Below are 72,089 nucleotides of genomic sequence, written 5' to 3' on the forward strand. Positions count from 1 at the left end.
GACTCCTAATTCAATCCTATATGAAGAGTCTATAACAGTAGAAGCCGTAACTAGCATTGACCTCAGATCAACATCGCATGAAGAGAAATTATCCGAGGGCAAGAAAAATTGCAAGAAGCCCCATATCCCCCAAGATATTCCAACTGGTATAATCGGTGGGGCGATAATGAATGAATCTGAGCATCAGCAAAAATGTGTCATCAGGCAACTAGTAAAGCAAGATAGTTCCCTTTGAAAATTTACAGTGAAAGCTCCAGCAGCATGTATAACGCTAGAGGAGAAAAGAGCGATAACCATAGCCAGCAACAACCGAGAACACTCCACCTCAAAACGTCCATCCTGAAATCAGGATCTGTGGAAGTATGAACAAGAATTTGAGGCTCTGGAAGCCAAGATGGCCCTAATGGATGCCGGACTTATCGCCCCTAAGATTATTACGGAAATACACTCCAGAGATAAAGATGCTAACTTAACTGAGTCAATTCCGTCGCCACAGTCGCAGAGACTGATGATGGAATTACAGATACCTTTTGACTTACGCCAAGCAATGTGTGAGAAAACCCAGACCAATGCAAAAATAAATAAAATGCCCAAGAAGGAGCCCCGTCCTCAAAATCAGCACCCCACGAAACCAGGGAAATATCTTCTACGAGTGGAGAGAATAGTGAGAGAAAAAGATGGTCTCTTACTAAATAGGAAAAATGTGATGAGACTAATACATCACATCCCGCAACTTAGAACAGTGACCTCTGAAGATATTCAAGTGGTCGAATTTGAGGATGAAAAATATAATGACCGTGTGATACTCCACATAGCCTCTAAACTCATTCGAGATTCCCTCTTACAGACTAGTGATATCTTCAACTCCCTAGGGTTTGACATATATGAGATTGGTGACCTAAAGGAGAGACAATTATCAAGGAGAAAAAGATCCTTCTCTGACAACAAACAAGCGGAACATAAAAGATCTGGAACCGAGGTAGAAGAAAATGTCCCAAAAAACAAACATGTCTCCCCTGAGAGGGAAATTGATGAGAACGAAGAATTGAATATTGTGCCAACTAGAACAAGAGGATGTCCAAAGTCAGAGGAAATTCGATTTGAGAACTGAGGACCTCGACTGGACATGGGTTGCGAAAACCATCAATAACCACGATATCAGTTAATGCCAAAAGTCATACGAGTCAGGAAAGATATGCATAGCGTCATGGAATACAAGAGGCTATATGCATTTGCTGAGTGAAATCCCAAGTGAACTAAAAGATATTGATTTATTATGCCTACAAGAGACATGGCTAACTGATATTCCTATTGCAGATGGTTTTGAGATTGCTTTCAATCAGGCAATAAAAAAGAACAAGGGACGTCCCATGTCAGGAATGTTGACATTAGCAAAAATTAAAAGTGGCATACGTATCTTATCCACAACTAATGTTTCATCGTACATACAAATATCCAGGATCAAACTACCGATGAGTGCAACGAAAAAAGGAGAATTTACTTATGCTGATAAATATTTATTGGCAACATGCCGCAAACAAAGCTGAGGCATTCATCGAATCTGTTTCGGAAATTATCAGCAACATTAAGAGGATGGAAAAAGACATAAATATCTTAATATGTGGAGACCTCAACATAAATTGCCTGCCAAGTGGACGAGACGGGAAGGAAACAGACAGAGATTATGCGACCAATCTGTGGGTAAACGAAATTAAATCATGAAACCTACAGATGTTGAATGGAGAAGTGGTGGGAGATATTCCGCCTCGTCCAACTTGGCGAAGAAATGAGCAAAGCTCCACAATAGATTACATGTTTGTAAACGAAAGATTGAAAAGTGAAGTCGCACAGTTAAAAATCATTGAAATGAAACATAGTGAACATAGCCTAGTAAAAATATACTGGGAGACTCACCATCTAAGAAATCTCCCTGACACTGCCAAAAATGATCTAGCGGTTGAACCGGGCCGTAATCGTTTACGACTAAACGCGACCAAAGTGAACTCACTGCTAAAATCATTAGAAGAAACAACAGTGGTAGAGAAAATTGAATATACAAACTTTCTAGAGAAATATCGAGAGAAGAATTTCTCCAAAACCAGATCAAACTTCAGGAACCAACATGTATGGGATGAAGAACTCAATGACAAGAAAAAAAACTGAATAAAGAACTAAGACGGCTCAAAAAGAAACCGGATCTGAGCAAAGGAAGCACAGCAAAAACTCTGAAACAAACCTACAAGAACTGGCTTCTCAGTCATAAACACATCATGCTGCAACGCGATGCGGAAAACATGATGAAAACATTAGCTAATAGAAATACAAGTGAATTTTGGTCCTACCTGAACAACATCTCGACTCCACAAGGTGCCATTATAAAAAACACAATACCAGAAGAACTATGGGTGAAGCATTATGCGAGAATATTTTTTAATAATGAAATCAAGATAAAAGAAACCACCACATCGGAGAACGAGTGGTCAATTACAATAACCAAAGAAGATATCTCTAGAAACATCAAGAGATTAAGCATATCAAGAGCCCCAGGACCCGATGGGTTAACGAATCAGATGCTAAAACAACAGCCTGAGTTATGGACAGAGGTTTGTTTTACGTTGTTTGCAGCCATTCTAAAGAACCGAAAGATTCCTACATCTTGGAAAAGCGTTACAGTCATACCGATTTTTAAAAAGGGGGAGCGCACTAACCCAATCAATTACCGTCCCATAGCGCTCCTTGATGTGGTGGGGAAAATCTTTGCCTCGCAGCTTCAAATCCAACTAACAAACTGGATATATGATTCCAAACAATATGATCCACATCAATCAGGATTTGTTAAAAGGGTTGGATGCAGTCTGAACTTGACGATTCTGAAATTCTTAAAAATGGAAGCGATCCGCCAAAATAAAAAAATCTATGTAGCTTTTGTGGATCTATCAAGTGCCTTTGATACAATTGATCGAGAGTTACTATGGAGTAAGATGAAGAAATGGAAATGTCCCGAAAATCTTCTCGAACCCATAAAAGCACTCCACACAGACACACAAATTAAGGTCACACTAGACTCCAATGGAACATTGAGCAAGGCTATACAAACTAATCAGGGCGTGAAACAAGGCTGCCCTTTAGCAGCCACGTTGTTCGCCCTATTCTTATCCGATATTGGAGAAAGCTTGGAGTCTACAATCTCCGATCCACCAAAAATCAGTGGATCACGGATAAACTGGATGCTCTACGCTGATGACATCGTTATATTAGATCTAACGCCAATTGGTCTGACAAGAAAATTGAGAGCTCTAGAAAGCTATGTGGAGAAAAACAAACTAAAGATTAATTCTGCGAAGTCAGAAATAATAATCCTGCAAGACTTAACAAGAAACAACAAACAAAACAAAAATCGAATACCTAAATGGAGTTTACATAATGACAGCTTGAGATGTGTAAAAAAAGCAAAATATTTAGGAATGTGGATCAACAGCAACATAAACGATGCCCCTTGGGTAGAGAATGTAAAACAGAAATGCAAACAACTATCAAGTCAAGGAGTGATTATAAATAAAAGATTTGGGAAATTCTCTCTTTTACCTATTCTGGCCCACTACAACCAGAAAGCGCTACCAACATTGATATATAGCGCAGAAAGCGCACTGGGAGTATCTGCAACCCAATGGCCAGAACTGGAAAATCAATATTGGAGGCGAGTATTACATCTACAAAAGGGAATCTCGAGTGCCTGCATTAGATATTAACTCAATCTAATATCTATGCAAGCCCGAATACTATGGAACATGTTATCTATATACAGGAAGATAACCATACCTGATTGCTCCCCCCAGTTTAAAATACTACAGGATGCCCTTATGGGAAACTCGGAATGAGTTCTGTGCAAATGGGTAATTGGATGCAGAAATAAACTAGCGGAGTTGGGCATTGATCAAAGAACCTTGGAAACCAATCCAGACTTCGTTAAGAAAAAGTTATGGGAATTGGATTGGTATAAAACAGTGGATGATCGAAATCGACATAATCTGATGAAAGATGCCGCAATTGAAGCCAAAGATCGGAACATAATGTTGCAATATCTGATGAAATCACCAAGTGCTAGACATCGTTTTCTGTACATGAAATTTCGAATGAATCTATTCAATACAAGGGTAAGCTATGCAATAAGAACTCGGAACGTGTAGCAGTATTAAGCTGCCGCTTCTCCAATAAAGAGCAGGAGACGCTTAAACATCTTACAATGTATTGCGAAAGCCTGAAAGATATGAGATCTGTGCATTTAGGAAATTTAGTAAAACAATATCCTATCTTGTGTGGAGAAGAACTGTGGTGAAAGTCGTTCAACCCGCGAGAAAAGGACATTTTTGGGTTGACTAATTTTCTACAAAACTTGGAGTCAGTGTTATAAACTTATATTAACGTGAGTAGCACTGCAGAGAAACACGCCATAGATGTGTCATGGAAGCAGAGACTGAATAAGGGAGAATAATAAAACCTGGAGTATTATAACATCTGAAGAAACATAAACTGATAAACCAAACAAGGACTGGAAAATTGAACCAGGAAGGCTAACAACAAAGGATATTAAAATTGTTGCATAAGCCATTGAGATTAAGATGTACCCTAATTTATCTCTGCTTTTCTGACACCAAGTAACTGTAAGCTGGAAACTCTTTTTCAAAAGTTTATATAAACTAAATGAAAAAAAAAAGTAACTCCCAATTCAACCTATTTAGTTCTTGTTACACAAATAAGATCTAACTTTTAAACACGAATAATGGAAACACCATTTATAGCCGTTAGTGTTTTCAAACTGAACAATTGCATATTGCTTGGTCCGTGATCGAAAAGGCAGAGCCTAGTCGTGCGTGCTACAATGTTATTAGTATAGTGTTAAGGACATAATTTTAAAAGAAGTTTGACACATTTCTCCAAATTGGAGACAAAGGATATGTACACCAAATCGTTTACAACATGCAAATTCATCATCATAAACAATTTTTAAGAAACAATGTTAGCCTAGTGCATAAGCATGAAACGGTCTCTATCCCGAGCCATAGCAAAAATAATATAATCCATAAAAATCTGCAAACAATGTTTGCAGACCAAGCAGATCACCAAAATAATGGAGATATGTGTATGTGATTCTAATTACTATCTCAGTTAGTAGACAGTGTTGTAAAGGTATATAAAGTGTATAGTGCATACCTAATGTATTCAAGGAAGTTTCAATATACATTGATATTTTCATGTGCAAAGAATGCATTCCTATGATAGGGATAGTTTCATATTAATAAGAACAACATTGTCATAGTATAAAGTGCATAGTGCAAACTACTGACGTTCTGTAAACTGTTTAGATACATTAAAATTGCAATATACAGCACTAAAAACCAAATTTCTTACAGAATCACATACATAGGATCTGCCTCAAATAGTAAGTTTGCAATAATGTATTCATATAGTTGCTATTTTGGGTATAGTAGTATCGAAATGGGTATAAAGGAGAAATATGTTCTAAAGTGCCAAGTGCGTATATAAGACAAAGAATAACAGAGTCCTAACACTAAAATAAGTTTCTAATCGCACTATTAAAAAACATCAGATATCTAAAGGATGTATAAAAGATAGCACAGCTCAGATAACATGCTAAAATCATGTTGTCATGAATATAAATGCCTACTTGTGTATGTTAATACACAAGCATTATTGTGTATTAGCAATAATACACAATAATGTATTATTGTGTACCTACAATGTATGTACACAACATACATACATTGTATGTATGTAGCAAGGTAAATACAAATTTTAAATCATATTGTAAGTCAGCATAAAAAGTGAAAGTTAAAAAGTGATAAGAAAAAAGGAAACAAAGAAAACTTTGCACAAGTAATCAAACACTTAAGGTTACAATATAAGGTCATTAAAGTAGATGAGGTGATTGGGGTACTATATCATGTTGAATGTGGTCCTTATGTCCCCAAAAAAGTGTAGAGCTCCTCATCAATGTTGTGTCCCACTGGGGTTTACTCTCAAAGTCTAAAATAAATTTAGTCTCTTCTTGTCAGAGTGTTCTCTCATTATCACCTCCCCTGGGACCTGGAATGACCTTACGTATGCCAAAAAATGTAAGATAGGCTGGGTCGGCCTTATGAGTTTCAGAGAAATGTTTTGCCATGGGGTAAGAGCAGTCCTTGTTAGTAATAGCTCTAACGTGTTGCAGGATACGTACTTTAAGCTTGCATTTGGTACTTCACACGTACCATTTGAGGCATGGGCACATCAGGACATATACCACCAGTTCTGATTCACATGTAATTTTGCTGTTAATATGGACCAGATGTTTCAATATTGGATGCACACAGCTTTTGCAATTCCTTGCGTATTTACAAGTCTTACACCTGGTACATTTAAAGAAACCAACTCCTGTTGTGGAAAGCCAATTAATATTCATATCATTCCTTTCCACAGCCATATAGCTTTTCACCATTAAGTATTTTATGGAGGTGCTTTTGCAAAAGGTAATATCAGGATAATTGTGTAACATACCACCTATGTCTTTATCTGCTTTCAGCACTTTCCAATACTTATTGATTATCTGCTTGATAATACGTGAGTGGCTTCCAAATGTCAAAATAAGCCTGGTGATGTTTTCCTCTTCTATTTTTGCTTGGTCCTTCTTAGATGTTATTAACATTTTATGTCTATTCATTTCTCGGACCTTTAGTTATGCCCTTTCAATGATCTTTTTTGGGTACTGCTGTTGTTGGAAATTTTGGGCCGTTATTTTACTGGCTGAGTCAAAATCCACAATATTGCTGCAGTTGCGTCTGATGCGGATGAACTCTCCATATGGAATGCTCCATAGAAGAGTCTTGGGATGGGCACTATTTGCGTGTAATGGGATGTTGGCACCTGTGATTTTTTCTGTAGAGACAAGACTCAATTTTTTGCGCCTCTATCTTGACTTCTACATCCAAGAATACGGTAGATTTGCGGCTGTGGTATTCAGTGAACTTGAGATTCACATTGTTAGTGCTGAGTGATTTGACAAATTCACACCACAACTCAGCGGAGCCGCCCTAGATTACAAATAAATCATCAATGTAACAGAGCCACAACACAATTTTTTCATTGTATTTTTCATTAGCTTCTGCCCATACTGTTGTTTTCTCCCAATATCCCATCATTAAGTTCGCGTATGATGGTGCGAAAGTCATGCCCATCGCGGTGCCTTGGGTTTGGCGGAAAATGTCATTATTGAATATGAAGACATTGTTATTCAAGCATATTTCGATCATCTCTAAGATCATCTGGGAATGTTGTAAATAATTCAATGATCTTGTATTGAGGACGTTTTTGCAGACGGAAATCCCATCATTGTGTTTAATAGACGTATAGAAGGACACAATGTCCATGGTTGCCAGTAAGTAGGTGGATTCCCACGGAAGTTCGTCAATTTTCAATCGGAAATCCGTTGTGTCCCTAACATGATGGTAGTGTAGTTACGATGGTGCAAAGAACCTCATCCATAAACTGGGACATGTTTTCCAAAAGTGACCCGCACAGTGTCACAATAGGTCTGCCAGGTGGCTTGAGGGGATTCTTATGGACCTTTGGAAGAAAGTAGATAGTGGGAGTTCTTGGAAAATAAAAATTTCACCATTTCCTTCTCAGGAATGTCCGCTTTTTGCCATTTAGTTAGGACATATATATATGTTGTTTTTTTTAAATTAAATGTCAATGTACCTCTTTGTGGGTAAGTGTCTAGTGTGCTGTGATGAAGCAGTACCTTATTGGATGTGCAGTTTTTTAATGTCAATGTGATATGATTGTGTGTACAGTATTTGCTTTTTTCCCCACAGTAGCCATTTTGTTTCACCGAATCCTGCAGCGGAGCAGGGCTCTACTGACTGTTGTCATGTGTCTCATCAAAAGTCACCTTAATGAAGCACTCCCAGTCCCTTGCTTATAATAATATGGCTCCTGGTAATCAGCAAACAATCTGTAATATTCCCAGAAGTCTATCATATTACGCTGGGATCAGACCGGGCTGGGGCCAGCAGCGTAAATAGCATACTATCCAATTTAAAAGTACTGCCGCTGGTGTGCCATATGGAGTCTGGGCCGCCGTGCAAATTCCTTCCTCTTCCTTTATTTTTTTATAGAAGCTCCGATCGTGGAGCGTATGACACTCACCTCCCTAACCCAAGAACAAACAGGGCGCTTCTTTTCCCGGGTGCCACCTGTGGATCGCGCACCCACACCTTTCCCTTCAAACTCCGACCACAGAGCTGGCGAAGATTCAATGCCACTGCCCAGGAACAACCAGGGCGCAGCCCCACTGCCATCAGCATTGAAGAACGACTGCCACGCAAATGTATTCACTAATATTACTTGTAGATACTTTGACTACATTTTGTGGTTCCTATATAATCCGTCCATCACTTCACCTTGAGTCCGCATAGCAACTAGCCTGCTGCAATGACCTGTGTAGAGCCGGCTTCTTTAAAGGCACCCTTTATTTCTGAGTGCTGCTGTTCCAGTCCAACAGCTTTGCGGCTCCATTAAAAGCATCCCTTCATAGAAATTCCTAGGAGACATTGCATTTAAATCCCTTTTTCTACAGCCGAGTGACATTGTCAGATGCTACCTTTAATTAACTTGATAATAATACAAGTGGCTTGCATTCATGACAGCGGCTCTCCTTGCCTTGTTTCCCCATTTATCAGAATCTGTGTGATTTTATCTCTGGCGACCGTCCGGTTCATACAGGATGAGATGTGAGTCAAAAAACAAGGAAACGTGGGGAGATCCCGCCCAGGACCTCCTATAGCCCAGCCCTGTTGTGACCTGACTTTCTAAGCTGCCACCAACCTAAAAGTGCTTCAGTCAGTGACTAACTCTCACAGACATTGCCCCTAATGCTTCAACATTCGTGCAACTTCAAACTGTGTCCATCTCTATAATTCACCAACAAAAGGCATCAAAACTTGCTCTGTTTTAAACTGTGTCCCCACATCGGGTCCCCTACCCTAATGGTCCAATTATAGTCTGATTTAATCTGTCCCCAAGCCCCCCATCCAACACTTGTTGCATATCCCCACTTCAAACTAGTCCCAAACTTAAGAGTCACAACATCAAACACTTCAGCTTGAGACCTGCTTCAGACTGTGTACTAACATAGTAAGCATTACCGTTACACTTCTTGAACCCACAATTCAAACAGCTGAGCCCAGTTTATACAGTGATCTTCCCTGACATCAAGCCTTACCCACTTCAAACTATCCTTAACAACTAACAGCCCCCTTCAAGAAATGAAACCTGCACCTGGAACACTTGCTGCCCAACTCTTAGAGCCACCACCCCTAAAACATCAAGTCTTTAACCCATGGCCCACGTTTCAGAGCTCTCACCTCAATCCTGTAGCACCATGTTGCTTTAAACTATGCATTGCAATAAGACGCAACCCCAGATTGACAAACCTAAATCTACTTCAGACTGTGCCAAACCCACATAACCACCACCCATACCACTCAAACAATTAGAATATGAGGAAAGACACATAGCTCGTACCCCAACCATGCTTCCCCAGCCTTTCTACCCCTACCCAGCCTTGCCCCATTCTCGCTAGCCCATCCCACTCTACCCAAATTCTCGCTACTCCAACCCGCCCTACCAATTCTCTCTAGGCCACCCACCGTACCTCCACTTTCTCTACCTCCACCCACCCTTTCTTCACTTTCTAACCACACCCACCCTACCCCTATTCTCTCTAAACCCACACACTCTATACCCACTCTCTCTAGCACCAGCCACACTACCTCCACTCTCTACCCCACCCACACTATCCCCATGGTCTATCCCACCCACCTCCACTTTCTCTACCCCTACCCATCCACATTACTCCCACTCTAACTCCACATACCCTCCCTTCTACCCCAACCACCATGCCCCATTCTCTCTACCTACACCCACCCACCCATCTGCCATTCTCTCAGCCCTCACTCTCCCACCCTTCCCCCATTCTCTCTACACCTGTCCACCCACCCTCCCTATTCTCTCTACTGCCACCCTCTGATGAGAGGGGCCGGGCAGATGTCCCCTTTGCATTTGTACGGTTTGATGGTATTCATGATGTTGATGATATCCTGCTCATTGACCTCCTTGAAGGAGAAGAGAGTGGAAGCCTTGCTGGTTCCATGAGGTGTGTGTAGTGGCATGGGATGAACCAGTGACTGTTGGTTGGCTTTCATTTTGCTGTGCAAGGTGTCTAGCTTGCTTAACATGGCTGATTGTATATCATTACACCAGGTTTCATCTTTGGTGATAGCCTGAGTAGGGGTGGTAGGTGTTTCTAATTCCCTAAAAATTGAGAAGATCTCTTTGGTATCAGATTTGGCATTGGCAATTCTTGTGTTGAAGGAGGTAGCTTTGGCTTGGATGATTGCTTTTTTGTATTCCCTGGTAAGATTATGAAACTCTACTTTGGCTGAGTCGAGATGGTTTGCTTGTCAGGTGGATAGTGCTGTCCGCTTTTTGGTGCAAAGTTTTTGTAATTCAGGGGAGAACCAGACGTTACTGTTTTGTTGGTTTGTCTTTCCGAGATGTAACTGGGGCAATGGCTTCCACTGCTAGTTTATTAGAAGTGTTGTAAGTATGTGCCAGTATATCAGGGTCATTGGTGAAAGGGGGGTCTGAAGGCTGCACTAGTTGGTAGGGTGGGAGCTTATCTTTGGTGAGCTGACGAGAGCTCCTGATGAGGGCCGGTGGGAGAGGCATAGCAGGCTGGTGCACTTTCTTGGGGGTGGCGATGTTGAATAGGATGACGTGGTGGTCAGTCCAAGGGACCAGTTGTGGTGAGCTAACCATTTTAGGGTGTGGCCCTTGATGTGGGTAGGGTCATGGATAGTTTGTTTGAAGACAAGTGCATTTTCAAGTGATTTGGCAGAGGAGCCTTTGGGGTCACTGAGGCCAAGGTTGAAGTCACCTAAGAGGAAGGCCTTAGTAGATTGTTTTATGTTGTCTGACAGGGGGTGTGTCAATGCTGCCTGGAAGTCAGCTATGGGACCGGGGCGGGGGGGCAAAAGACAATATGGAGGGTAATGGTACAGTTCGGAGAGGAGTTCAGTTTGATGAGTAGGTAGTCGCTGTTGCTCTCCATTGTCCTTTCAACCTTTTTGATGGGGATATACTCTTTTGCTATCAGGGCAACTCCCCCTCCTTTCGAGTACAGACGGCCCTGTATGAATATAGTGTAGACTGAGGGGAGTGCTATGGAAAGGGCTGGTCCAGAGGCTTCATGGTGCCAGGTTTCAGTGATCATAAGGATATCAACGTTGTGCATAGTGATAAGGCTGTGTATGTCAAGAGCATGGGTGAGGATGGAACCTGCGTTGACGAGAGTGCAGCTGAGTGAGGTGTACTATGTCAAGCTGGGCTTCAATAGAAGGCTAGCAGCAGAGGGCGTAGGAGGGCGTTATCATATGACATAGGGGGGCTTGTGACGATGGGGTATTGGCATCATTACGCTTGTGTACATCGTTGGTCAGCAGATGACAGGTATTTGGTACATTCAGAACATTGAGCATCAAATGAGGGCAGGCATCAGTATTAGTTACATCTACAACATTAGGCATTAAATGAGGGCTGGCATCAGTGTTGGGTATATCCACAACATTAGGCATGAAATGAGGCATGGCGTCAGTATTAGGTACATCCATAATATTAGGCATGAAATGAGAGCTGGCATCAGGATTAGGTACATCCACAACATTAGGCATTAAATGAGGGCTGGCATCAGTGTTGGGTATATCCACAACATTAGGCATGAAATGAGACATGGCATCAGTATTAGGTACATCCATAATATTAGGCATGAAATTAGGGCTGGCATCAGAATTAGGTACATCCACAACATTAGGCATGAAATGAGGGCTGGAATCAGTATTAGGTAGATCCACAACATTTGGCATGAAATGAGGGCTGGCATGAGTATTCATGCGGGCATAAATAAGGGACAAAGCTGTGCTCATAATAGTAGGAATAGGCAAGGCACTAGCGCCATTGGGCATAGGCATGGTGTCATCATCAGCATGCAGTAAATTAGTGGTGGATGCAACATTATGCAGCAACAGAGTACAGGATACATAGGGTGAATGCAGGGTGCTAGCAACATCGGGAGTAGAGGGGATGCACATAGCTTCGTGAAATGGAGGAATGCTTACCAATTTGGGTCCTCAGATTGAATCGGCGACAAGAGTCATTGGGGTGCCTGTAGAGCAGCAGGCCCATCTTGCGTGGATCGTTGTGGCAGTGGCGGTGGTTGCATGGGGCAGCGTGGTGATGAGGCTGTGGACCTGAGTGTTTGTAGTTAGGTATGGGGAGACTGGTGGACTCATGGGGGTGGGTCCACATGTAAAGTGAGTGGTAGAGGATTTGGGACCAAGGGTGGAGGTTGTGGTCCTCCGGCCTAGCTGGTTGTTGCGATTGCTAGTATCTACAGGTGTAGATAAGACGGTCTTTGGGCTTGTGCGTGTATGGAGGCAAGCCCGCCTGGTGGCTGGTGTGGGACAGGTTGTGGCTGGATCTCTATGACCCAGGGGGTGTGTGCAAGTGGCCACAGCGGGAGAGGAGTCACGGCATGAGCCGGAGCCTCTTGGGACAGCTGGTGGCTTACCTTTGATTTGTACCCAGTGTGGGCTGTTGTTGTTGGCAGGGGGTTGCAGCGGCGAGCAGTGGAGAGCAACATAGGCCTTTCCATTAGGCCTTCACAGAACAGCTTCCCCTGCCGGCTGTAGAACGGAGCATTTATAGAGCTGCTTGAGGTAGGAAGCTGTTGGAGCCAATCAGGACCCACGGCGGTGAATATATTAGCATCATCATTGTTGTTGTTGCTAGTTGCCATGAGGACGGTGGCGGCCATCCTAGCAGGCCGCATTTCGTATTCCAGCCCGCGAGGCATGGGCAAGGTGGGGGAACACTGCAGTGTCACTCGTGTTGCTCTTTTTGGGAACCTTGCTGCAGATCATGCGGGGCTCACAGAAGAGCTACAGAGAGCAACATCGGCTTTTCCATCAGGCCATCACAACACGGCTTTGCCTGATGGCTGTGGAGCGGAGCATTTATGGAGCTGTTGGAAGTAGGAAGCCTTTTGAGCCAATCCTGGCCTGTGGCAGTGAATATAGTAGCATCATCATTGTTGTTGTTGCTGGTTGCCATGAGGACGGCAGTGGCCATCTTAGCAGTTCTGATTTCATATTCTAGCACGCGAGGCCTGGGCGAGGTGAAGGAACACTCTGGTGTAACTCGTGTTGCTCTTTTGGGGAACCTTGCTGCAGATCATGCGGGGCTCGCAGCAGAGCTGCAGAGAGCAATGCAGGCCTTTCCATCAGGCCTTCACAGCACATCTTCCAACTCCAAAAAACACAATGCACAATACATAATTAGTTCCAGTATTATCAGTGAAACAGTGTGGACATAGGACCAATTTGCGTGTGTTACACAAGTAGGTAGTTCTACCAATGTTGCTTAACGTTATGGCGTTTAACTGCGGATGTTGGTGCAGTAACTCTAACACATTGGATCGGTTTAAGAAAGGGCTATTATTAATGGCATTTATGTCCACTACCTTAAGTTTTTCTTTTTGCACCTAGCTACATATCTACATACAATCTCTCCATAAACCTTTTGTCTGTATTTGATATTTATTTATTTATTTATTTATTTATTTTATTTTATTGCTTATATAGTGCACCACGCCCAGAGGCATCTGGGCACTTTCTCACAGATAATGTTACAAGTGTTTCCATAGTTACATATATACAACATTCCTCAACAATAATAGATACAGTTTATTGAGGGGTGATACATTATTTAGAGAGATGCATAGATACATCATAGTGGGGTTCACAGATGACTTGTGAAAGTTCAATATGTACAACTGATATATGTCAGATAAGTTAGTAACCCAAACTTTGTGTGACAAGGTAGGTTTTCCATCGTCTAAAGAATCTCCAAAAGCATTCTTGGGCTCGAAGTTGGACCTGCAGCATATTCCATAGCTTGCTAGCAATTATAGGAAAGCTACTGCCACCTGCTTTTTGAAGCTTGAATCTCGGAATGACGAGAAGGTGCATGTAGGCTGCTCTTGTAGGCCTTGCAATATGGGGTTTTGATATTTTGTCTGACAGGTATGAGTGAGCTGCCCAAAGAAGACATTTGTGTACCAAGATGAGTGTTTGAAAATGATCTGTTCTTGTACCAAGAGCGAATGGAGTTTCTTTCTTGTTGAGGAGTTATGTGAGGATCTGGCGATGTTGAGTGCAGCACCTGGAGTTTTCGGATATTGTGGGTCTTGGTGCTGGCATATAAGGCGTTACAGTAGACGAGTCGGGTCAGGACTAGGATTCTGGCCAAAACAGTACAGCTGTCAGGTGACAAAAATTGTCTGCAGGGTTTGATCAGTTTACAAGTGTAGATTGTAGCCAATGTGGTAGCATTTACTTATGTTGAGAGTGTGAGTGACGAGTCCAGGTGAAATCCTAGTGTTTTTACCTCGATGGAGACTTTGATGGTGTTATCATCAATATGAAAGAGTTTGAAGTCATTGTCTTGTTTTGTAAGCAGAGACGTTTTATGGGAGGGCAAAAGGGGCACTTGCTCAGGGCCCCCACCTTGGAAGGGTGCCCACAAGGCTTCCTTGTGAAGAAGTAAGATTCCATTGTTTACCAATCTTAAATAGCACACGTCAGGATATTTTATGGGATGCTGCTGAGACTCTAAACCCATTGCCATTCTGTTTTGACAAGTACATTCTACCTTGATCAATTCATCACATGATGCTTTCTATGTTCACTGGGGTATGCATAGTTTGTATGTTCCTAACAGCACAGCTCTGTGGCATTCTTTCCTTCCTGTGGGAATTATGTTAATCATGTGCAATAGGCAACATTGAAATGCATATTGATGAATTGAGTGCCACAAGGGTTCAGAAGTTAGCTCAGTGTGTGTAGCACCCATTGGAGAGATGTGTTCATATGCAAAATTAGAATATTACATTCCAGCAAGTCTGGCTGATCAATAGTATGGAACGAACATGTTCATGCTTGTATCCTGGAGTTTCCAGCAGGTGATACAGTGATCCTGGTCAAATCATCTAATATATCTTACATTACTGTGCTGTCTGTGAGGTTTGCCTTCTTGCATGCTGCTGGTATCGTTTAGCCCATTACTTGATCTTTCTTCCTAGGAAAGCCATTTGGGTTTAAGGGTTGGAAGACAGAAGAGAGAGGACCTGATGTTTCAGGCCTCAGGCAAGCATATCTTAAGGTCTGCTTGTTTGACACAAAACCCGGTTTGCTTTTTGGTAAAGGTCAAAGGTTTTTAGGCATGTTTATAAGTGAAAATGTCACAAGCCATTGTTTTGGAAGCATTTAAAGCTTTAAAATACAAAAGACAAACCCAGATTAAGTTTGTTAAATCACATCAATTGGTATGCTGGTAGTTATATACTCCCCTTGATGATGGAGAGAATGAAGCTATAACCATTCTCATTTTGCATAGCACCCTTCTATGATATTTTGTTTAAAAATTGTCAAGTTTAGTTCATGGTAAGAACTGGAAAAGAAAGTGTACAAATGCAGAAATTGCAGAGTTGGCACACATCCCAGCTTCACCTCTTTACCCCTTAGCCAATGTGTGATCCTGGGCATCTCATTTAATCTTGTATTGCCTAACCTCTCCATATTGCCAGTCCCTAAACCTTTCAAAATTGTCAGCCCTTCACAGTGATTTCCTTCTCATGGCATGATCTTCATAAAAGCCTTATTCATGGTTTCACTGTGTTAATAGTGAGCATATTTATATTGCACACCAAAGGCATTTGTTCCTTTGATATCTAATGGCAACACTATTTGAAAACCATATCCCACTTCTAATCTCATTCTGTCTGGATAAAGACATCTCGCTGGTAGCTTCTAATCTGCATCCACTATCCATGCTATTGCATGTGTAGCTTTCTTCTTTAATTGGTCTCCTCTATCCATGCATGAGCACGTTTGCATTTTGTGAGGCAGCTAATGTGAGTTCTCTGTCTATTATGGGTTACATCTACCTTTTACATACGGTCCTGCATTAATACTACAGGCTGCATACCTTCCTGGATGTTATTGATAAAAAGTATCCTGTATGTACTAGAACAGTAACCACTTCGTAGACTGCTAATGTTGGTCTTCAAATGCACTTGTTTATGATTCTGATTAGAGCAAGAATGAAGAAGGTAAGGGGACCTAAAGGGAGTAAACATGCTTATTATGCTGCAAGACAGTATATCAACCTCTAGGTTATGAGCGTGGCGGGCAGTGGGCACGACCGGTATTCTTGATCCCTTCATTCCTTTGGTATGGTGGAGGAGGGCCCCAAAGATGTCTGTGCCCAGGGCCCCAAAAGTGCTTAAGATGCCACTGTTGGTAAGCCTGAGTTGAGAACCTATGAGGAGCAACTCGGTCTTGTTGTCGTTCATGCACAACCTGTGAGGAGCCATCCATGCTTGGATGGTTAGGTAGATGGCATTGGGTGTGGCGGTGTCAGCAACATTAAAACAAATCTTTCTTCAGTTTCCTAGCATATTAGATCTTCAGCTGAAACGGATGCAAGCCGTTTGGACCACCACCCGATTATTGTTCTTTCCCATGTTTTTATTTGTAATCATATTGCCCCTTTTCACACGCTTATTCCTATTATTTTGCTGTTCTATAACGTCTGACTTTGTATTTATTATTTGGTATGTACGAACTACGACTATTGCATCAATCTGCTCCTCCAAAGTCAGATTCGCCACTACTTTTGCCTGCACTGAGGGCATGTCTGCAACGCTAATTATCGAAGACGATAATCGCGGCCTTTCAAGGGGACACTTCTTATGTTCCTGTCTATTAGCCGAAGAAGTATTGTGTATAATTACATCCTCCAATTTGAGGAGACCTTCCTTTATCACCTGTTGTTCTTTTAAATGCCAAGAAAAATTATCATAATGGGATTCCCAGGACAAGCAACCTCGCACTTAAGGTTAAAAATGTTATTGCAAATACGAGCGCTTTATGTATTATCAGGTGCTCTGTGGTCTTTATTCCTCTTCCTCTGATGAGTCAGTAGACGAATAGATTTCACTGTGTCTGAGTGGTAAGGCAGCATATAGTCTGTCCACTAATCGTTCCAAATCAGGTGAGTTGGAAAGGTTTCTAAGCTTGCAAGGTATCACAATTGTGACTTGGTCGTTCTCATTAATGTAATTAGAGCCAACAGTCTGTAAGCTAATACACACATTTAAAAGATAATTATTGTCAGAAGGGCAGAAGGGGGAAGACCGAAGGCGTCTGCTAGAGCTTGGAAATCTTGTAGGTGTTCCCCTTTATCGTTCAGCATACTTGTAGCAGTAACAACTTGGGTTAGCAGGGTGCACACTGCGTTAGCAACAAGGCGATCTTCATTTACATTACTATTGAGTGGTTTTAAATAAGCAGTGATCTTTCCCTGCTGTTCTTCATTGATATCCGTTATCTCATGGAGGCAATTAATAGTGCCCGCAATGATAGCCATGGATTTAGATTTGTTTGTTTTGCTTTTGTTGTATCGTTTTTTAGGAGCATTGGAGCGTTTGCACCTGGTACTCGTGCCACTTAGTAACTGGTATCTCTTTTCACGAGTTGGCATTGTTAAGTGGCCACACACTTAGAATCAAGTCTGGAAATTAGCCTGTCTATAGTATCTGAAGCCAAAGAATTGAAAATAAATGGGTGGCAGATCAAAATGCTCAGTTTGCTAAGAATTGTTATTGCAGCATAGTTTCGCATGGCAATAGTAGTCTAAAAAGGTAACGTAACATGGGTTATGTAGCTTGTTTATAATTTGATTTTAGCTCACGTAATTTCTTATTGTCACCCACCCCGAAACACTGCAAACCACTTTGACGTTCACTTTCTTGTTCGCGGGGCTCTCTGCACACAACTGAGGATCTTATGAACATGACTGCAGCTCTCTCAGCAAAGCTTCTCCTCCACAAACAGTAAGTGACAAAAGACGTAATTCCTCCACTGTAAAGCACTTTGACGTCTACAATCTCGCCCGTGCAGCACTCTGTACACAACGGAGGATCTCATACATGTGACTGCAGCTCTCTCAGCAAAGCTCCTCCTCCACACACAATATGTGACAGAAGAATGTATTCCATCACTGCAAATCACTTTGACATTAACTTTCTCGTCTATCAACCATGATCCCTGAGGGCTTCACATCTGAGCTCACCTGCTGGGCCAAGTCCCTCAGATTCCACATCAACAAACACCTCTCCTTCAAGACACACATATCTAAAAAAACTCATACAGCTTGGTATTAGCTCTCACTCCTGGGCAAAGTGAAACCCTTCCTGCCTCCACACAGCTTTAGATCCACAGTTCAAGCGCAGGTCCTACCCCACCTGGATTGGGGCAATGCTCTCCATGAAGGAATCCATCATCCTCCCTTGTGCCCCTGAGAAATGTCCTACACATGGCTGCATGTCTCATGAAGGGTCTACGCAGATACAAACACATCACCCCAGCCCTCTTCAACCTCCACTGGCTCCCACTGCATTCTAGAATCACTATCTTGCTGCATCATCTATAAAGCAGTTGCCCTCAAGTCACCCAGCTGCCTCTCAGAGAAACTCAGCATCTCCAGCAGACAGCGCACCACCAGAAACCAGGACCCATGCAGACTTGAAATCTGCTGCTACAAAAAGGAAAAAAACAGACTCAAGCAGTCTCTCCTCCTCAAATGCTAGGCCATCACATCAACCCTGTGTCACCTGACTCGCTAGACACAGTCTGCCCCTCTCCTCCCTGCCACTCTGTACAGCTGTGCCCACCCCCTTTAGCCCTCTGTATACTACCTCCGCTGTATATCTGTTCTATTGTTACCTCTGAAAAGTGCTCCCTTATGTATATGTACTGTTTTATAACTATGTAAAGTGCTATGTTGTGTATCTGTATTGTTGTATACCTCTGTAAAGTGCTCTGTTGCTTCTCAAAGCTAGGTTCACTCTCAATGAATAACATTATAACATACCATGATAACATAAGGTCTACCAGTATTTGGGGGTGTAGGCAGGGAAGAGCTGACTTTGGGTCTCTGCATTTTATTAACCAGTGGATGTCAACTTTGCACATGGTCGTGTGTCTAGTGGAACTTAGGGCTCCAGAGATGAAGAGCTTGGTACCTTGAAGCCATGTGTGAGATGGCCTTCTAGAAGATGCAGCTGGATTTGAAGGTGAGAGGTGATAGGAGCAGAATCCAGTGCATTCCAATCAGTGTCAGAGAGAGATGTGGTATATTTTTCTTAGTCATTTGATGAGCAGTACTGCAGCAAATAGGACATATCTCACGGGTTGCAGAGTGATTGCATGAAGACCCGTCTCGAGGCCATTGCCTCCATACAGGTGATATGACATGATATGATATGGCATTTATAAAGCACCTATACACAAGTGTTTCAAGGCACGACGACACAAGGGAGGGGAACAAAGCGAGGACAGACAACAATCCTACTAGGCAAGTTGTCATTCAGATCACGCAAGTGCGTGGGAAGGGGGCAGGGACAGGTGGTAGAGGACCAAGGCTTGGATACCGAATCAGAAGTGCGTTCTGGGATGAAGTTCTTGATTTGCTGCAGGAGTGAACCCTTTTTACCAATCCATGCCTTCCTTGCTATGCACGTCTTGAAGGAGAGACATCTGTAGAACTACAACACAAGGACAGCTTGGTATGGATGTTAGAGTGTACTGTTATGTTGGTCCGTGGTATGATTTTGCTCTTGAAAGGGTTGAGCTTCAGACAAGTGCAGAACATTCTGAAGGGTCAATTTACCCAGACTTAAAGCCCCTGGAATCTTGAAATTGAAAATATGTTGTGGTAGAGCTGTATGTCATCTGGGTACTAGTTGATGTGGATGTTGTGCACAGCCTGGAGGCTCCTGTTTGATGCTATGTACAGTTTAGACATTCATGAGGAGGACACAGATTCTTATAGAACTATTCAGTTGATGGATACAGTTGGTGATCATGAGGAATACATAATGAAATATTGCTGGTGGTTCGCAATGTCAGACTTCAACCGGTTCATGATGTTCTCAGCAATAGCCATACAGCAATGTAGGATGTTAAGGAGTATTTAGCTGTTGGTCTTGGTGCCCACTGATGTTCATGTCTTACATTGATTCACCCCTTACATGTATGGAGTATGTATGCTGGTGTTACCAAAAAACAGGTAAGGTTCCCAAACTTTTTTATCGGGGGACCAATACTCAAAGGGAACTAGCTCGTAGATGAGCACAATATGCAACATGAAAGTGAGTCTGGTACCCCTCTTTCCATTCCCCAGTGTTCTAAAACGAAGCCACAATTAAATCAACCACAGATGCCTCACATATAGACTACTGTCTAAAAACCTAAACCCAAAATGTATATAATGATTACAAAAGACTTTATTGAAAAATATATTATTTGCACATGTTGTATAGCATTAAAAAGGCACTAAGTGCCAAACACACAATAAGACACATTTTAAGGCACTTTGCCAATGGATTAAAAAGGTATAAATCACAAGAAAAACCAAAAAAACGTTGTTCAACAATCAAACGTCTCAGAAAGGGGATACACACAAAAAGGTGTTATAACAAGGTTTCATATCATTCTAACCACTTTGTTCATGTGAAACACAACGCCATAGTGAATTAGCATGGGTATAATTCACTATGGGATTGTGTTTCACATGAACAAAGTGGTTAGAATGATATGAAACCTTGTTATAACACCTTTTTGTGTGTATCCCCTTTCTGAGACGTTTGATTGTTGAACAACGTTTTTTTGGTTTTTCTTGTGATTTATACCTTTTTAATCCATTGGCAAAGTGCCTTAAAATGTGTCTTATTGTGTGTTTGGCACTTAGTGCCTTTTTAATGCTATACAACATGTGCAAATAATATATTTTTCAATAAAGTCTTTTGTAATCATTATATACATTTTGGGTTTAGGTTTTTAGACAGTAGTCTATATGTGAGGCATCTGTGGTTGATTTAATTGTGGCTTCGTTTTAGAACACTGGGGAATGGTATGTATGCTGTGGCATGAGGTAATTCCTGAGAGGGTCGGATGTTGAGGGGAGGAGGTTTCAGAGTCCAGGCACATTTTTATTGTTCTCTCCTTCTGGCATAGTTGAGCTGAAGTCAACACATTCATTAGCTTCTGGCACATTGTAGGAGCTGCAGATATTCGATGCAAAATAGCTTTGGGACTTGAGGGAGACAGTGATGTAGATGCAGCAGGTGGATTCGAAGGTGACATATGTTTTAAGTGGGAGCAGAGGTATTTCAAGGAATGGGTTGTGATGTGGTTTGATTAACATATTCCTTTGAAGGCAAACACTTCAGCATGTAGGACACATTTCGGGTGTGCCAGAGTGCTTGACAGAAGGCATTGCAGGTGGACATTTTCAGCATCCAGGCGGGAGGGACAAAGGGTTGTCTTGCAGGTCTGAAGTGTTTTTATGGACTGATCGACCATATGTCATTAAGAGTGAAAGTTGGTACAATGCTTCTTTTTTTTCCAAATCTTTGCGTTATGCTCCAAAAAGGATATGTGTCTGTTGTTGTGGACTGATGGCCAGTTTTTACAAGTGACTGTTAGTCACAAGTTCTCTGTCACAGCCACCTGATTAGCCCTGCATTTTGCTTTCCTTTCTTAACTGTTACATCACTGGGTGTCTCTTAGCCAGGCCTTTGAAGGGAAGGACAAATGCAGTAAAGGAAAATGAGTACATGGACTTGTTTGAACCAGGGTGAGAAACAACCATATCCCATGCTCCTCAAACATCATGCAAGCTCCCTTGAATTGTTTTTTCAATGCCTCTGCCAGCCACCAGCCCCAAAACACCATCCCCACTGATTTTCAACACCAGCACTTACAGGCAACATATTGGACATTGCATTACTGGAACCTTGCACACTTCACCATTTAAACTATATTCACTGCAACATCCACTACTACTTGAGGAGTGATTTCGCAAACATCCTTCAACACCACACACAACTTCACCATCAGCTGCATGACTGGGACCTGTAAGTCATCCACCGCCACCCAAGTCTAAAATGTACTCATCCTGAATGGCAACAACATTCTATTAAGAGGCCATCCAAACAAGATGGCTGGAGGCTTACGTATAATTTGCATAGCTTTATGAACATACACCCATATGTATGTCCACACTATTGTCTCTTTCAAATTGCTCTCCTCCCACTTCCCACTCTCAGCAGATGGTATCATTCAGCTTCAACATTGTCTAGCAACCACCAAAGCACAAGTACTCTTTCATTGAAGACTGCATGTAATTGTTCACCATGATACCTCTCACTCATGCCAATGACATCCTCCTCTGTGACTGCAGCATTGCTGGTAAACCAACAAACAAGTACCTGCTGTGGGATGTTTTGACCCACTAGGCTCTGCCCTGCGGCATTACTGTGTGCTGGTGGCACCAGAACCAGCAAAATGGCTGCAAAAATCCCATGCGCTCCACCAAGCACAAAAAGATGGCTGCCAAATCAACCATGCATGTTGTCAGTGGTGAATGGAGACCACACTCTGAAACATGTCATTGGGCTGTCCAACATGTAAAAATGGAACACAGATGAAAAGCAGTGCTTGCTGAAAGAAATCCAAAATCTGCTTTTAAATCTTTTCTTGGTTGCTAAAAAATACAGAATGCCTGTCCCAAACATCCAATCGTCTTGTTGGGTGTCCCATGCTATGGAATACAAGGAATTATGGTACATTTGCAATATCCCAGAAAGTGGGATTGGTCACAAAAACATCCACAGCCAGTTTGCCTGCCTGGGAAAGCTGTCAAAATCTGGGCGCAGTACCAGCGGCCACCTGTGACTGTTTCAAAAGCCTGTTTTGAAACTGGAAAAGTTGTACCATTAAGATCAAATGTCTCAAATCTAAGTGACTTGTTATCAAGAGAAAATTAGGTTGTCACTATTTAAACTCCATGATTTAGAGACTAGAATCAGTGTTCTAGATGTTCGTTTTAAAATTATAAGTTATTTTCAACAAAGAAAAATGTAACACATTTACTTTTAAAGTAAGCCTGATTCAGCCAAAACTACAAAGAAACGTCCCCCACTGGGAAAGACACCTCCCCTATGCTTCCCACCAAAAGGCCAGCAAATCACATTCAGGTGTAGATGAAGAGGGGAGGAGATGTGAGCTGCTCATCCTGGGAGAGACAAAGGACCTTCCTGGTCTGAAAGGATATGCAGATTAAAGTGTCAACCGTGCTCTCTGCCAGAGGAAGAAGACGGGGATTGCTCTTGAGCTACAAGAAACCTTTGGAGGTGGGGATAGACAGTTTTGTTGATTCACAAATGGACACAAATCAGATTTATAATAAGACTGATAATTTATTGTGGACAATTGTTAAAAATATAGAAACCCTGGACTTCTGAATCAAAATTTTGGGTGCACATTTTAAGAGGTGCCAGAACTCTGTGCTATGTTCTGGGACATAACTGTAGACATTGTGGTTTTATAGCAAATGCATTGATTTCAGAAATATGAAACTTCACACACCTATGCCCCTATGCAATGCACACATGTGTACCAAGTTTGGACAAAATAGATATTGTATCACGGAAAAAAGTGCAAAAACGTGTCAAATCCAGACCCAAGTTCCTACAGAGATGGGGCTTGGATGAATACTTGCTCCACAAAATATGTGATCTAGATATGCTATTGCTATCAAGTTTGGAAAATTATAAATATGTATTATATGAAAAGTAGATTTCATGTGCAAAAATAAAGGGGAGGGTTTTCCTGCCTCATAAACCACATTGTCATGATGACACTCTGTTTTCTTATCCAATCAAGGGAGTCCTAAAACCCTAGCCAATAGAATCCCAAGGGGGCGCGCTTAGGATAATTCAGCATACCCAACCCTTTAGTAAATGCATAAATAGAGAAAGCTGATGGCTCACAGATGCACACACATTCAACCACCAACCGATTGCTGGCAGAGCACTTTGCAAGAGAAATCCATATTCCAGACTCCAGACTCCAGAAACTTTGAAAGCAGAAAGGCCCATTTCTAAAGCTGAACCATTCTCAGCTTGGCCTTTAAAAATCCAGAAAACAGATTTTACCCCAGACCTCTAAGGGGAACCAAACAACAGCCTGGCTGTGCTGTAGCTGCTTTCCTGCTAAGAAGTATTGCCAGAATCCAAAGATCCAACGCAGTAGAGCCATGCTGTGACCAGATAGCTGTGAACCAGAACCAGAGCAGATCCAGTCCGGTGTGCCCAGCAGAATTCCTGTCCAGAAATCTTGACTGACCTGAATCCCTGACGGTTCTGTCCAAAAATACATAGTGAGTATCCTTAGTATAGGACTGTCACTAGCATATGTACTTTCCATCAGTCATCCATATCCAAACCCATCCTCTCTTATATCCAGAACTGCGTTGTCAGAATATTTTGAACTGCCTGAACTCTCCATCTTCTTTGTTTCTTGTTTTGCAATGTTGCCTCTTTCTGAAAAAAAACAACCTCCACAAAAACCTCCATAACTTCTTCACCGTTTATGCTAGAAACGAAATTTAAGTGTCTACCTGAAGCTAACATCCTAAGCAACCACGTCGCTATAGTTCTGCAATCGCACTTACCACACGTGGAAAAGTTTGCCACAAATCTTTCATTTGCCCCAAATCCATAACGTGTGAAATAGTTTTTCTTTGTACCCAACCTCAAAATTAAGTTTTCTACTTGCTTATCACTCTTAAATCATTGTTAGTGTTTGGCTGATACCATACAAAGTGGCTCCCATTAGTATTTGAATAATTTCAGTGAATTAAAACCATTTTCAGTGTTTTTACCCATTCCCTTTAAGCCAACAAAGTTTGCAATCAGTCCTGTTTCTCGCTGTGTGTTTGCTGGGGGAAATTGGGATTTATACTATTTTGTTGAATTCTGTATTCCTGAAACCTGTTTTCTCTCATTCCATCTCTTTATATTGCATATTGGGGGGATTGAGTAGTGTGCAGGGGGAAAGAGTAATCACATTGCATTTTGATTGAACCCACACAGAAGTATTATCCCTGTGCTGCATTATTTTTCCCATCATTACTCCTTGTAATTAAAGAGATTGTTAGTGTGACATCACCCCATTGGTGATCATTGTATACCTATTAAATAGTGTAATATATATTGTGAAATACATAAACAAAATATTTTTAACTTTGCAAACCAGCCTGCTTCCTGGTTCAGTGTGACCGGGGGGATTCAAAGAGAGGGGCGTGATATAAGTGGTACATCATTCAGAAATAAAAGAACTTATAGACATAAATAAATAATTAAGTGTTTCAATTGTGCATCCCACGCTAGGCATTGACTTAGGAGAACTGCAGGGTTGAAATCACTTACAAGATTGGGGGCTCGTGTCTGGGTTTTCTGAATTAGACATACCACTTGTGACAGTCTAATACAGTGTGCTAACTGACAGGGTACATAAACCATGTTGGGCTACCACGCTGTGTTACACTGTGAAAAGCAGCCCTCAGTAGAAACGCTCTAAGGAATTGGTCTGTTTTGCAAAACTAAAATAAACTCCTGTAAATCAGAAAGGAAATTAATATTTCCGGAATGGCGACCTTGGTAGAAAACAATATAGCAAAAGAACACCTACTGCACAAACTATTTGTTAGTGGTGAATGCACAGAGCAGGATCAGAATGTGTGGTTGCAGGGAATTGAAGAACAGGCCACTGCAACAGGATTAAATATATGACAAGATCAGGGTCCACTACATATGGCACTGAGTGAACTGTATATAGCCCCTAAGGTAAATGAAGAGCAAAGTAAGATTTCCAAAATAGCGGCATATCTGTACCTCCACATTGGAGCAATACAGGACAAATATGCCGAAAAACTAGATCTCGCAAAAAAGCAACTACAATCATTAGAAAAAGCCCAAACGGATCTGGACTCTGCAGAGCAAAGGCTACAAAAGAGCCATGAATCAGATAATGAAACCAGGCAGCACCTGATAAAAATAAAAGAAGATATGGGTATCCTACAGCAGGAGAAGGTAGAGCAGGATACCAAAGGGCTTGCCCTGAAGAAGGAGTACCAAGAAAGTTTGGACTCTCCACTACAGAGCCAGAAGAAGCTGGAACAGCAAATGAGTTTTAATAGAGCATGCTCAGAGCAGGTAGTCACCCCGCAAAACCGCCTAGACCAAGAAAAAGAAGAGAATAATAAATGAATCCAGAAAGACCTTGACACCTAGACAGAATTTGATGTAGACCACCAGACAGCTGGTGCATTCGAAAAACAAAGAGACAATCTGATTGCCCAGAGGGGTAGTCTTATTCAGGAAAGGGACACCTTAGGCCAGGAGATCAGTTACTTGGAAGAAAATCACCTGGCCCTTCAGGGACAGGGTGAGCTCCAAAAAGATTACGGAAAACTGTTAGAGCACTCCAGGAGGATGGAAGATGCTCTGGCAAAGAACGACCAGGCCAGTAAGGACAGGACCCAGGAGGTAAACCTCCTGCAGAAAAAATTGGCCCAGTACTCTAAAATGACACAGGAAGCAAGCACAGAGAGACAATGAGACTCTCTGTGAGAAAAATGACAGGCTCCACAGACAGGTAGCTATGCAAGAACAACTGATAGAGACTAGGAAGGCCTTGATAGAAGAGCAGAAAGGTCAGGTTCTTGCATGGCAACAGGGAGTAGGGGCTGAGAGAGATGAGGTCCGCTGGGAAAGGGAAATACCTGAGCATATCCTCAGGAACCCTAGTACCAGAGGCCTTCATCTCTTCAACCCCATGGACTCTGCCACCCCCATGTCCACTGGTGCACATGAGCCAAGGGCCACAGGGATGGCAGACTTCAATCCAATGAGGAATATGGGTTCATAGATCAGCACCTCCCAGGAATGGATGGGCAGGCATCTGGGTATGGGTTCCCAAGTACTAGGCCCATATTCTCTGATCAGGGACACTCCAATGAAGGGAGGGTCAGAGAAATGGATCCTCAAAAATACCAGTTACCCAGAGACCACATAGTCAAATTTAGTTAGGAACTCCATGATAGTAGGCCCACTAAAGGCATCCTGAAAACCTCTGCCGAGCTAGGACAGTGGGGGGGGGGGGTACTTATAAAATCCTGGGAGAAAGTAGGAATCAGAAGACTCCTCTGAGTGCCCCAGGACACAAGAAACGAGGCCCCCACATTCTGCCAGCCATTCCCAGGCTCACAGAATCCGGGAGAGCCTAGAAGACCGGACAGGCACCTTGGTAGCAGTGCCTCTGAGTCAGAGGATGAGTGGACCAGGAAATAAATAGCCCAAAAAGACCCATTTTGAGAAGGAGGTACAAGTCCTCCAGTTTGAAGGAGAGGGATCCTCATGGGATCCTGGGAAAAGGGTCTTCTCCTTCAGGGATGGGGTAACTCCTCCCAAAGAAAAGTGGGTCCCAAAGGATTCAAATCCAGACTGGGTAGATGTGGGGACTGAGTTAGCACCGCCCATCATCCAACCCCAGAATCATCAGCATGAAAATCGCCTGGTTCAAACCCATCAGGGTGACTGCATCCAAAAAGGGGGGGCAGCCCAGAACCAGAACCAGAGGAACCCAAAGCATCCCCCATATCTAGCTGTCACCTTTTTCTTTCAGATTCCCAACACTCCAAACAGAATCCTGCTCAAATCACCTCTATATCAGTGTCCAAAACCAAGAAACTATCCCACCAGTTGTCCAAAAATGTACATTATCTGTTACCCCTTGCGGAGAAGGAGGAAAGAATCTATGCCCCGGTCCAAATACAGGGGCAGTGTACAATTTTGGCACTGGTGGACACTGGATCCCAAGCTACCCTTCTATCAAAAAGGATCTTTGACCAACTGAATTCGGGAAGGGGGGGAGAAATACCAAATTTCCCTCACCCCTCTTCCTGGACATCTTCAGAATTTTGACGGGAAGGAAATTCCCGTCGAGGGGACTGAGGATTTGGACATTAAAATTGGGTGACACAAGGTGAAGTACCCGGTCATAGCTGTGACTCCAGAGGGCACCCCTTGTTTACTAGGGAATGACATCCTGCGAAGATTGTCACCCCTAATAGATTATGTAAACAAGGTCCTCTGGACCCAGACTAACCAACCAATAAAATTGAAACAGAGTGTCAACCATGTTAGTTTAAACGGAACAGGCCACATGGTTGAATGAAAACCTGACCAAATAGAATTTCACTTCCAGAACAACCAAATCCCAGACGTGACAGTAATAACAGTAGGACAACAAAGTGGTGATGGGGGGTCCACTATTTCTGAAAATCAACCTTTCTTTCAGTCTAAGGTGGCATTCCACACTGGAAGGAAACACTCTGAAATCATTTACAAATTCACAATCAGAAAATCCAACTCCTATAGTCCAGAAAGATGAAAAATCAGCTCAAAGCCTGGCTGATATTCATAAAATTGGAGAGCAGTTGTTCATCCCTATTCAGTTAAATGAAGGGAAGGACTCTGTGCTTGGCCGAGTGTGTGTGAATAACTAAGTTTCATCAGTGAAGCCATGTTCCGCAAACTCCCAAAAGATCTAGCCATTCCCACATTTAAACTGATAGACAAATGGGAAATAGACCTGGAAACACCCTATTCCAAACATCTCCTGCCTAGCAGGTGTATGCTCAGAATTACCATAGGTAACAAGAGCATAGTCCACAATTGTTGGGTCGTGCGAGATGTCCCTGCTGCATTTTACTTAGGCAGTGACATTCTCAATCGCTTTGCCATTAGTTTGGACCTAATAAACTTCAAAGCTTGGTCCCGATTAGCGGGTAATCCCATGGGCTTTGATGATCCAGAGAAAGCATTTAGGTCAGATCAACTGCTGCCTTATGCAGTTGAAATTCAGATTGGAGAGGAAGTCACCATCCCAGAAAGGACCCAACAATTCTCACTTGAAGTGAAAGTTAAAAGAGGACAGAAATTGAAAAACCATGACTCCAATGTTCATTTTAATGCTTATTTCCAACAGCAAGGGTTGGGGCTAAACCCAACACCACTAGTCAACATAGAACATGACACCATTCCAATAGAGGTGGATAACAGCGACTTAAAGAGTATCACTCTAGCTGCAGGCACCATTATTGGAATGGCGGTTGATGACCGACATTTTTCCATAGATTTAGGTAATGAACTGTTAGGACCAATCCCTAAGGACTGTTTTGACAGTGATAGTGACGATGACACAACACCAGACAGGATCTTCGCCCGGCATGGGGGGAATTTCCTGGTGTATACTTCCTGCCCTTATGGTAAGGAAGATGTGACCTGTGACTTCAGGAGGGATGAGGTGATATTCCAGGTCCATGAGGGCTGCCTTCCCCCTCTGAAGCCGCCAGTTCAAATCAGCACTTCGACCAGGGACTTCTCCACCCAGCTGGAGGAGGCCGCTGAGATATCAAAACCGGAAGTCTTTCCAGGCTTCAGGCAGATGGTTAAAGAGAGAGTCAACGTAGATGAGGCCTGTGAGACTCTGGAGCAAGGGAAAAAATTGAAACAAGTTTTCTTAGATTTTCAAGATCTCTTTGCGGTGGACTCATATGACTGTGGTCACACCGACATCCACACAACAACAATTCCCACGGACCCTGGCATGACTCCAGTGTTTGTGAAGCAATATTGCCTGCCTTTCGCATCAATGGAGTCCCTTACTGAAATAATTAAGAACCTTGAGTCCACAGTCCACAGCACGTTCAATAATCCGGTGCTGGGGATTTTTAAGCCAAACGGCCAGTGGAGACTCTGCGCCGACCTAAGGGAGCTCAACAAATGGGTCCCTACTTCCAGACGGCCTCTTCCCTACATAGACCAAGTGCTGGCCCAGATCCAGGGGTCAAAAGTATTCACTGCAATAGACCTGACCAATGGGTACTCTACTGTACCTGTCAGTAGGGAGGACCAATACAAGCTGGCATTCACCTTTGTGGGGCAGCAGTACACGTGGACCCAGAATCCCTTCGGATACATCAACTCCGGCAATGAATTCAACATTTTTCTACACAAGGCCACACCCGACCTGGGTGAAAGGGGTAAACTGGCCTATGTAGATGATGTTTTAGTCAAAAGCTCAACTGTGGAGAAACACATAGCGGAGATCGGTTATGTTCTGACACAGTTAAGGGCTGCCAGAGTAAAACCCACCTTTCAAAAGGTGCAGAACCCGTGTTAATTTCTTGTGGCATGAGATTACTCCTCAGGGTTCTGTCCCCAGGAAAAGACAGTGGAAGCACTCCAGAAATGAAAAGACCCCACAACTCTGCGGGAACTAAGGACCCTCCTTGGACAAACTAATTACAGCAGAAAGTTCATTGAGGACTACGCAGAGATCACAAGACCCCTTATCCATCTTTTGAAGGGGGGGGTCAAGTGGGAGTGGGGTCCAGAACAAGCCGAGGCAGTATGACAGCTCAAAAGAAGCCTCTCACAAGTGCCTTGCCTAGCTTACCCTTTCAAAACAAGGAGTTCTTCTTGGAGACAGGGTTCTCAAATACATGCTTGACTGCAGTATTGTATCAAAAGCATGACAAGGTCAATAAAGCAATCTCCTATGCGAGTAAAACTTTATCCTCTGTGGAGGAAAAATTCAACGATTGTGAGAAGGCATTCCTGGCAACGGTGTGGGCATTGAAGAATTACCGCCCGTTTATCCAGGGGGAACACATCATAGTGGAGACTCCACACCAGCCTCTGCAATATCTCCAAAGTGACAGAATCCGGGCCGGAAATGTGAGTAATTCCCGAATTACTTCCTGGATTCTGTCAATGCAAGGCTTTCCTGTGGAGGTCAGATATGGCCAAAACAAGAAGAGTCCCCACGCGCAAGGTCTGGCTGACTTGCATGATTGTGCCAGAGAAAACTGTCTCGACGACGAAAGCCTTAAAATTAAGGACAACATGGAGGCGTACCTTAATTCTTCCAACAAAGTATTTGAAGAAGACCAGTGTGAGGGAATGCCCACTGTATGTGGATGGATGCTCTTATCATGTCGACAACAATGGGGAAAAAGAACTTGTAGCCGGTGTAGGGAATGCATGGGTGAATGATGCCCCAGAACCCTCCACTGGGTACAAAATCGATCCCCGAAGTAGTCAAGTGGCAGAGTTGATGGCTGTGCATCAAGCCACCCTCACTGCGGTCCAACACCAACTCCACGAACTGGTCATAATCACAGATTCGGTTTATATACGGAACGGGTTTGTGGAGCACCTGGTTAACTGGAAATCCAGAGGCATGTTATGTGCTAATAACAAACCATTGAAACATGGAAAATGAATCCAAAATATTGATGATCTGGTCACCTCGAATGGGATGACCATCTACTGGAAAAAGATCAAGGGTCATTCTAAAGTTGAGGGATCAGACAAAACTGGAAATGACCTAGCTGATGAGCTGGCTAAAACCAGTCATCCAAGGGATCTACTTGAGATCGAGTCCCTGTTGGGGGAAATCCAGGTCACTGCTATCACTAGGTCCCAGACAAATGCTCACAATGAACTCTCAATTGCACAATAGAGTAAGGAGACCCCAGATGCTGATTTGATTACAGCTCGAAAAGGGGATCCAATAATTGGTAAGTTTTATCAACACATTGAGGACCCTGAGAACTTTCCCTGATAGATACCGACTACATAGGGAGAGAGGACCTCAGAGTGTTGATGAAATGTCAAAAAAAATTACGAATCCAAGATGGTTTGTTGGTGAGGAGATCCCTAGCTGGTCATGATCAGTGGGTGGTCCCTACCTCATTCCGAAGTCAAATGTTAAGTCATGCCCATGATGCGACCACAGCCGGTCATCGGGGGTTTCATACAACACTTGAAATCTTAAGAGAGGTTGCATACTGGCCACACATGGGGCAGGACCTCGACCAATACTTGAAGGGGTATCTTGTGTGTGCACAATTTCAGCCAACATCCCTCACGCACTGTGCGCCTCTTCAAAAGAGGGGGATTACACTGCGTTGGTTAGATTTACATGTTAATTTTATCGGGCCCATGCTTCGCTCCTCTAGAGGGAACAAGTACATGTTGACTGTGACATGCTTGTTCACTAAATGGGTGGAATGTCTCCCGGCCCCAAATTGCAAGGCAGAAATAGCAGCTGCCCTGATGATCAATCACATCTACTCGCATTTTGGACTACTCCAAAGGATTGAGTCAGACCGAGGTAGCCACTTCACTAGCAAAGTGATGATAAAGATGTGGGAGATACTTAGGGTCAAAAGGAAATTACACAATGACTACCGGCAAGCCTCTAGTGGTGTAGTGGAGAGATACAATAAGACAATTGTGAGCATATTAAAAAAAGTGTGTGGCAGATTCTGGGCCAAGTTGGGACATCTGACTACCTCTTGTCCTGATGGCCATCAGATCTACCCCTTCATCAGCAACAAAAATATCACTGTTTCAGCTGATGACTGGACGCAGGATGGTGCTTCCCCAGCATCTGCTCTACAGAACCCAAGAACAGACTTTTATAAATGCCTCCACAACTATATATACTAATTCAAACATTGTGCCAATAGTGTTGGTTATATTGTAATGACATATATTTTATTTTGGTTTGTTGTTTAGTGTGAGGACCAGTATATCACATGCGAGAAAATGTTCACTTAGCTTTGGTAAGGCAGGGAATTCCTTAACAGGGTAGGTGTAGTGAAGCATTATTTTCTTTATTAAAATGGCATATTTGATAAATCAACAAGCAGTTGCCTCACAAGACAGCATTTAGCATCTACAAAGCCACCACGAGTAGCACAACAGCGTGCCTGGCAGCTAGGCTCCAGCTAAGCTACACATATCTGGTGGCTTATTCTCCTCGAACAGCAAATCGACCAACTGGCTTAAATCACAACTAGTCGCAAAGAGAGAACCCGTAAACTATCTTTCTCTTGTCACATACACACGCTCCCACCCTCTGGAACTCAATCTGGTTGACGGGTCGGAATGTCCCTTCAATTCTCATATTTCGCCAATGTCCAAAACATGGCCTTTTCACACACTCGACTAACACAAATAATGCACAGACCTCAATTCCCAGTCCTGCACTAATGTCAAAAGATGCCAACCCAAGTGCTGGTAACTCAAACGCCGCTCTCGAGCTAGATTGGTGCTTTAAACAATAAAATAAAATAAAAAAATATATCAAAATAATGTTTCCCTAACACAGTAGGGGTGCGTGTGCTTGGACAAGGTGCATGTAATGCAGAGTCAGCGCAATGCCCCTTTCATGAATCACACTTGGACTTTGTGCCACGCACAATGTCCACATTTTTCAGTGCACATTTGCTTTGCACGGCGCAGAGTTTTGTGAATCAGGACCTATATCTCCTTTTTTTCTATGAAATATGTTCACATGGTTGACCATACCTGTCTGCTTTTCAGCTGCCAGGCATCTGGTTGGAAAGCATTAGTGTATCCTACTGCCCTCTATCTTTCAGTGGTGGTTTTTCGTAGGGCATTCTTATATGGATTATGGGTAGCTCTGTTACATTACCCAGATAGTAATATTCCTCTTGCGCTGAATTTTCATGTGTCAAATATCAGTACTTTGTCCCTTTTTTCTTCCACATGAAGAGAAATTTCTCTGACTGATTCATCTGAAGTGTGCCCCCCCTCTCATCGAAGAGATTCACAACATTTCTGAGAATTGCTTTCCCTGTGCTATTTTACAAGTTTTTATCATTGCATATTAAATTGGCTCCTACCATATTTTCCTCTTTTTCTTTCAGATTTCAAAGCTGTTATGTGCCTCTTCACATCCTGAATGTGTTCATGCATACGTGTTAATTCAGCTTTGAAATTGATATTATGTCATAGCACAACCTTAATCTCACATTGTTTGAGCTGCAAAGCCGTTTCCAATTGGATTTATTCTCCGTCCATCTGTTCATTCATGTTAACAGATCGTTTATTGTTTTTGCTGCAGATCAACCATTTTCACGAGTGACTACATGCTACTCTTCGAGTCCACGATCACATTATTTTACAAAATGATTAGTGTGTTTATAAAACTCATTCATTTGATGTCTCTGACCTGCATCATCCTTGTTTACATCCCACAGGTACATTAATCTCTCTCTCTATATATAAAGCAGTTTCTTATACAATTCCACACCGTTCCACCAATCTGCACAACATTTTGCATAGTTACCTGTTAGGACCCTCCAGACATTACTGGCTACATGCCATTTGGACAGCCTACCCCTTTCCCCAGATTTCAGCCCCTTCACACACGAGAATCCTACCAGAAATCGTTGAAACATCAATGTGGTCGTAGAAGGACTGGAAACATCTAATTTTAAGCATTTCGACATGAGGAACAAAACTGAATGGGAGCTTGAAAAACACTTTTCAAAGCCATATGATGCACCTTTTCTGAGATATTTGCACTCCAGTGCACTGCACTGTGCCAGGGTGAGGCAACAGGTTGGGAGAGTGCACAGAAGCTCTGAGTATGCTGCAGCATGCCAACTCTCACCTTTCTTCCACTTCTGCACAGGGTTAAGTCAGCCAGCCACACACGTCCATTCTCAGTGCAGTTTACTTCAGAGTGCAAATCATATCAAGCAATAAGCGACTTGAAACAGCAACCTACATGGTCATTGATGTTCAACAATTGATGAAAGTGTTATCATGTCTGTCTACAGAACCCCTGCCGAGTATGGGTATGTTTTGAAAGTTGTGAATAAATGTGGTTACCTTGGAAATGAATTGCGACATCCACTTAATCTACTCATAGAACGTGAACTGTTTAAAATATCTGCATATTTTATCCTGCACCCGGTGTTCCCTTTATGTTAACATTTGTGGTTGTGAAAGGATGTGTTGTGCAATGTGAGCACCCTTTGCTGTGTCTTGCTCTTTCTGTTACAGGCGATTAAGCTCACCCTGCCTACTCTGGATTATATTACATATTTTAATCCACATTTATTTAGCTAATATTAATTTCAGTTGCATAATCTTTATTTTCTTTCTAGCTTCTGTGTTCTCTCTTCTTTGTGACAAAATAAATCCACAATTTCCCCTCAACATTAGCCAATTTAGACAATTCTTCCTTCCATTCTTTTACATTATATATCCACCAGATGTTGACACAACAAGCATTTCAAGTATCCATAGAACATTGGTTAATAATGCTAAAAATCGGGTATCTCCATTTCCCAATTTCAAATAAAATGCAACTCTGTGCACAAATAACTTAGTGACCACTTAATGATTATCTCTCTCTCTCTCTCTCTCTCTCTCTCTCTCTCTCTCTCTATATATATATATATATATATATATATATATATATATATATATATTACACGGCCACGGTAGTGGGCGTGTAGTTATGGTTAAGTTGCTGTTTCCATAGGAAGAGCACTTTTTGGGTGACTTATACTTCTCTCCCCCTGGACGAATCCTCACCAAACTTTGCAAAAAAAAGTGTATGGCCCACTCTGAATTATTTTGCAAAGTTTGGTGAGGATTCGTCCAAGGGGGGGAAAAGTTATAGGGGGGGTCCCAAAATTTCTTTTTTTCCCATCAACTGAATGGGAAAAAACTTTGCTCGCGCCTAGAGCCCAAACCGCTGGACGGATTTTCACCAAATTTGGACCAGGAGCAGCGGCTTGGTCCTGAAAGCGTGCTTTTGTAGATTTGGTGAAAACCCGTCAAGGAGTTTTTTAAGAAATGACCAAAAAGTGGGTCATAAAAAAATTGTGATATCTGTGTTCCGTCCGTGGACACACTTCCATGTTCGCTCCGCGGACAGTGTCTTGATTGGCCAATCGGCTTACGTCATGTCCGCGGACATGCTACGTGTTCGCTAATTGAACGGTCTGGGGCGTGAAGCGTGTCAGATTTTCAGTGGCGCCCACCATCTTGCATTCACGGACGTCCGCGGAAAGCGTGGTGAAACTTGGTTTGAAATTTGTATTTAGTAGAGTGTGTTGTTGTGTAGGTGTCTTTGGGGAGGATGGGATACTATGAGATAGGTTGAAAGTTGTGTTTTTTCATGTGGTAGACGTTCTTGTGTTCGATTTGTCTGCGGACATCACGGGTGTTCTGAAATGTTCTAAATAAACTGAATGGGGGGTGTTCTGAGGACTCAATATGTGTCCGTTTTGTTCGGAAGCAATCTGAAAGTGTTCTAAGAACTTTTGCGTTGTCCTGAAATATTTGTAGGGAGTGTTCTGAAAGCGCTGTCCGTATTGTTCGATGGCAAGTTGAATGTGTTCTAAGAACACTCGCGTTGTCCTGAAATGTTCGCAAATAAAGAAAATGGGGGTGTTCTGAGGACGCCGTCCGTATTGTTCATTGTCAAGTTGAAAGTGTTCTAAGAACACTCGCGGTGTCCTGAAATGTTCGTAGGTGGTGTCCTGAAGACGCTGTCCGTATTGTTCTCTGGCAAGTTGAATGTGTTCTAAGAACACTCGCGGTGTCCTGAAATGTTCGCAAAATAACAAAATGGGGGTATTCTGAGGACGCTGTCTGTCCTGAAGACGCTGTCCATATTGTTCTCTGGCAAGTTGAATGTGTTCTAAGAACACTTGCGGTGTCCTGAAATGTTCGTAGGGGGTGTCCTGAAGACGCTGTCCGTATTGTTCTCTGGCAAGTTGAATGTGTTCTAAGAACACTTGTGGTGTCCTGAAATGTTCGCAAATAAACAAAATGGGGGTGTTCTGAGGACGCTGTCCGTATTGTTCATTGTCAAGTTGAAAGTGTTCTAAGAACTCTCGGGGTGTCCTGAAATGTTTGTAAATAAACAAAATGGAGGTGTTCTGAGGACGCTGTTCGTATTGTTCGTTGTCAAGTTGAAAGTGTTCTAAGAACTCTAGCGTTGTCCTGAAATGTTCGTAGGGGGTGTCCTGAAGACGCTGTCCGTATTGTTCGCTGGCAAGTTGAATGTGTTCTTAGAACACGCATAATGTCCGCGGACATTAAAAGTTTCCATAGGCCATAGTTGAAATGTTTGACTCTATGGGTGTGATATGCTGCGGTGGTAGTGGCCAGGGCACTAGAGTGTTGGGTGCATGGCCATTTGGCCATGCACCCAACACTCTATGCCCTGGCCACAACCACCGCAGCATATCACAGTTATAGTTGCTTATAACTTTGGGCCAAAAACAAATGTATAAGGAACATAGTTATAAGATACTATGGGCGTGATATGCTGCGATGGTTGTGGCAAGGGCATAGAGTGTATAATATACTTACTGTTTGGTTTAGTAACTTGAATACATGTATTTCTTTTTAATTTCTGTGATAAAAGAAAATAGCATGTTAGTGTTAGTAATTTGTAATGACTTATTACATTGTATAATCAACATTTTTTTTTTTTGGACCCTCATATTTAGTAGATTACAAACCAGAGTACTGTGCAATTTGCTCAGTTTCTGTGTTCGTTGCTAAAATCATTGGGTCTGTGGGAGAAATAAAATCCATGTTTGATTAAAAAAAAAAAAACTTTTTGTGTTATGGTACAGTTTATTTGTTTGTTTGTTTTCAGTGTTCACTTGTTGTTTCTGGCTAATGCTTTATACATTGGGTTGTTTCATATTTTTGGAGCAATAACATACTATTTATTTGTTTGGATATTATAAAATTTTGGAGCAGTTAGATACCAGTAGGCGTATTCTAACTGTCTATTTTTTGCTATATTTTAGTGGTATTGATTTATCTGTTCGGATATTGTTAAATTTTGGAACAGTTAGATACCAATTGGCGTATTCTAACTGTCTATTTTTTTTATATATTTTAATGGTATTGATTTATCTGTTTGGATATTGTTACATTTTGGGACAGTTAGATACCAATTGGCGTATTCTAACTGTCTATTTTTTGCTCTAATTTAGTGGTATTTATTTATCTGATTAGTTGTTATAGAAACTTTGGGCAGTTAGATAGCTTTTGGAATATTCTAACAGTTTATATTTTTTTACTACAAGTTTAGTTAAGATTTAAGTAAAGTTTAGTTATCAAATTTTGGTTTTAAGAACATTAAATAAGCGTTTGTAAGATTTGCTGGTAATCTCTGCTTTAGAGTAATGGTACATTCATTACATTCAAACCATCCACATTTCTTTTTTATATATGCAGTGTAGTGCCCTGAATTGGTTGTGGCTCCTGCGTGGTAGATTATACCTATTGTTGTGAAGGTTTTCTTGCCAAGTGATATTTGACCATGTGTGAATCCAGTCAGCTTGCAGTTGTTTTTGGTACCATCTGCATTGTAACGTAAAAGCATTAGTATTACGTATTTACTATGTGTTTCAATTACTAACGTGGAACAATTATCTGAATTGCAGGTAGAACATAATCTACCATGGTTCGCATTTTGTACTAGTTGCTGAAATGGAATGGATTCACAATTTGGTATTGATATATATATGAAGCGTTCATTGGGGATTTCTTCTTGTGTCACATTGTTGCAGAGAGTGCATGTATGTTTCCACATGTATGAAATCTGGAAGATTTCATTTATAGGTATATTTTTATTTTCCAGTACTTGTAGTAAGTACATTAGAAATTCGTGTGGATCTTCCTGTGAGTTTATAGTGAATTTCACCATTCCAGCACAGCAGTCCAATTTTTGTCTTATTCCATAAACACTATATGGGTTATCAGGATTGTGTGCTGCATTTCTGTGAAGTACTAACATTTGCAAAAACAATAGGTCTGTACTGTGTAAGTAAATGTTGTCAACAATTGGTGGTAATTGAAATAGAATATTCATTGCTACATTTGCGTAGCAATTTACACCAACTATATTTGAGAGTTTAAATGGACCAGGTAGTTCTGTATCTGACTGCTTTTTTTGGGGTTTGTCTTCCTTCTTTGAAGAAGTACCTGGTTTACTTTCCTTAATTGATTCTTTTTTGCTTGTGGTACTTGATGAAGTATTACTTTGTTTTACTCTCTTTGGAGGATTTGCAGTGACATCCTGTTGCATTTCTGTTTGATTTATTTTTCTTTTATAACGTTTTATTTTTTGTGGAACAGAATATGTGTTTAGATGGGGGGTGTATAGTGAGCAAAGTCTATTGTATTCTAAAATGCAAGGAATATCAGCATTTCATTTACTTGGATCAAAGTTGATTAGAAAAAGACCGTCAAGTGTACGTAAGCGTGATAGTGCTACATAGCTCATGCCGTCTTTAAAGAGTGTGTTACCAATATCTATCATTGCTTTGTCTAGGGTAAGACCTTGTGATTTATGAATTGTAACTGTGTATGCAAGAGTTAGAGAAAATTGTTCTCTGCGTACATACATGTTTCGAAGAGAAGGAATCGAGCTGTTAAGCATCCTATCCTTTTTACTTCTGAAAGTTTGTCAAAGAGTATATTGACAAACTGAATTTTGTTGTCACGTGGGTATGTTTGAAAGCCAACAACTGTACTGAGTGCTCTATTAACTAGTCCTTGGTCCACGTCAAGGTTATGTTTAAGCATTACTCTGGAATTTAAGGATAATTTTAATATCTTTTCTAAGCCTGCTGTGTTTGAGATTGATTTTTCTAAACTATTTAGTCTTGTTGTGGCTTGGTCACACATTGGTAGTGTCATACCATGTACATTTAGTTTGTCTGTGGCGCAATTTCCATTATTAGTTGCATTTCCTTACTTAACATTATTTCATTGAATTTGAAACAGCTTGCAAGAGTTGGCATTAAGGCCATACAATTGACATTGTTGTGGGCTAATTGTTCCATAACATCTGTAGCACATTCATTATCACCATAAAGTGCATTAATTCGCTGGGTTTTCAATATTGCTTCTGCTTCTTTAGAAAGTATACCAACTCTGATACTTTTTAAGATGTTGGCATAAGTGAGATCTGCGGATTGATGTATGTTTTCTGTTAATTCTTGTATTGGAAATGTTGCCAAAGGTTGACATTTCCAATGCTGCCAACAGTTTTACGGCAGAGATTGTGTCCTAATGTTTTAAAAATAGGCTCACATTTTACTGGTGTCAATTGAAGAAGATCTCCAAAAACATTAATGTGTTTTCCTGCAAAGAGCTCTTCATAGTTTGTTTTGAGTACTTCTTGTAATCTGAGGTGAATCAAAGCCAACATTAGGTTGGAGACCATGCTCACTTCATCTATTAGTAGCATTTTCATTTGTTTCAATAATCTGCATAGTTCCATTGCAGCTTCTGCAGAAAGTTTGTAATAGTCTAATTTGTTCTGGTGTTCTACTGGCAATAGTAGTAATCGGTGTAAAGTGACACCACCTATGTTTTAGGCAGCTAAACCTGTGGGGGCAGTGACAACAGCTGACAGTTTGTTGTTTGTCAGTTGTTGAAGGAACTTATTGATGATTTTGGTTAGGAATGTTTTACCAGAACCAGCTTCACCACTGACGTATAGTAGTATAGGTTTATAATTATAGCAGGAACATTCTTTATTTTCATGTTGTATACCATGTGCAATTTGTTTTGTTACTTCTACAAAAATGCTACGTTTTTCGTTGTTTAGTTTTGATTGTAACATAGTTAAGTCTTCTTTATCTTCATACTGACACATGGTGTTTTCTACTTCTATCATAGCTAACTCTGACTCATTTATTATTAGTGGTTCTCCCAGTGGTTCTTGGCTTCCTGTTACAGAAGGTTGACTACTGTCAGGAGTGTCCTTATCTAGTTGGGCCTGGAGTTCTTCTTCGTGTTGCTGTTGATTGTGCAACATTGTTTTGTATTGTGTAAAGTTTACATCAGTTATAGTGCTTTCATTTGCTTTGAAAGCATCTTCATATGAGTCATAGTTATCTAGTATTTCTTCTTCTTTTCTCCATGGTTTAAAGAGTTGTAGCAGGGACATGTAATATACTTCTTTATGTTGAGGAGTCTTTAATGACAATTTGATATGATTAATTAAATTCGGTTTAGTGAGTTTAACTAAGCTGCTTTCACAGTTTGTCACTCTGTATTTACCTTTTTTCGTCAGGTTATATATTATTTTTGTATGTGTAGTTTTGGGCTATGTGGTATAGGCACATGGTTTCCAAAGTATTACTTCTGTTTGGGTAGTATGTGTCCAATATCTTTTTTTTTTAAATGTCTTGGCTGTTGGGATCACGTTTGGCTATTGTTTCTATATCTTCGTATGATTTTAGAACTCTTTTTCTAGATTTAGCTCGACCAAGACTTAGCCATACTATATTTTCAGATTTACCATACAATGCAGTACCAGTTAAATGATCAGCTGCTTCATATGATCCACATTCTCTATGGGAGAGCATTTTTATGCCCAAGCTGTATAATTTCTGAGACACTGTTTTATCTGATGACAGGTCATTCCAGAGGTCTTGGAGCTCTGTCTTTTCTGCTTTGGTTAAGTATGCTGTGACATATCATGCAACTGCAGTAGAATTGTCGGCAAAGTACTGCACATCTATGTGTGTATTCCATAAGTGGGCAATGATTGCATTATAATCATTGATATATTTTTCTTCTTCTTTTCTTTTTATGTAATATATATTTTTAGGTGACTTACCTTTAACACTATGTCTAACTGAAGACATGAGGTTGTTCACTTGACCTGTATTTGTAACTGGTCTAGGGAAACCAAATCGGCATTTGGTGTAGTATTTCCCTTTGTTTTTGTATTTGCGACAACAATATTTTCCACATTTGTGTCTTTGAAATTGTAAAATTTGTGCATGAAAATCACTATTTGTGGCTTCTGATGGAATTTCACAAGTGACATATTTTTCAATAAACTGTAAAACAGTGGCATCACTGTCTTGACCAAATTTAGGAGCATCTTTAATCCATAAAAGCATGTGGATATGTGTTGCTCCTCTGGCTTGGTATTCTTTTCTCCAAAAAGAAGTGTTGCACTTCTCCAAGGGGAGGAACAGTTTTATTTCAAATAAAATGTAGCATAGCAATGAAGCGATGGTGAAAATATCTTGAAACATTAACAGGATCCAAAGAACAAAGTTCTCCTGGTGTTAGTATATCTATGTTTGTTTTGTTTTTGTTTGATATGCGTAGGAAATCATATAAATCTTCCCATGCATATTCTGCACAACTTAATGTAACAAACCAAGTGGGTGGGCCAAGGTTTCTGATCATACAACGTACATCTCCATGACGTCGAACCAGTACTCTTTAGTACCACGCATATTTGCTAATAGATTTGTAATATTTGATTGTAAAACCTCATCCTTTTGCTGCACTTTTTGTAATAATTGTGTAGCTGTCATATTTTGAAAGTGTGATCCTGATTTTAATATGTGTGCAACTCCATAACATAAAGTTGCTAGTTCACTTTCAAAGAGTAGGTGGAATATGTATTCCACATTTTGTCTAAATCTGGGATCTTTAGAATACATCCGTAATGAGCGGTATTCTGAAGCTGATATTTGAATAGGTCTATCATCGTACCTTCCTCCTTTGCCAGTACGAAAGAGTAGAGGAAAAGCACGTGCTTCTATACTTTTTTCCCATATGCTGATTGGTGATCCTTTTGTTTGACGCATTTGGTACGTTTCCAGTGCATCTTCTATGGTGTCATTAGAGTGCAAATGATGAATTGTATAATGGTCTAAAGTATTTGATATTGTAGCAGGATCTAGGAGCTCAAATTGACCAGCTTCTTGTGTTTCTTGAATTATTTTAGTTGTATCCTTCAAGTGTTCTTCAATATTAATTTCTTTGTAATATTCATTATTCTCTTTAAGATATTGCAAGGCTTGTCTAACTTTATGTAAATCTACCAGCTGTTGCCATATTTTTTTGTCTTTTGTAGGTACTCCATTTACTAAGATAATTAAAGATTGCTGCATTGGACGTTGCACTCCTAGAGTGTGCACATTTTCTTTTAGATCTAATGGTCAATAAACTACTTTTCCATGAATGCCTTTTACCAATTCAGAGGGAGGTAATTTTGATGTTTTTGGTTGAAGGCGTATTATTGCTTGAAATGGGTGCACTGTTTGAATTATGATGCTCTCATATAAATTAAATTGTTGTAGGGGTTTTGATAGTGGGCATAATTCCAAATTATTTGTGATAGCACGTGAAGGAGTTTGGTTGTTGTCAGGTTTTGTAGTGCAGTAACTGCAAAGTATTAAGGGGTCAGTTATTTCGGATTTGTTTTCTGCTACAAGGTAGAGAGCTAATGCAAACCATTTAGAATCTTCATTGTCTTCTATTTTGTATGATAGGTCTACAGTTATTGTGTTACTTTTATAAAAAGTTCTGCGGCAACATACACATATATGGTTTGGTACTTCAGCTGATGTACTTTTAAACGTTAGTATTTCTTTTTTGTATGTGTTTAGCAAAAGGTTGCCATATGTAGAATTGTTGCTAATTTGGTTTAAAGCTATTTCATTCTGTAAATGGCTTTCGCTTCCAAAATATTTTTTCTGGATATAGTCAATTTCTTCAAGTAGGTCTTTTGTTGTACCATGTAGAAGAATGATATTTAAATTTGCTAGTGCTAAAGCAGGACTTTTAGCATAGTACAGTTTACAGACTAGATTTCTTATAGTTGAATGATGTGTTGATATCCTTTTGATATCATGGAAGGTGGTTTTGCAAGTAGGTCCTGTAATGCAGGCCAATTAATGTCCTTGTAGTCCTGTGTATTTGCGCACTGGACAGGTATCCATATTTTGCAGTAGTTTAATTTTCATTTTGTCTTTGCTTTTTACATATTGAGTGAGGAATTGGCATAAAGACTTGAAAAATTGTTTGGGAATGTTACACATTGACGTGCATGGCCATTTGTACACTAGACGTTCTGATTCAGTTGAATGCAGGGGTAATTCAAAATGTTCAGTGCATATTTTTGTAAGGAGTACTTCTTGTTCCATTATGGTATTATTCCCTTTTTCATAACCTCGACCACTGCTATGCATGGCAATTGTATTTGTTTGCTTTTGTTTGTACGCTTCTTTATTAAAGTATGGTTCTGTGCTCGTAGCGTGATTCCATTCACCTCCGCAGATACTTAAGAAGTTCTTTCTGTTGACATTTAATTTATTGAGAAGTCTTTTTTGTAATTTAGTTATTAGTTTTGTTAGTGGTTTCATTTTGTTTAACACTAAAATAAATAACTTTCTTTTGAGAAGAATTGCACTGTCTATCAACGCTTCTAGAATTAATTTCCTACGATAGGTTTTAAGCATTGAACTTGATTTTTCTCCTGTTTTTATAAGATTTTGAAGGACTTTGTGATGGTACATTTTGGCTAAAATACCTTTCTTGGAATACTTACTTTGCATTATATCAAAATTTAAAGAAGCAGTTTTATCTGTAGTGATAGCTGATTTTCTGTTAATTGTTTTTTGGTTTGTTTTACATTTTGATAGAGGAGGCAAAGTTTTTGAACTTGAAACTTCTTGTGTTTCACTAAATGACTGTATTAGCTGTTTTTTCTACAAATTTAGCTTGAGATGGACGCTTATGTTGAACACTTTTATTTCCATTGCTCTACTTCTGCGTTGCTTTCTACGGACTTGACTTTTGGTAGGCATTCTTTAGGGTCTGTTGAAAAAAATAAAGAAGGTATGGGTTGGGGTGTTCTGCAATGCAATGTATGTGTGCTGTGTCCATGAGTGTTTGAGTAAGATGATAAAGATGTATGTAATGGTGTGTGATTGTGCATTGGGAACTTCAACTAGTAGGGATGGGTATTATTGAATTTATGTGCTACTAAACTGGGGTTCAGATGACAAAAAAAGTAAGCTAGTGGTGTGGAGAAGTACAAATAGTAAATCTAATGTATACAATTAAAACAGTTGTTTGTTCTATAATATCAAAATTCTAGTGGTTGAGTTGGGAATTTTTTGTGTCCAAAAATAGGAATTTGTGGTCCATTCTGGGTGTAAATCGCTGTTTAAGACATGGGGATTTTTGGATGGAATGGTGCACAATCTCTATTTTTAGGCACAGAAATAGCATGAATTCAGTGTGTTTGAGTAATAATACAAATATTATGGTGATATTCTACTTACTTTAAAACAGGTTACTTCTTAGTTCTCCTTTGTTCTTAAAATTCGGCTGCTTCTTTTCAGGAGAATGGTCTTCACTGCAATTGTAAAAGAAACAAATTAGTAATTTTGTTTGTACAGCACTGTTTTTAAATTATACATTGTTTTTTTAATTGAAATCCTCAGCGTCTTCCTCAAAACCATTAAAGCTATCTTATTTACATAAGGTACGTCGCACCAGTTCAATACATATGATATGTTCTTAATGAACAGATTGTATTGCAATGACTAACTGTAGCAAACAAAATATCTGTACTATGTCTTGTGAAATTCATAATGCACCACTGAATACCACTATATCTGTAACTAAGCTCTTCCAGGTAATAGTGCCTCAATGTCATGCTTAAATTAAAGTAATTAAATAAATAAAGACATTTTAAAAAAGTGCAATTGTATAAGTATTATTTTTTTAGATTTGAACATAGAGTGTGTGTGTATAAAGAAAGTAAATAGTACAAAGGTTTATAAGTGACAGTTGATTTTAGGAGATTGAAAAAAAGACAGTAGATTAATTTTACAGATTACACAAGCTAAAAGTCAGTTTGAAAATGTTTTCATGTACTGTACAGAAAATATGCATACCTGTAGTTTGTGTTCATGCATATGGATATGCATGGAGCTGCAAGTAGAAATCTTGGAGACTTGTACCATATTTCTCGTAGATGGTGCTTGCCAATGATATGACACTTGTACTCAGAGAGATTCACAGTACATTTGTAGTGCTGATCTAGGATGATGCAGTTAGATGTAGAGGTCTTGAATGTGATTGGTGGATGGTCGTGTGACTTCTTAGCTACATCCAATGAGGGAATGGCACAGAGAGTGAAGTGGAAATGGTAGAAGGGCTGTTCATGTTACGATATGTCCGCAGACATGGCGGTAGTTCGCGGACATCGGGTGTTACATCTGGGGATTTTTGGGTTCAGAAGTCATGCAAATGAGAATGAGCACTGAAAGGGATTGGTCAGGAAAGTTTAGTGGGTGTGTTGTGGCAGGAGATAGTTTCTCAGATACTCTTTTTGCTGAGAGAACAACAGATAGCTCTGGCTGTGTGTTTCAGAAAACAGATTGTTTGGATTTTGGGAGATTCATGGATACATTGGTTGAAGGTGCATGCAGAAAGCTGTGGAGTAGCTGTAGATCTTGGATTTCCACATGTGGAAGTACACTGGCATGGAGTACGTGGAATGAAGTGGTTGGACTTGCTACCTCTCTGTGCTACTTTGGAGACAGAGCACCATACAGACATAATTGTAATTCATTGTGGAGGGAACAGTTTAGGACATGTGTCTGGAATTTCTTTGTAAATTGCTATGAAAGAAGGACTTGGGAAGGTCACGGACATGTTTCCTAATTCTCAAGTAACATTTCCACGGATTGCGCAGAGACAAATGTGGCTTTGTTCTTCTTCATTTGGTCCACAAATGGAAAAAGCAAGGCGCAATGTTCATAAGGCTGTTTGTGCCTTTCTAAGAGATTTTGGCATGCCCTCTTTTCACAATGAAAATATTATGTTTCGTAGTACATACATTTTTCGCAGAGATGGAGTCCATCTTACTTATGCTGGCAATCAGAGTTTTCTGAGAAATGCACAAAATGCATTGTGACCTTTTTTAAAATTACAGCATCCATTTTGAAGTAGGTGTTAAGTATTTATAATTTTTGACATACAAACACCTCCCAAAGGCTCTTTTCAGAGCCACCACTTCCTCCTAGACACAAAAATGGTTTTAATAGGGTTGCACCACAATTTTTTAGATGTTCGCAAACTATCCACGGACCTCTAAAAAATACAAAGGGCCCTGCTTCATTTATCTTCACTTCTATTTTTTAACTGTGAAAGGCGGCTATGAAAAGAGCCTTATTGTTTTTGATTTTTGTTATTTTGTATTTTTTTGGGTTTTTTATACACGACACACTAGGAGAGGAGGGGAAAGGAGGGGAAAGAGGGGGACACCAACCACAGGGATAAGAAAGGGCGAGCTGAGAGAGGAAGATGTAGAGTGGGTTTTATTTGGGTAGTGAGCAGGTCTTCTCCTGCTCTGAGACGATAGTCTCAAAAGCACTCCGAAGTCGCTCCCCCCTGCAGAGTACTGTGTCACAGTACATCCATACAACTGTGACCCTCGAAAGGTAAGGGTCATCAGAATACTGTATGGCCTGTGAAGCAGCTTGAGGAAGACACTGTCCCACAGAGGTGGTCCTTGTGGTGACAAGATCAGAAACGGAGGATGAAGTAGAGGAAATCAACCTACTACGTTCTTCGCAAGGTACAACCTTGCGAATAGCCCCAGAGTGAAATGACCTCAGGTGTCGCTTCATGGTCATGGTCCCAAAGCTGTACGAACCGTGCCTCCCGCGACTGAGTATCATTTTGCACTCATTGCAGGTGACACGGTTCGCACGAGCCTTAGGACCATTCCCGTGAATGGTAAACAACCACCACACCCAAGACTCACGCCTAGTGCGCGTAGTAGGGATTTCTTCTACCTCATTCTCGTCATCCTCTTCTTCCTCCTCTGCATCCTCACTCCTGTTCCCCTCTTCAGGCCCTTGGGAAGGTGGTGGTGGTGGAGGTGGAGGGGATAGGGGTGGGGCTGAGGCAGATACAGCACCGGCTGGCAGCAGTGGAGCCATGGTTGCCATCAGGTTGATGATGGATGTCTGCAAATGGCAGCAAAAATCGCAGAAACACAATAAGAATAAGCTCTAGGGCGTGGTCTTTTATAGGGGTGCTTGTATGCGGTCCGCGGACATGCGCGCTGTCCGCGGACCAATCAAATGCAAAAAAGGGTTCAAAAAGATTCAAAAAGTATGTAGAAACTCAGGATTACTATGTGGGACTTGTGCTATGATAAGATTGTATTGAAAAATATTGTAGATTACTCGAAAATGTACTTTTAAATTGTTCAGGGACACGAACAGTGTCCGCATTCAGAACACGCGATTAGCGTGGGCGCGGTCACATGATCCCTTTGCGAACATGTCTGTGAAGGAAGCACCTGTCCCCAGGACACCAAATGCACGGACATTGGTTTGCGCATGCGCGTTGATGTTCTACAGACACTGTTCGGGTCCTGAAGTAATTAAAAGTGCGTCACACGTCAAACGAACATTTCTGGACACTGCATGTTTTCTAGAACAGTTTCAACTTGCTAGCGAACAGTACGGGCAGGTATAGTGTTCTTTAGGATACCTCCATTTTCGTTTAATTACGAACATTTCAGGACACCAATTTTGTCCTTAGAACAGTTTCAAGTTGCTAGCGAACAGTACGGGCAGGTATAGTGTTCTTTAGGACACCTCCATTTTCGTTTAATTACGAACATTTCAGGACACCAATTTTGTCCTTAGAACAGTTTCAAGTTGCTAGCGAACAGTACGGACAGGTATAGTGTTCTTTAGGACACCTCAATTTTCGTTTAATTACGAACATTTCAGGACACCAATTGTCTTCTTAGAACAGTTTCAACTTGCTAGCGAACATCACGGACAGGTATAGTGTACTTCAGGACACCTCCATTTTCATTTATTCATGAACATTTCAGTACAGCAATTGTGTTCTTAGAACAGTTTCAACTTGCTAGCGAACACTAAGGACAGGTATAGTGTTCTTCAGGACACCTCCATTTTCGTTTAATTACAAACATTTCAGGACACCATTTGTGTTCTTAGAACAGTTTCAACTTGCTAGCGAACACTAAGGACAGGTATAGTGTTCTTCAGGACACCTCCATTTTCGTTTAATTACAAACATTTCAGGACACCATTTGTGTTCTTAGAACAGTTTCAACTTGCTAGCGAACAGTACGGACAGGTATAGTTTTTTTCAGGACACCTCCATTTTCGTTTATTTACGAACATTTCAGAACACCCACGCTGTCCACGGACACCTACATTGTTTTAAAAAAAAAACGGAAACTAATTACAACACAATATAAAAATGTAACTTTATTTAACATATATTAATAATTTATAACAGAGAAGGTGAGGCAGAAACGGAAACAAAAACAGGAGAATTAGGGGTTTCAACATGATTGGTATCAGGTGAAGAAGGGATGGAAGTCTCATCAAAACGTTTTGGGTTATCGAGAGGGTTTGGGGATAATTTACTGGGATATGGTGAGGGGGGACAAGTACATGTGGGGCAATGGTATGAGGTTTTTGTTTTAAAATGATCTTCAACAAAAGTTTTCAAATTATTAAAATTGGTCAACAATAAATCAATTTTTTCTTTTATGCTGTCAAGCTTGTTATCCATAACAGTTTCTTCAGAGGTATTTTCTATTTTGGTATGCTTTGTACAAAAAATATATATATGTTAAATGTATATAAAATAATAATAATTAAATGGTTTATATTGTAAAGTGTTTATCATTAGTTTCACTATCTTGTGACATTTCCTCATGTGGGAAGTGCTCCTCTAGCCATTCCAGAGTACTAGACATTTCTGTGAGAAAAAAAAAGATAATATATTTTTTTTATCTAATACAGAAAGTTTATAAATATATGAGTAAAATCAAGTACACTTACTATTTCAGGTAAGATATGTTCTAAGTACTCTGTAGGTCTGGTCTTGTTCTTAGTTCTGTAGTGTCTGTGAGGTAATTATGTTGGAAGCCAATTTATCTTCTTTTGGTATATTCCATTTTAGAACATATTGTATTTAAATGAATGGTTAGTGTGTTACATATATGGGTTGCATTTCTTATGTATTACTACATATAATGTGTATGTGTGCTGCTTTTTGAATTTGTTAAATGTTTCTATGTTATGATATAACAATCAAACATATCTCCCAAGAGTTTTTAGGTAGTGGTACTGTTCCCCGAACATGTCCGCGGACATTAAAAGAGTTTGCGGACATCAAGTTCAGTAGAAGAGGTTCACTATGTTCCATATTACATGTACATAAAGTTATTATTTTTAAGTTGCGCTACTAAAAACCTATGAAATTCAGTGAAAAACTTTGTTAAAGGGACGTTATGGTTAAGTTGTGCTACTAAAAACCTATGAAATTCAAAGAAAAAACTTTGTTAAAGGGACGTTATGGTTAAGTTGCGCTACTAAAACCTATGAAATTCAAAGAAAAAACTTTGTTAAAGGGACGTTATGGTTAAGTTGCGCTACTAAAAACCTATGAAATTCAAAGAAAAAACGTTGTTAAAGGGACGTTATGGTTAAGTTGCACTACTAAAAATCTATGAAATTCAATGAAAAAACTTTGTTAAAGGGGCATTATGGTTCCAAGTAAAACCGAAAAACCCTTGAAATTTGGCAGTTATGGTAAGCTAAGTAACCATAACTCGCGCCACCACCGTGCACTGCTAAGCCTAACACCCAGGACATCAAAGATGACATCACAAATGTCATTGATGACATCACTGATGACATCGCATGTGCATTTACCTTTCATGAAAAGTCTGGACAAGGGATTCTTAGTGTAATGTTAATAAAAATAGTGTCAAGGATTATTGGAATAAATATCAAGTGCTTTAACAAAGTTTTTTTACTGAATATATATATATATGTATATACACATATATGACACGCAACGTCTCCGCCGATTGGCTGCAGTGAGGCGTGTTCTGTGTCAGATTGTTTGGATGCGCCCGACATCTTGGATTTATGCTATTTTGGAAACTGTTTTGCTGTGTCAGAGTGCTTGGGGAGGGCAGACAGTAAGAGATGGGTGAAATACTGCATTTGTTCAGTTATAAGCACTTGCTACAGTTATAATGTTTCAATCTATGGGTGTTGTAATGATTTATAAGCGTCCATGGGTGTAATATGCTGCGGTGGTTGTGGCCAGTAGTATTGCTAATCGATCAGATGGTTGTGGGGAGTGGGTACAGTCATGAGTGCATGGCCAAAAGCCATGCACCCAAGAACAAAGTTATAAGCACTGGAGTTATAAGCCACTGCACACCCATGCATTGAAATATCTATGGACATACACCTAAGACTATAGGCCCTGGCCACAACCACTGCAGCATGTCAAGGCTATAGATACACCTGTAGTATCGCACATAACTTAGGTGGTTGTGGGGAGGGCCTGCAGTCTTGGGTGTGTGGCCAAAGGCCACGCACCCAAACCCAAATTTATACATAGTGAAGTTAGAAGCCAGAATGGGTGCGATATGCTGGCCAGGACCAAGACCATGCACCCAAGAATGAAGTCATAAGCAGTGAGGTTATAAGTCAGCATGGGTGTGCTGTGGTGCGGTGGTTGTGTGCACGACCTATAGTCTTAGGTGCATGGCTGCAGACCATGCACCCAAGAGTAAACCTATAAGTAGTGAAATTATAAGCGGCGTGGTTTTGATATGCTGCACTGGTTGTGGGTATGACCTATAGTCTTGGTTGCTTGGCAACAGGGTGTAGGTGGTAGGTTATACATCCAAGATGGTTGGCCCTGTCTACAGCCACTGCACCATATTACTGCCATAGATTAGACATGCAGATTGGAATATGTATGCCATGTGTGCAATTATGTTTACTTTGCTGAGAATCCATATATTTCTTACATGACATAGTACTTGGCGGAAATATCCTTTTTTAATTTCTGTGATAAAAGAAAAGAGCCTGTTAGTGTTTGTATTTCATGAAGACTTATCACATTGTACAATAGACATTTTACCTTTTTTTTTTACCCTATTATTTGGTTTACAAACCAGTGTACTGTGCATTTTGCTCAGTTTCTGTGTTTGTTTTTCTAATCCTTGGGTCTGGGGGAAAAAATCCTTGTTGGATTAAAGAAAACCTTTCTTGGCTATGCTACAAACTATTTCTTTGTTTTCTTTGAGTGTTTCCTTGTTGTTTCTGATTAATGCTATTGCTGTTGGCTTGTTGCAGATTTTTAAAAACAGTTAGATACCTGTTTGCGTATTCTAACTGTGCATGTTTTCTTACCGATCTGTGGTATTCATTTTCATTTATTTATTTATTCATTTATCTGTGTGGTTGTTATACGCTCTTGGGCAGTTAGATACCTGTTGGCGTATTCTAACGTTTACTTGAATTTTTGTTACTGTTGTAGTACACATTAGTTATTAAATTTTGGCTTTAAGAAGATTAAATATGCATTTGTAAGATTAGCTGGCAATCTCTGCTTTAGAGTAATGGTGATATTATTACATTCAAACCATCCACTTTTTTTTTTAATGTATGCAGTGTAGTGACCTGCATTGGTTGTAGCTCCTGCATGGTAGATTATACCTATTGCTGTAAAGGTGTTCTTTCCAAGTGACACTTGACCGTGTGTGAATCCAGTCAGCTTGCAGTTGTTTTTGATACCATCTGAATTGTAACGTAGAAGCATAAGTATTATTTAGTTACTATTTGTTTGTATCAGTAAGGTGGAGCGATTATCTGAATTGCACATAGCACATAATCTGCCATGGTTTGCATTCTGTACAAGTTGCTGAAATGGAATGGATTCACAAGTAGGTATGGATACATGCACAAATCGCTCATTTGGGATTTGTTCATGTATCACATTGTTACAGAGAGTGCATGTATGTTTCCATATTATGAAATCTGGAAGAATGTATTTATAGGTATGTTTTTGTTTTCCAGTACTTGTAGTAAGTACATTAGAAATTCTTGTGGATCTTCTTGTGAGTTTATAGTGAATCTCATCTTTCCAGCACAGTAGTCCAATTCTTGTCTTATTCCGTGAACACTGTACGTGTTGTCAGGATTGTTTGTTGCGTTTCTATGAAGGACTAACATTTGCAAACACAATTGGTCTGTACTGTGTAAGTAAATATTGTTAACAATGGGTGGCAATTGAAATAGAATATTCATTGCTACATCTGCATAGTAACTTACACCAGGTTCATTTGAAAATTTGAATGGACCACCTAGTTCCGTCTCTGAATACTTTTTTCAGAATTTTTGTTCCTTCTTTGAAGAAGTACCTGATTTACTTTCCCTAATAGGTACTTCTTTGCTTGTGGTAATTGATGACGTTTTAGCTTCTTTTGTTTTCTTTGAAGTATTTGCCATCAGATTTTGTTGCATTTCTGTTTGAATTAGTTTTCTTTTACCACGTTTGACTTTTTCTGGAACAGGATATTGTTTCAGATGGGGGGTGTACAGTGAACGCAGTCTATTGTATTCTAAAATGCAAGGAATATCAGCGTTCAGTTTAGTTGTATCAAAGTTGATTAGAAATAGACCGTCAAGTGTATGTAAGCATGATAGTGCTACGTAGCTCATGCCTTCTTTAAAGACTGTGTTTCCTACATCTATTAATGCTTTGTGTAGGGTAAGACCTTTGGATTTATGAATTATGACTGCATATGCAAGCGTTAGAGAAAATTGTTCTCTACATACATACATGTCTTTGAAGAGACGGAATCAAGCAGTTGAGTACCCTATCCTTTTCACTTCTGAAAGTTTTTCAAAGCGAATATTGACAAACTGAATGTTGTTGTCACGTGGGTATGTTTGAAAACCAACAACTGTACCCAGTGCCCCATTAACTAGCCGTTGCTCCACATCAAGGTTACGTTTAAACATTACTCTACAATTTAAGGATAATTTTAATATTTTTTCCAACTCAGCTGTGTTGGAGATTGAATTTTCTAAGGTATTTAGTTTTGTTGTGGCTTGCTCACACATGGATAGTGTCATACCAGGTAGGTCTAGTTTGTCTGCGGCACAAATTTCCATTATTGGTTGCATTTCTTTTTTTTAACATTGTTTCATTGAATTTGAAACAGCTTGCAAGAGTTGGCATTAAGGCCATACAATTGACATTTTTGTACGCTAATTGTTGCATAACATCAGTAGCACATGCATTATCTCCATAAAGTGCATGAATGTGCCGGTTTTTCAATATTGCTTGTGCTTCTTGAGGTAGTACACCAACTCTAATACTTTTTAAAATGTTGGCATAAGTGAGATCCGCAGATTGCTGCATGTTTTCTGTTAATTCTCTAAATTGGAAATTTTGCCAAAGGTTGACATTTCCTATGCTGCCAACAGTTTTACGGCAGAGTTTGTGTCCTAAGGTTTTAAAAATAGGTTCACCTTTTACTGGTGTCAATTGTAGAAGATCTCCGAAAACGATAATGTGTTTCCCTGCAAAGAGTTCTTCGTACTTTGTTTTCAGTACCTCTTGCAATCTGAGGTGAATCAAAGCCAACATTAGGTTGCAGACCATGCTCACTTCATCTATTAGTAGCATTTCCATTTGTTTTGTTTTAATATTCTGCATAGTTCCATTGCAGCGTCTGCAGAAAGTTTGTAATAGTCTAATTTGTTTTGGTGTTCTACTGGAAGGAGTAGTAATCGGTGTAAAGTGACAGCACCTATGTTGTAGGCAGCTAAACCTGTGGGGGCAGTTACAACAGCTGACAGTTTGTTGTTTGCCAATTGTTGAAGGAACTTGCTGATGATTTTGATTAAGAATGTTTTTCCTGACCCGGATTCACCACTGACGTACATTTGGCAGGTACATTCTTTATTTTAGTGTTGTACACCATGTGCAATTTGTTTTGTTACTTCTTCAAAAATGGTGCGCTGATCTTTGTTAAGTTTTGCTTGTAGTACAGTTAAGTCTTCTATATCTTGTTCATAGTGACACATGGTGTTTTCCACTTCTGCCATAGCTAATTCTGCCTCATTTTCTGTTAGTGGCTGCCCTAGTGGTTCTTGGCTTCCTGTTACGGAAGGTTGACTACTATCAGAAGTGTCCTTATCTAGTTGGGCCTGAAGTTCTTCTTCGTGTTGCTGTTCATTGTGCAACATTGTTTTGTACTGCATAAAGTTCACATCGGTTATAGCGCTTTCATTTGCTTTTAAAGCATCTTCATAGCAGTCATAGTTATCTAGTATTTCTTCCTCTTTTCTCCATGGTTTAAAAAGTTGTAGCAGAGACATGTAATATAGTTCTTTCTGTAGAGGAGTTTTTAATGACAATTTGACATGATTAATTAAGCTTCATTTGGTAAGTTTCACTAAGCTGTCTTCACAAGCTGTCACTCTATATCTACCTTTGCTTTTATCAGGTTTTATATTATTTTTGTATGCAAAGTTTTGACCTATGTGGTATAGACACATGCTTTCCAAAGTGCTACTCCTGTTCGGATAGTATGTGTCCAATAAATTGTTTTTTAACATGTCTTGCCTGTTGGGATCATTTCTGGCAATTGTTTCTATGTCCTCATATGATTTTAGAACTCTTTTTCTAGATTTAGCAGGACCAAGACTTAGCCATACTATGTTGTCTGATTTACCATACAAAGCAGTACCGGTTAAACGAGCTGCCGCTTCATAGGTGCGACATTCTCTATGATAGAGCATTTTTATGCCTAGGCTGTACAATTTCCGAGATAGTGTTTTGTCTGATGATAGATCATTCTGTGAGTGTTGCCCCCGTTTGTGAGGCCATTTCAGTAAATTTGTGCAGGCCCCAAGGCCCTTAAACAACCCCGTTGCAGCCCGATTCCCACCCCGCGCCCGCTTCCTGTTTCCCCATCCCTCCCGCCTCCCGACACGCACAGGCCCGTTCTTATTGGTCCTCTCACCCTCTATCACTGGTCCTCCCAGGGCAACCCTCTGCCCGTGCAGCCCTGCGGCTAAGGGCCCAAGGCCAAGGGCGGCTCCAACAGAGGCGGCTCCAGGAAGTGTCAGCAGGTGTCTGCAGGGGGAGCCAGTGGCCAGCAGTCAACCAGCAACTACAAGGACCAGTAAGGTAGGGTGGCTTGGGTTGGGGAGAGGTACAGCTCGACCCTAGATACCTGACCACTAGGCAAAACCAATGTTCATCAATGTGATCACCCCCCATTGCCCCAAACATTTTGTGATCTCCAAACTGCATTGATAGGCCTCTCTCCCACTTTACAGGTGTCCCAAACTTAGGAGGGACTCTGTGCCCAAATTGCATTGTGTGATCCCCAAACTGCATTGATAGCAGGGCCCTGTGCCCAAACTGCATTGTGTGATCTCAAAACTGCATTGATAGGCCTCTCTCCCACTATACAGGTGTCTCAAACTTAGCAGGGCCTCTGTGCCCACATTGCATTGTGTGATCTCCAAACTGCATTGATAGCAGGGCCCTGTGCCCAAACTGCATTCTGTGATCTCCAAACTGCATTGATAGGCCTCTCTCCCGCTATACAGGTGTCTCAAACTTAGCGGAGCCTCTGTGCCCAAATTGCACTGTCTGTTCTCCAAACTGCATTGATCGCAGGGCCCTGTGCCCAAACTGCATTGTGTGATGCCCAAACTGCATTGATAGGCCTCTCTCCCACTATACAGGTGTCTCAAACTTAGCAGGGCCTCGGTGCCCAAATTCCATTGTGTGATATCCAAACTGCATTGATAGGCCTCTCTCCCACTGTACAGGTGTCTCAAACTTAGCAGGGCCTCTGTGCCCAAATTGCATTGTGTGATCCCAAACTACATTGATAGCAGGGCCTCTGTGCCCAAATTGCACTGTGTGATCTCCAAACTGCATTGATAACAGGGCCTCTGTGCCCAAACTGCATTGTGTGGTCTTCAGACTACATTGGTGGGCCTCTCTCCCACTATACAGGTGTCTCAAACTTAGCAGGGCCTCTGTGCCCAAATTCCATTGTGTGTTCTCCAAACCGCATTGATAGGCCTCTCTCCCACTGTACAGGTGTTTCAAAATTTGATAAGCCTCTCTCCCACTATACAGGTATCTCAAATTTAGTTCACTCTCAAATCTAGCTCACTCGCAAATTTAGCTAAATCTCAAGCGAGGCAGAAGCCACCAGTGAATTACGGTGGTGGGTCACTCTGACTAGGGCCTCTCGCATCACAAGGCGAAAGTCCAAGCAGCGCCCGTCCAAGCCACCCTCCCCAACCCACACAGCCAACTCACCACAGTGAAACGCGCTCAGGGAGACGGACAGAAAAAAGAGCCACCGATAACACCCAACTTAATAACCCTTACCACCCCCCTCACCCTCCTAGGACAGCGACTGAACGAGTCACCAACTCCAGCCGGAATACCATCTACAGACGGAGCCCAAACTAGTAGCGGACACCCCTCCCCCGCCACTACACCACAAGACCAATAGACAACCAGACCAAAACAGGACCAACTAGACGTCACCAAACAAAGACTAAACAACTTAAACAACTCTCAATCTTACAATGCCGCACAAAATGACCCATTCCAAGGAAAAGACAAAGAGATGAAAGAACAAACACTCCAGAACCGCAAATTAGAACAACAACCTTAGACAGGACACCCACAGACAGGAACACAAACGGAAGCAAATCTGAGAGAAGAAAAAAATTCCTCTACCTAACTCCATACCTCACAGACAACTGGCCACCACGGCAATCCAACCCAACATTAGAAGCAGCAACACCAAACAACCCAACACAAGCAAGTAGAAGAAGGATGACCAACACAAACAACAAACAGACGACCGACGCAATAACCCCCTACATCACCAAAGCAAGAGGAACTTCCAATCAAAAAAAATAACCGCCCGAAGACGAACTGGATGAAAACACAAAAAACCCAAGACAGAACCTAGAAGAACTCTTCGAAGATGCTGACACCCCGAATCCCACAGCCCAACAAGTGACTGACCAGGAAGGAAACCTCAACACTGAGTAGAAGACGACCCGACAAAGCCCAAACAAAACAACACCTCCAAACTTCACTGCAATCTAATAAACGCAAGATCCATGTCAAAACACTCAACAGAGATCTTCGACCTACTCGACGACAACGGAATTGACATCCTGTTCATCACAGAAACATGGCAGGACGACAACTACAAAATGACACTCCAAAGCTGCCTTCTGACCGACTTGAAATGCTTACAAATAAACAGAAAATAAAAAAAGGAGGAGGCATCGCTATAGCATTCGTAGAACACCTGAAAATAAAAACTGACAAACCACTCAACATCCTCAACTGCGAAACCACGCTAATACTCCTAACAGCGAGCCCAAAAACCAACATAACATTCATCCTGGTATACAGACCGCCGACATATAACGCAACATTCGTCGATAACTTCTTAGAAGCCATCACCAACTTAGCCATCAACCACGAACACCTAATCATCCTGGGGGACTTCAACATCTGGTTTGAAGACAGCCACGCCAACTCCCAAAACTCACTAATTGAACAACTCAGCACCATTAAACCACGACAACTAGTCAAAGGAGCAACGCACTCGGCAGGACACTCCCTAGACGCAATTTTTGCCAAAGAAAAACTCATCACCACGGCACCCTCTATACAAATACTGTGGAGCGACCATCTCATCATCCCATTCGTGATCACTCTGCCTACCCAAGCCTACATCCAACATCCGAAACTCACAACCACCACCAAAAGAAACTGGAAACACGTCAAAGAAAGCAACCTATTAGAACTACTGGAATTAACAAAACCCTCAATTACAGAACTGGAGCTAGCTGACCTAGACGGCAAAGCAGAGATACTGCACAAATGGATCACAGATACAATAGACATGATCGCCCCAGAAAAACCATTCACCCCATCCGAAAAAAGAGCAATGGCAAAATGGTTCACCCCACTACTAAACGACATGAAAAAGGAAAACAAAAAGATGGAATTGGAATGGAGGAAAGAATACAACCCAGGGAAAAAAACATTGTACCAGAAACAAATCCGTGCATACAAGAAGGAAATTCAAAAGGCAAAGAGAAGACAATGGGCCTCATTACGACTCAGGCGGTAAGGGGTTCACGGCAGCGTAAACAGCGCCGACCCTTACCGCCTGATTCCGAGGTCCCTTAGCGCCATGGCGGATTTAACACCTGCTTTTAGCAGGTGTTAAAATCCATGGCGCTAATGGACCATGTTGTCAATTACGCCACCGTAATTTACGGTGGCGTAATTAACGCCTTCCCCACTCCCATTATGCCCTATGGGGCAAAAATGGGAATGGGGAAGGGTAAATGGGGATTGGGGACTTACCGCCCCGCCGACCTCGGAATGGGGCGGTAAGTCCGCCAACCACCATGGAGTAAACAGAGTTTACGCCATGGTGGTAAAGGTACGACCCAGGCGGTAACTTACCACCTGGGTCGTAATGAGGCCCATTACGATGACAGAATCAAAAATGCCACCAACACACAAAAAGAAATGTTTAGCATCATTGAAGAAATGAGAAACCCATCAGGCTGTGATAACACCCCAACCCCCTCAGAAAAACTATGCAACGACCTGTGCAGACCACAATTTAAAAAAAAAAAAAATCAATGACATCCGCCAAACCATACAAAAGCGACCAACCAACCACAACATACAACCCAACGAACCTAACACGGAACCACAGCACAAACTCCAAAGCTTTCCTGAAATATCAGCAGAGGCATTCGCAATGCTGGTAAAATGAAGCAAGAAAGAAGGATCACCCATGGACCCCTGTCCCCCAGACATCTACAAATCAATCCTCGCGCAAGGATCACCAGCAGAACACTACAGAAACCTTCTAAATCTATCACTATCGACAGGGACTGTACCGAAGATCTTCAAATCAGCATACATCAAGCCACTCTTGAAAAACACCAGTGGTGACGTAGATGACCTTTCCAACTACAGGCCGATCTCTAACATCCCCTACCCAGCAAAACTTCTAGAAACCTATGTATATAAACTAACCCAAGAACATGTAGAAAAATACCACCTGCTGGACCAAGCTCAAATCGGTTTCAGACTAGCGAGAGTAACGGAAACAGCACTACTATCCATCTGGGACGACCTCAAAACGAACGCAGACTCAAACACTACCTCAGCCCTTATTCTGCTCGACCTTTTTGCAGCCTTTGACACAGTTAGCCACGACACCCTGACCAAAATACTAGAAGACATAGGCATAACAGACACAGTACTACGCTGGACCAAATCATTCCTAGCAGACAGAACAGAAACCGTATGGATAAAACCTTTCAAATCCACTCCACGAGTTAACGACTGTGGAGTGCCACAAGGATCTTCACTATCTCCACTATATTTCAACATCTATCAGACTCCGGTCATCTGAATCTTCAAAAAATACAACTTTACATGTTACAACTACGCAGATGACACTCAGATCATTTACAAAATCAAAGACACCAATGCCGACCATTCAACCCTAACCGACTGTCTAAAAGAAGTCTTCAACTGGATGGATGCCAACAACCTGAAAATCAACCCAGGAAAGACAGAAATCATGATCGTATCCAAAGACCAAGAGAACAAAACCACCATCCCATGGCCTACGGAAATGGGAAACACACCAACACCATCGAAAAATCTGGGAGTCCTAATGGACAACACCCTAACCCTGGAACCACAAATAAATGCAACAGTGAAGCAATGTTTTTTCCTCCTCCACACAGCAAGAAGAATTCTACCTTTCCTCTCCTTCATGCACAAAACACTCACTATCGTCGCCCTTATCATGTCAAAAATCGACTATGCAAACAGCCTCTACCTCGGAATACCAGAATACCTCCTGAAGAAACTGCAACGGATCCAAAATCCAGCAGCAAGTCTACTCCTCAAACTATCCAGAAGAGACCACATCACTCCAGCCCTAAAAACTTTACACTGGCTCCCAGTAAAACATTGCATCACCTTCAAAACAATGTCCATAACGCACAGGGCAATCAGCGGACAAGGAGCAGAATTCCTACAAAAGAAAATAACAGTCTATAAACCAACGAGACCCCTCCGATCAAGCAACAAAATCCGCCTGGAACTCAAACCATACCTTAAGAAAAAACTTGGAAGCACCTCCTCCTACCACGTAGCCGCAAAAACCTGGAACAACATCCCAAAGGAAATAAGAAACACTGAAGATCACCTAAAATTCAGGAACTCAGTAAAAACCTGGCTCTTCAACACCACAGACTAAATCTGGAAACCAAAACCAGAAAAAGGATGACTAAACCGGAAAGGACACGGACATCCCTGACCCGAGAGGGTCCCACAGCACCTGGACGGGTGACACCAGATAGACTGGAACACAGGCGGCATGCACGGAGACTGAGTCAACTACCCCAGACAATCCCACCAATACTTTCGCCCGCCCCTTAGTTACCACCAGGTACCACAGTGGTGTGGAATTGTCGAGATATTGGCAATCACCACACTACCTGAGAGGTTGACATTGGCAGGTGCACTGGCCACAGGAGTATGAAGGGAGAACTAGGGGAGCTATGAGAGAGCTTGTTAGAGGTTAGAGGTGGGGGCCAGAGGAGTAAGGAACCTTCTATGCCAGTCGGACCCAGATCAGGACAGAGACGCATCAGGGGAGACTACGCAAACCGAGCGCCTCAATTCAGGATAGAGCCCAAACTAACCAACCCTACTACCAATTTCCCTTTCTGCATACACCTCTCAAACTCGAAACCAAACACAACCAAAATCTACAGCACAACAAACCGCACAAACTTCACTACATTGCAACAACAAAACAAAAACACACATAGTCTTGCACAACAGTACACAACGACTACCGTCCGCAAACACCCCAGGTCCAGCCAACAGACCCACCGGGCTGAGGCCGCCAACAGCACATCACTGTTCTCTTGCACTTTTCCTGCTTCCTCCCACTAACTTAACCTGTCCCTCCTCTTTCAGAGCCGCCAGAGCACCAGGAGACCACTCCTGTGGTGATAGTGCGCGGTACAAATGTCCTTTAACATTAACATTAACATTCCAGAGGTCTTGAAGCTCTGTAGTTTCTGCTTTTGTTAAGTAGGCTGTAACATATTGTGCAACTGCAGTGGAATTGTCTGCAATGTATTGCACATCTATGTTTGCATTTCATAAGAGGGCAATAACTGTATTGTAATCATTGATATATTTAGATTCTTCTGTTCTTTTTAAGTAATACATGTTCTTAGGTGATTTACCTTTAACACAATGTCGAACTGAAGACATGAAGTTGTTCACTTCAACTGTTTCTGTAACTGGTCTAGGGAAACCAAAGCAGAATTTGGTGTAGTATTTCCCTTTGCTTATTTATTTGCAACAACAATATTTGCCACATTTGTGTCTTTGAAATTGTAAAATCTGCCCATGCAGGTCACTATGTGTCCGTTGTGAAGGGATTTCACAAGTGACATATTTTTGGATGAACTGCAAAACAGCGGCATCACTGTCGTGACCAAATTTAGGTGCACCTTTCATCCATAAAAGCATGTGAATATGTGGTGCTCCTCTCGCTTGTTATTCTTTTTTCCAAAAGAAGTGTTGCACTTCTCCGAGGGGAGGAACAGTTTTATTAAAAATAAAGTGTAGCATAGCAATGAAACGATGATGGAAATATCTTGACAAATTAACTGGATCTAGAGAGCAAAGTTCTCCAGGTGTTAATATATCTATGTTGGTTTTGTTGTTGTTTGATATGCGTAGGAACTCATGTTAATCTTCCCATGCATATTCTGCACAACTTAGTGTAACAAACCAAGTCGGTGGTCCAAGCTTTCTGATCATACACCGTATGTCTCTGTGCCGTCGGGACCAGTATTCTTTTGTACCACACATGTTTGCAAACAGATTTGTTATACTTGATTGTAAAATCTCATTTTTTTCTTGTACTTTTTGTTATAATTGCGTAGCTGACATATTTTGAAAGTGGGTTCCAGATTTCAAAATGTGTGCAACTCCGTAACATAGGGTTGCTAGTTCACTTTCAAAGAGTAGGTGGAATGTATTCCACATTTTGTCTAAATCTGGGATCTTGCGAATACATTCGTAATGAGCGGTATTCTGATGCCGTAATCTGAGTGGGTCTATCATCATATCTTCCGTCTTTGCCAGTAGGAAATAGCAGTGGAAAAGCACGTGCTTCTATACTTTTTTCCCATATGCTCATTGGTGACCCTTTGGTTTGTCGCATTTGGTAAGTTTCTAGTGCATCATCTATGCTTTCATTGGAATGCAATGGATGTATTGTGTAATGGTCCAAAAGAGTGGATACTGCAGCAGGATCCAGAAGTTCAAATTTACCAGTTTCTGATGACTCTTGAATTATTTCAGATGTTTCCCTTAAGCTTTTTCAATATTCATTTCTTTGTAGTATTCGTTAATTTTGTCTTTCAGATATTGCAAGGCTTGTCTAACTTTATAAGTCCACCAGTTGTTGCCACATTTTTTTGTCTTTTGTTGGTACACCAATTACCAAGACAATTAAAGAATGCTGTATTGGACGTTGCACTCCTAGAGTGTGTACATTTTCGGTTAGTTCTAATGGCAAGTTAACTACTTTGCCACAAATGCCTTTCGCCAATTCAGAGGGAGGTCATTTTGCTGTTTTTGGTTGAAGGCGTATAATTGCTTGAAATGGGTGAACTGTTTGAATTATGATGCTCTCATATAAATTGAGTTGTTGCAGGGGTTTTGGTATTGGGAACAATTCCAAATTATTTGTGATAGCACGTGAAGGAGTTTGGTTGTTGTCCAGTTTTGTAGTGCAGTAACTGCAACAGATTAGGGGTTCACTTATTTGGTATTTGTTCTCTGCTGCAAGGTAGAGAGCTAATTAAAACCATTTGGAATCTTCATTGTCTACTATTTTGTATATTATGTCTATATTTTTTGTGTTTCTTTTGTAAAACGTTCTGCAGCAACACACACACACATGGTTTGGTCGTTCAGCTGATGCACTTTTAAATTTTAGTATTTCTTTTTTGTATTTGTGTAATAGAATGTTGCTATGTGCAGATTTGTTGCTAGTCTGTTCTAAAACTATTGCATTCTGTAAGTGGTTTTCACTTCCAAAATATTTTCTCTGGATACGGTTGATTTCTTGTTGTAGGTATTTGGGTGTACCACGCAGAAGAGTGTTATTTAAATTGGCTAATTCTAAAGCTGGACTTTTAGCATAGTAAATTTTATACACTAGATTTCTTACATTTGAATGATGTATTGATATCTTTTTGATATCATTGAAGGTGCTTTTGCAAATAGGTCCTGAAATGCAGGCTATTGAATGTTCTTGTAGTCCTGTGTATTTACGCACTGGACAGATATCCATATTTTGTAGCACTTTCATTTTAATTTTGTCTTTACCTTTCACATACTGATTGAGGAACTGACATAAAGATTTGAAAGATTTGTTAGGAATGACACACATTGACATGCATGGCCATTTGTATACTGGACGGTCAGGTTCAGTCGAATCGAGAGGTAATTCTGAGTTTTCAGGGGATACTTTTGTAAGCAGTGTTTCTTGTTCCATGATGGTATTATTGATTTGTTCATACCCTCGTCCACTGCTATGGATGGCAATTGTATTTGTTTGATTATGTTTGTATGCTTCTTCATTAAAATATGTTTCTGTGGTTGTTGTGTGACTCCATTCACCTCCAAAAATATTTAAGAAGTTATTTTTGTTCACATTCCGTTTATTGACAAGTTTCTTTTGTAGTTTAGTACTTAGTTTTGTTAGTGGTTTCATCCTATTTAACACTAATATAAACAACTTCCTTTTGAGAAGGATTGCACTGTCTACGAGAGCTTGTAGGATTAATTTTCTACGGTAGGTTTTAAGGGTTGAGGATGATTTCGGTCCTCTTCTTATTAGATTCTGAAGGACTCTGTGGCAAAACATTTTTGCTAAAATACTTTTATTACTATGGGTTCTTGTTACTATATAAGGATTAATAGGAGCATTGTTAGCAGTACTGGTAGCTGATTTTTTGTGAAGCGTTTTGTGTTTCGTGCCACATTTTGATAGATGAGGTACAGTTTCGCTAGTTGAAGCTTCCTTTGTTTCGCTAACCGACAGTATTAGGTGTTTTGTTCCAACGTTCTGTACAAACTCTGCTACAGATGGATGCTTACTTTGGACACTTTTATTTTCATTTGCTCTATTTATGCATTCCTTTCTACAGACTTGCTTTTTGGTAGGCATTCTTTGGGGTCTGTTGAAAAAAGAAGGCATTGTTTGGTCTGTTGTACAATGTATATGTTCTGTGTGGATGAGTACATGAGTTTGATGGGGAAGCTGTTTGTGGTGGTGTGTGAATGTGCATTGGCCTGTTACAATGAGTTGCGGAGCCTAATTGTCTGTTTGTATACTATTACACTGTGCTTCAGAAGAGAGTACAAAGTAAGCTAGTGGTGAGGAGAAGCATTAATAGTAAACGTAATGGTATAAAATTGAAACAGCTATTTTTTTTTCTAGTACTAACATTCTAAGGCTTCTGTATGTTATTTGAGTTCCAAAAACAAAGGGATTTGTGAGCCACTCTGCCTGTTATTCTTTGTTCAATAAATGGGGATTTGTGGGTAGAATGGTTCAGAAATCAATGTTTGTTTTGGTGCGCAAATTAAATAAATAACCCACACAGTCTCTTTGAGGAGCAGTAAGAATATAAAGGTAGTACTGTATTTACTTTTTTTTGCGGACTGACCAGGTTTCTTCGGATATGTCATTTGCAGTGTAGATGCTGTTGATTTTCTGGACAGTAGTCTTCACTGCAATTGTAAAAAGAAGAAGGTAGTAACTTTGTGTGTTTAAAGCAGTGATGTTACTATGCACGTTCATTTTGGATCTTTCGTCAGAGTATTCTCCTTTGACATCTCAACAGAGTGTATGTGTGCATTTCACTACACTATGTACTGCCTTTGTATGTTATGTGCAGAATGTTAGTTGAACATGATTCGCAAATGAGTTCAATTTTTAGTTAATGAAAATGCCTTGTTCTTTTTAAGCTGTGTTGTCCATAGCAGAGAAGTTTGTAAGTGATAGGTCAGTGTAGTAGATGGGAACAAATTCACTACTTTCATATTATAAGTATGAATCAGAAAAATCGGGAGACCCTCAGAGGGAGATGTCACCACAGCAATCGGGAGAGTTTATTTTTCTCATACGATCAGATTGGAAGTAGCATTAATGTAGGCGGTACACAGTAAAAAATGGTGACATTTTCTAATGGAAAATCGAGTTTCGCGCTAAAGAGGGAGTGTTGTTACACATGTATAGGTTATGCGGGAGACAGTAAGAAGTAGTGCGGTTTGTGAATGAAAAATCAGAAGTGTTGCACTTAAATGGGGAGTGTTGGTATGTATTGGATATGCAGATTTAGTGGCATTCATTTGTTTACATTAAATTATAAGGGTTGCATATGTTCTCTGCTTAAAATATACATACCTGAACTTTATACTGTATGTAGAAATCCACAACACTTGCACAGTAGTTTTTGAAGTAGGTGCTTTGTAATGATATGCGACTTGCATTCAGAGTGATCAATAGTACATTTGAAGTGCGAAATTTTGATGACGGAGTTAGATGTAGAGATGTTGCATGTGATTGGCGGATGGTTGTGTGACTGCTTAGCTGTGTCCAATGAGGGAATGGATTTGCGAGTGATGTCGAAGGGGTAGAAGGACTGGCTAAGAGTTACGTGCCACACAGAGACAGCACTTGTCCATGCCATGGGTAGGGCGTGTTACATACAGGGTTCTACAGCAAATCCAGCATGGAAAGGGGACTGTAGGCATCAGCCAATCAGATGTTCAGATTGTTCTTTTGTGTCGAAAGATGGTGCGTATACTGAAGATGGCAGAGGTGGAGAGAGTCAGGGTTTTTGTCCTTGGAGATATTTTGTGCATGGTTTACAGCACTATTCTGAAAGTAGGCATGTGGCACACAATTTCGATGTGAGAGGAGTGGAGGTGGTGTGGCGCGCTGAGAGTGATCGCAATGTTGCGGCAATTCTCCAAGTTTGCAGAGACATGCATAGGATGACTACTCCCCATGTGGTACTTTTGCACTTCGGTGCTTGCCATTTGGGCTACGTGAGTTCACGTACATGTTATGAGATGGTATGTTTTTCTGCAGCCACGAGAACATTGTTCCCAGTAATGCGGCTTATTTTGAAGAAGATGGTGTTGCGTTATCTTCTTTGGGAAATGCCATGTTCTTTTGGAATGCAAGGCTTGCTTTGGAGAACGTTCTGTATTGATTGTAGGAGTAAAATAAGAAGATCAAATATAAAAAAATACAAAATAACAGGTGTCTGTAAGGCATCTGACCAAAAAACAAAAAAACGGCTCATTTCAAAGCCCACCTTAAAGGAAAAAAGGGGAATAATATTTAAATGTACAGTCATCACGCTCTGATCCTCTACGTGTCCGCAGACATGGCGGTAGTCTGCAGACAGCGCGTATTACCAACGGGGATTCTGGGGTGGAGAGGCATGCAACTGAGAATGTGCGAAGGTAGGGATTGGTCTGTAAAGTTCAGTGGGTGTGTTCTGAACTAAGAAATTTACTGTGAACGTCTTCTCCTTGACAGGACACCAGACAGCCATGGCTCTGTGTGCTCGAAAACAGATTATCCGGATTTTGGGAGACTCATGGATACATTGGTTGATGGTGCATGCAGAAAGTTGCAGTCTATCTGCAGATCTTGGATTTCTTCATGGAAAGTGCACTGGCATGGCGTGCGTGGGATGAGGTGGCTGGACATGGTACCTCTCTGTGCTACTTTACAGACAGAGCTTCATCCTGATTTAATTATCATTCATTGCAGAGGAAACAGTTTAGGCCATGTCTCTGGAATTTCTTTGCAATTTGCAATGGAGGAAGGACTTGCAAAGGTCATGGACATGTTTCCAAATTGCCAAATACTTTTTTCCCGTATTGCACAACGACAAAGATGACTGCGTTCTTGTGCATTTGGTCCACAAATGGAGAAAGCGAGGCGCAATGTTAATAAGGCTGTTTGTGCCTTTCTAAGAGATGTTGGCATGTCCTCGTTCCACAATGAAAACATTTTGTTTCGCTGCACTTTCATTTTTCGCAGAGATATAGTCCAACTCACATATGCTGGCAATCAGATTTTTCTTCAAAATGTACAAAATCCATTGCAACCTTTTTTGGATTCATAGGCACCTATTTGGCAATCCGTTTTTTCCAATCCATAGTCTTCGAAACACACAAAACACCACCGAAAAGCTCTTTCCAGAGCCACCACTTACTCCAAGCGAAAAGTGCTTTGTTTTTGCTCCGCTTGCACCCTCCATTTTTTTGCGTCCTACGACTGTCTGCTGACTTTTTCAGAAATGCGTGGGGGCCTACAACCGTCACTTGATAGTTCTACTGTTAAATTGAGAAAGGCAGCTCTGAAAATAGCATTTTTTTGTAATTTTTGTTGTTTTCCAGTTTATCGCGGGGTAAGAAAGGTCAGGTGGAGAGAGAAAGATGTACCATGCTCTTTACTTAGGTAGGGCGCAGTTCTTCTGCTGCTCCGTGACCGTAGCCTCAAAAGCACTTCGAAAACTCTCCCCTCTGCAGAGGACTGCGTCGCAGTACATACACAATATTGTGACCCTCGAAAGGTAAGAGTCAACAGCATCGCGAATGGCTTGTGAGGCAGTTAGAGGGATGCCCTCCCCCACAGGAGTTTCTCTTTTGGTGAGAGGATCGGACACGGAGGATGCTGTGAAGGAACTCAATCTACTACGTTCTTCACATGGTACCACCTTGCGAATGTCTGCACTGTGGAACGAAGTTAGGTGTCGCTTCATGGTTGTCGTACCAAAGCTGTACGCACCAGGTCTCCCGCGACTCAGCACCAACTGGCACTGGTTACACCTGACCAGGTTCGCACGTGCTTTTGGTATGTTCCCAAAAACGGAAAACAACCGCCACACCCACGACTCCCGGCGAGTGCTTGTAGTGCGCAGTTCCTCCACCTCATTCTCTTCTTCCTCTTTTTCCTCGCTCTCTACATCCTCACCCATATTTTCCTCTGCAGGCCCTTGGGAAGGTGGTGGCGGTGGAGGGTTTGGGGGTGGTGCTGAGGCTAATGAAGCAACAGTAGCCATGGAAGCTAATTAGTCGGCTAAAGTTTGCTACAGCTGTATAGGCAACACAAGTGAATCTGCTATAGCCAGAAGCACAATGAAGATGAGCTCGGGGGTGTGGCCATTTATAGGGGTGGAGGGTTGCGGCTTGTGACCTTATTGATCACTCAAAAGCATTGCAAAAATTCCAAACACTACATTCAAAGGCAGGGCCATTTTACTATGGGAAATGTGAAATGGTGATTTTGTACTGTAAAATAATTTACCATGTTTACATAAGTTCTTTTGAAATGTTGCGGAAGCAGACAAACTGCGCAAATTAGACCACACGCTCAGCATGGGTGCGGTCACATGATGACATCCTAAACACATCTGTGAAGGAACTGCGTGCCCGCTGGACAGCAAATGCAGAGTAACGGACGTGCGCATGCGTGCGGGGGTTCAACGGAAAGTGTTTGGGTCCTGAAAGTAATTAAAAGTGTGACACAAGTGACATGGACAGTTACGGACTGGCGCGCTGTTCGTAGTACTTATGGGTGTAGTGTGCATGTGCGTACATAATCTGCTGACTGTACGGCCAGATACAGTGTCCTTAGGACACCTCCATTTTGTTTGCCTACGGACATGCCGGCCACCGCACCTGTTCTACGAACAGTTCCATCTTGGCTGCGGACGTTACGGACAGGTATAGTGTCCTTAGGACACTCCCATTTTGTTCATTTACAGACATCCCGGACACATGGTGTGTTCTAAGAACCTTTTTTATCTTGTTTATGAGCAGTACGGAGAGATATAATCTCCTTAGGACGCCCCATTCCGTTCATTTACGCACAACGTGACCAAATGGTGCGTTGTAAGATCCGTTCCATCTTGAAAGCCATTGGTAGGGGTAGGTGTATTGCCGTTAGAACATCCATATTCTATTGTTTACGGCCAGCTCGAACAGGCATGCTGTCCGCAAACATTTTAACTCTTTAAAAAACATGTTTTGCCTCACACCCTTCCACTACAACTAACATAAGAAAATGTCCAATGCACACACACACATCAATCAAAAGAAATACTGGGGGAAGCAGATACTGAAACAAATATAGGGGAATTAGGGTTTAATATGGGCTGGTTCTGAGGGGATGATTTGTGAGGGGATGAAGGGATGGATGTTTCATCAAAACATTTCTTTTCCTCTTCAAGGTTTGGGGATGGTTCACTCGGAAATGGAGAAGGGGGGCAGGTACAGGTGGGACAGTGATATTGTATTTTTCCTCTAACAAATTCCTCCATAAATTGCCTTACATTGTTATATTCCATCCTTTTCAGCCTATCTTCCTCTGTGTCGTTTGTTGGACTTTCTTCTTTTTTAACCTGGTCTGTTAAAAATAAATATATATATATGTTAAATGACCATGAAATACTGATCATTAATTTGCTTATGCAGAGTAGTGTGTACCATTATTATCGCTATCTTCTGACATTTCCCCATGCAGAGAATTCTCCTCCAGCCACTCCAAAGTTCTGCACATTTCTGTGTCAACAAAACCGAAATATATAACTTTTTCTGTGCCTCATACAAAAAAAATACACACACATATAAGAAAAATGAAGTTCACTTACTATTTTGTTGTAATTTCTCTTTGTTGTACTGTGTGCATCTACTGTCGCTCCTGGTTGCACAGTTTTGTGAGGTAATTACGTTGGAGGCATACCTTTTTTTTGTTATGGTATAATCTATTTCATTCTACATGGTCATTAAATGCATGGTTATTGTTTCAGACATTTAGGTTCGCTTATTTTTTTATTAGTATTTATAATGTCTTTATGTGTCCTTTTTCAAAATTCTTCAGTTTCCATATAACACTATAGTAGGATTCCAGATATCCCCTGACTGTTTGGGTACTGTTGACCTCGTCCGCGCCTGTCCACAGACAGGCACTCAGTCCGTGCCTTTCAAATATCATTAGCGAGGGGGTTCAGTATGTTCTATGTTACATCCATAAAAAGTAAGGAAATTATAGTACATATTTCCCAAAATCACCTGATGAAAGTGTATATTCAGTAAAAAAACTTTGTTAAAGAGATGATATGATTAAGTTCCCCTTCTAAAAACCTGTGAAATTCACTAAAAAAAAAACTTTGTTAAGGGGACGTTATGGTTAAGTTGTGCTACTAAAAACCTGTGAAATTCACTAAAAAAACTTTATAAACGTGCCATTATGGTTCAAAGTAAAACCGAAAAACCCCTGAAATTCACCAGTTATGGTAGGCTAAGCATAACCATAACTGCCCGCACCACTGTGCACTGCTTACACTACCACCCAGGACATGAAAGATGGCATACCAAATGTCATTGATGAAATCACTGATGACATCACATGTCCATTTACTTTTTAGATGAGGGGTTGTGAATGTAATTTTAGCAAAAAAATATCAGGGTTTATCGGGACATGTGTAATAAGGTACATACTTCATCATGCAATGTAGTGTTTTAAAGAAAATTCCATTGCAGTGTTCTTTCCAGTACAGGAACCTACTCATACAGAAATGTAGGTATTGGCTGCAGCAGACACCACAGAGGAGCTAAGTTTGTACTTTCCTAAGTTCTATAATAAAAAGGTGAATGTTTCTGTATCACACTTTTCTAGTCTGTGAAACATGTACTAAGTTGCTAATAATGCATCAATCACTACATATCTCTAGTAACACACACAAAACATAAATAGACTACAATGCATACAAAGATGGGGCTTATATGTGCAGAGTAAAGTAAGCATACAAGATGCAATATCATTAACAACTGTGTATAATCTACATGATTATATAAACGCACAAAAATGGTTGCTGTGTTTCAGGCCTGCTTCTTCCCCTATATATGTACGTCATAAGATGCGATTAAATTCTAAGGAAAATAGTGTAAGAACATATGAGAATAGCAATATTTATAAATGTAATACCTTTTGAAAGTTAAGTTTCTGACTGTCAGTAAATAAACCCACCTGGCCTAGATATGGCAGTGAACAAAAACGAAAGGCTACACATGTAATGTCATCAGTGATGTCATCAATGACATTTGTGATACCATCTTTCATGGCCTGGGTGGTAGTGTTAGCAGTGCACAGTGGTATGGGCAGTTATGGTTGCTTACCCTACCA

Source organism: Ambystoma mexicanum, chromosome 8, assembly GCF_040938575.1.
Source record: "Ambystoma mexicanum isolate Mex_15411 chromosome 8, UKY_AmexF1_1, whole genome shotgun sequence".
In the NCBI taxonomy this organism is placed as follows: Eukaryota; Metazoa; Chordata; class Amphibia; order Caudata; family Ambystomatidae; genus Ambystoma; species Ambystoma mexicanum.